This window comes from Mytilus trossulus, chromosome 9, assembly GCF_036588685.1.
Source record: "Mytilus trossulus isolate FHL-02 chromosome 9, PNRI_Mtr1.1.1.hap1, whole genome shotgun sequence".
Lineage (NCBI taxonomy): Eukaryota > Metazoa > Mollusca > Bivalvia > Mytilida > Mytilidae > Mytilus > Mytilus trossulus.
In genome coordinates, this window is record NC_086381.1 from 53,960,804 (window position 1) to 54,032,892 (window position 72,089).

The following is a 72,089-nucleotide window of genomic DNA, read 5'->3' on the forward strand; positions in this document are numbered from 1 at the left end:
AAAAAAAATAACGGTGATTCATGAATGTCACTTACAAAAAGAACAGCTATTTATAAGCTTATAACAATATTAACTTTAGAAGTTACATAGGTACAAGCCCTGATGGTTTCAAAGTAGACGGGGAAAACAGAGCAAAAATACAGAAATTTGAGTACTAAAATGGTCGGTGGAACATATTTCATACTATAGTTATCTCCCGTCTATCGTACAAATCCGACACAAAGTTACAATAACAGACAATTAGAGACACATAACTTCTTATATATTCCGTCAATATAATAATCAACAATACTTGACACAATGGATTAATTCAAACTCGTTGAATATCTCATTTCAGGGATGTACAATAATGTAGTGCATGTAGGTTAATAGACTTCAAATAATCAATGATATGACCTAGATACGCATTGTAGTAAACGGAGTATATACAAACAACAACAACTTCTTAAAACTAACTTCATATTTTAAAACGTATTGTTTAATTTGTATTTCGGACGATGCAACCATAGTTCAAACTTTTGAAAGTGCATTTAAGTACCTGCATGTAATAGAAAAGTGTCCTGCAGAGTGCATTGGTTCAATCACATTGCATGATAAAAAAAGTAAAGGAAGACCTGTCATTTATTCAAAGTGATAATACTTATTATTGAACTTTGTTAGCTTGTTGGGAAACTTGCTGGTATGGGCGTTATGTTATTTATAATGTTCTACTTTAAACTGAGCTGCTACACTGCAAATCACTATTGATCTTTGAAATTATGCTCGATGAATTTTCAAATCTTATTTTTACTATATAGTAGTTTTTTTGTGGCTACATGTAACAAAACAGTTAAAGAATACTTGTTTGTCTTATAAGACTGATTAATTAAAGGAACGACTGTTTTGTCTTTCATTCGCCAATCTGGACACTCTAAAAAAGATATTCAAATAGATCTCATGCAAAGCATGTGAACCAAACAAATTCTGTGCTTTTCCGAATAGCAAAATGTTGGATGTATCCCTTTAAAAAAGTCTAACCGAGGATTTTCAACTTGGATTGGAACAATCTGTACTTTTTATTCAGAAAAGAGAAATTATTGACAACAAATCCAACAGCAAGGTTTTATTTGTACGTTCGAAAAGTGTGAGCAGTATGACTGTAATTTTATTAATGAAGCGATTCCACTGACTATAGGATTCAAAACATAATTCGTTCTTCCCTTATCACATTTGTAAAAATGCAAATAAAGAAAATACTTGGTAATCGGAAATTCAACAACACACAAATGAAATATTCACATGTAACTGACGCATCAGATGTTCATTTAAAACCTTTTAAAATAAATACTTCACATACAACACTGTTAAAACGTCTATTCTTGCTGGACGCCTTTATACAATTTACGCTTATTAATAAACAAATCATAGATACCAGGACTAAAATTTGTATATACGTCAGACGCGCGTTTTGTCTACAAAAGACTCATCAGTGACGCTCGAATTCAGAACAGTTAAAAAGTCCAAATAAAGTATGAAGTTGAAGAAAAAAGCTATAGAGTGTTTTTTTCTTTTTTTCCTTACTCGAAAAAATATGTAACATGAAATCAAGAAAATTATTATAGTCATTTAATAATTTAGTATTGTTTATAATATATGTTTAAGCGCATGTAATGATGTAGTTTGTGTATAGGAAATTCAACATAGCTTTAATGAAATAATTTTCAAGTTCTTGAACATTCATGCCACTTTTTAGTTTTATTTGGCACACTTGTTTGGATTTTTTGATCATCAATGCTTTTCAATTTTGTATCCGGAGGAGCTGATTTCACTCCCGGTTTTTAGTGGAGTTCGTGTTTTATCTTAATTATTGTGTATAACTGTTGATGTAAATGTCCTTTTGTTTTGTGAGTCTGTGTTTACTCCTTGGTTTTGATTGTTATTGTCTTGTACTTGTTTGGCTTCATTAATATTTTGATATGAGCTTCACTGATTAGTCTTATGTAGACAAAACGCGCGTCTGGCGTACTAAAATATTATCCTGGTACTTGTGATAACTGTTTACATCATTGATTCCACTGCTGGTGGACGTTTCGTCTTCGAGGGTATCACCAGCCCAGTAGTAAACGCTTCGGTGTTGACATGGATATCAATGATATGGTCATTTTTATAAATTTACTATTTACAAAACTTCGAATTTTTCGAAAAAACTAAGGATTCTCTTATCCAAGGCATAGATTACCTAAGCCGTATTTGGCGCATCTTTTTAGCATTTTGGATCCTCAATGCTCTTCAACTTTGTAATTGTTTGGCTTCATAAATATTTTGATATGAGCGTCACTGAAAAGTCAGAATCCTCTGGCCTTTGTTAGTCTTGTAGGACTTTTAATTTTAGTTTCTTGTGTATAATTTGGAGTTTAGTATGACGTCCATTATAACTGCACTAGTATAGATATTTTTTAAGGGCCCAGCTGAAGGACGCTTACGGGTGCAGGAGTTTTTCGCTACATTGAAAACCCATTGGTGGCCTTCGGTTGTTGGCTGCTCTATGGTCGGGTTATTGTCGCTTTAGCACACTCCCTATTTCCGTTCTCAATTTTATTAAGGAGACGACACGCTAGTCTAGCGTACTAAATTATAATTTTGGTATTTTTTATATCTTTTTTGTTAAACCGATGATATAAATTATTATTTAACTATAATATTTGATACTACAACTGTATATAAATAAGTTCGCGTAGTGTTCAGTTTATTATAATAGCTAAATTAAGCAAACAATAACTTCTATAATTTGTTTGATGATTTGTGATAAATAACCTTTTAACTGGTAATGAATCAAAGTGGATGAGTTCATATAAAAGGAAACAATGCATGAAAAGACACAGTTAAATGCAAATTTATGTATTATGTTCTTGAGCGCACATAATTACATGCACTTGAGAAATAAGTTGAACTTCATAATATAAGAGCGATCAAAAATATCAATATCTTACTGACAATATAAAAAAAGAAGATGTGGTATGATTTCTAATGAAACAACTGTCCACAAGAGACCAAAATGACACAGACATTAACAGCTATAGGTCACCGTACGACCTTCAACAATTAGCAAAGCCCATACCGAATAGTCAGCTATAAAAGGCCTCGATAAGACAATGTGAAACAATTGAAACAGTTTATTTATTTAAAATTGAGAATGGAAATGGAGAATGTGTCAAAGAGATAACAACCCAAACATAAAGCAGACAACAGCAGAAGATCACCAACAGGTCTTCAATGCAGCGAGAAATTCCCGCACGTGAAGGCGTCATTTAAAGTTCACAGTATTAGTTTTAAATTTACGAATAACTTACAATAATGTTATTGTAAAGAGTGAACTAAGTTTAAACATAAATATTCTATGTTTCATACAGGGTTAGGATGGAAGATATTTTGCTTTTTCTCTGTTTACTGTAGAATTTGCATATCTAAAATCTGGATATGTATTAATAAAAACTTGTGAACAATGACTATATCAACGATACGGGTGTCAAGTCAATAAAAATGACATTTTTTGGAATAAATATTGATTCACTCTAAGGGTCTTAAGATAAACACATGTTTTCTGAAACCTGGTATTAGTTTGAAACGGATAATGTCATTCTCGTATAATCCATGGTGGCATGATCCCAAACCCCTGCCGGTAGTTATTGTGCGTCACTTGCATATGACTGCAATACAAACTAGAGGCTCTAAAGAGCCTGTGTCGCTCACCTTGGTCTATGCGAATATTAAACAAAGGAAGCAGATGGATTCATGACAAAATTGTGTTTTGGTGATGGTGATGTGTTTGTAAATCTTACTTTACTAAACAGTCTTGCTGCTTACAATTATATTTATCTGTAATGAACTTGGCCAAGTAGTTTCAGTGGAAAATGTTTATATAAATTTACCAATTTTATGAAAATTGTTATTCAAGATAATAACCAAAAACAGCAAAACTTCCTTACGATTACTGATTCAGGGGCAGCAACCAAACAACGGGTTGACAGATTCATCTAAAAATTGTACAGCAGATAGTTCTTGTTCAGATAAACATTGTTACCCCATGTCAGATTTGCTCTAAATGCTTTGGTTTTTGAGTTATAAGCCAAAAACTGCATTTTACCCCCTGTTCTATTTTCAGCCACGGCGGCCATCTTGGTTGGTTGACCGGGTCAAGTCACACATTCTAATTACCCTAAAGATGATTGTTGCCAAGTTTGGATTAATTTGGCCCAGTAGTTTCAGAGGAGAAGATTTTTGTAAAAGATAACTAAGATTTACGAAAAATGGTTAAAGATTGACTATAAAGGGCAAAAACTCCTAAAAGGGTCAGAGCAGATAGATCTTGAACTGATAAACAATTATACAATGTCAGATTTGCTCTAAATGCTTTGGTTTTTGAGTTATAAGCCAAAAACTGAATTTTACCCCTATGTTCTATTTTTAGCCGTACCGGCCATCTTGGTTGGTTGACGGGGTCACGGCACACATTTTAAAACTAGATACCCCAATGATGATTGTGGCCAAGTTTGGTTTTATTTGGCCCAGTAGTTTTGAAGGAGAAGATTTTTGTAAAAGCTAACGACGACGGACGACGACGACGACGGACGACGGACGACGACGACGACGACGGACGCCGGAACCCAAGTGATTGGAAAAGCTCACTTGGCCCTTTGGACCAGGTGAGCTAATAAATGGGAGAACATAAAGGACGGAGAAACACACGAACAAAAGGTACCAGGTTTATATTTAATACACCAGACGCGCGTTTCGTCCACACAGGAGTAACCAGTGACGCTCATATAAAACAGTTGGATCGCCAAAATAAGTACAAAGTTTATGAGCATTGAGGACGAAAAGTTAGAAAAGGTTAAAATCTACTTTTAAATGGTATCACTTTACCCCGTTGACTACTATAAATATCCACTTTTGATAGTAATTTATTTTCAAATTATTCGTAAACCTCACGTTTCAAAGTTTGCATTTTTAACTGTTTCGACTGGATAAGCATCTTGATCAACGGTGGTGAGTGGTAGAATTGCAGAAATGCATGGTAATGCTTGCTTGCGACGTTGCTATTATCGTAAATATAAATGTGAAACAAGGAGGGGATATACAATTATAGCATTATTTTTTAAAGGAAATGATGTTTTAATATACAAGTATTTAGTTCATGTTCGGACTTCATCATTCATCTACTTAGAGCACAGTGTAGACACATCTCCTATTTTTCATTGTGTATTGATATCTTCACTTCAACATTGTCACCAAAAATTTACAGTAACTCTGAATTATGGCTGTAATTGCTGATACATATAGATTCTTACATTGATACCATTGGATTATCGGATTTATCCAATCGAGATAGTTAAATTATCAATTTTAAAGTTCGAGCCGCCTTTTTAAATATCGAGATTGGATAAATCCGATAATCCACGAGTAACTATGTAAGAATCAGTTTCTCTAATGAATAAAAAGACATGTTCTTTTTTTGTTTACCGGAAATCCCCTTCTAGTGCCTTTCACATTGCACGAAGTTGTCATTTTCTATTAACACCTGTTATCATATTTTGGTTCATCCAGTCAGCCAAAAAGGTCATGACCCTTAAAATCATCCAATGATCTTCTGAGATCACCAGCAACCACACGTTGATTAATTTTTTTTATACAATGGGTTCGAAAAGGGATAAATTTCCATAAAATTAGAGAAAATTAATGTTAATAGTTTACATAGAGGTTTCGTATAAAGTTTTTACTGAGAAAATTTTTTCTTCTAAAATATTTCAAGGTCTAAATTACGCCAATATAAGAACTATTGAAAATAAACTTAACCGAGACTATCGATATGCCATTATCACTAACTTTCTGAAATGACACAAATCGTAAACATAAACCAACCGACAAGAAGAAAACATAACATGAATATTTTGATAGATCCAGGAATTATTTATAACTTTAACCTCCCACGTTTTTTATATCTCAAACAGTTCAATAAAAAGATCATCATGCTTCGGTAAAGACATGATTTATGACATTTTTTTTTTATAATTCGCTATTGGTAAATTAATGAATTAATTTAATAATACAAACTTTTCCGACAAAGTTGAGCTTTTTCAATTTTGGCTATTCTGGTTTGAATACTTTTGAATAATATAATTGTTTTTTTTTTTCGGGCTTTGAACATCCTTGGCTTAAATTTCGCATTTGTTGTGTTTCTATAACTGTTCTGTTTAATATTAATCCAGAAAAGCTCCGCGGAGGCACGAAAATATATTAAGGGTTATTTGCTTTTTCAAGAAATGTTCAGATTAGCTATGAAGTACGTTTCATGTTAAAATATAATTGAACACTATTATATTGAATAAGAAAATATAATATTCAGAAGCTATCAATTAAAACAATATGGTAAGATTGCTAACGAGTCAACTATATAAAACTAAGGAGATGTTGTATGATTGTCTTTGAGACAACATTCCACTAAAGTTCAAGAATGAAAAAATCCCATGCCATATACATATATAGTCGGCTATAAAATCCCCGACATGAAAAATATGAAACTATTCAATGTAGAAAATTAATAGCCTAATTCATAACAAAACTATTTACGAAAATCAAAAATGACAGACATGAACCAAAGAATCCCTAGATATACGAGGACGAGTATTGAAACATGTTTATATGTTTCCCAGCGACATATGTCAATTGTGTAAAACACACCATAATAACACACTGTAGAAATCAGTTGAAAGAGATTGACACATCAATTAAATGACACAAATAATAACTCAACATTAAAAAGACATAAAACACAAAAATTTGACAAAAAATATCTGTTAAAATTTTAACTGTTCTTAATAACCATAACTGGATATCATGCGAAATGGGAATTTATAAAATGTCAGTAAAAGTTTCCAATGAATATGGAGTTGTTTTGATTAATATTTATAATATTTTTCTGAAACATGTTTAATGTACATATTGGAATGTATTTTTTATTTGTGTGTATTGATTATTACGTCAGTTATCGTAAATTTTCTTCATGGGTAAATATCACCGAATGTTTGTTTTCCAAACTGAAGATTTGTTTTCACTAACGCTGTCGACGCACCCGACCTCGCTCCTTAAATAAATTGTGCAATTCCTTCAGTTCCTGTTTTTTTAGAGGGTTTCTTATCGTCGAGTTGCAAGTTAAGAAAGTCGAGTTTCGAGTTACAAAAGTCGAGTTGCAAGTTAAGAAAGTCGAGTTGCGAGTTAAAAAAGTCGAGTTGCGAGTTAAGAAAGTTTAAAAATTCACAGCCTTTCCACGTGTACGCTTTTATTTGATGGTATGTACTGAATAAAACGGGAACTACTGTATGCAATTTTGGGATGATTTCGCTAACACAAGATTTAAAATAAAGATATCAGTTAAAACAAATATAAATACTGACTAATTCAAGTACACCTTCTAGGGTGCGTATGACTTGAATGACGCAGCATGAGGTTTTATTTTTAAGGTTCATTATAATAGTCCAGTCGATTTGTGCAGATTTTAGGCAACATTGCTCAGATTGTGGTAAAAGCATGAAAATTGTCATAAAAGCAGTATAGGTCATGCAAACCATTTTCAGCTATGGACCCACTCCAAAAGTCGACATTGGCGGGAAAAGCAGCCATTTTTAAAATGGTGGACGTTTGATTTCGAAACAATACTTTAAAACTTCATTAAAGTTATATTAATAAAGATATTGACATGAAACCTGGTAAAAAAAAGTGACAGTGCATAATCAATTGCTTTGATGAACAAAATTAAGTTAAGCCAAAATATGTAGATCTCCAAATTCAAAATTGATGAAAATAAATCATTTGGTTGATACTGTTTATATCATGAAAACCTCTCTGCAGACATAACAAGAATCATAAATAAACTCATCATAGATACTTGGATTGAAATTTTAAATATATTATACAAGTAATGTCATAAGAATATCATCTGCTCAAATGTTCTCAATTGATGTTAGCAATATCACACAATAATAAGTTGTACATGGTCTGTCAAACCATACAATAGCTGTCTCGTTCCATTTTTCAATAGATTTCAATCCTGGTATCTATGTCAATTCACATTGTCCTCAAAATTTACATGGAGTAGTACAACTAAATACTGTCTTGAAACATTTGCTTGCTCTTCTGCAACCGTTATTAATTTTACGTTCACATTTTATTAATTGAACATAGAGCTTTTACGCTTACTACATCGATGCACCGAAAGATTCCCAGAATGTCCCGTCGTTTACCAATCTACATATTTTTATAACACATGGTATATTCATCACAAATGACAAATACTATCATTTGAGGACTTCAGGTATTGCAGTACTGGTAGCCATCTTGAATGGTGGCCATTTTTAACAAGAATTTCCAACATATCATATTCGCTATTTTTATTTATTTGTTATTTGCATTAATTCGTAACGTTTAAACTCATTTACAATTAGTTTAGCAAAACCATTGTTATACATGTTCTATGACTGTAGCTATTTAAATTGGATAATCATCAAGTTGCCAAATAAGGCAGGCATATTTCTACAAAAAATACGTATATGATTCCCAATTTCTTTAACTTACAAGTTTGGCTTAGTGACTTTTTCCCAGAGAAATTAAATTACATATATATAATATAATTTTGTATCACATTTTTCCGAAAAGGATTAAAGGTTTAGATATCGAAAAGACTATGGCTAAATCAACTAATGAGCAAATAGACTGGAAAGAATGTTTCGGACGCCAAGAGAGGACACGTAAGGATTTTCAATGACAAGTAGACACAAAGATGGATTGACGCAACTCATCTGAAAAATGGAAACTGACTGCTATAGCATATCTGCAAGCAAACACACAAAGTAGATTCGTTTTCCTGATTTTGAACGACGGTGTTGGTGAAGCTCTGAAACAGACGCTATCTCAAAAGCGTGAAAATAAGTCATCATCATAATCAAATCAGTTGAAATAATTTGAACAAATAAACTTGATATTGAGAATAGCTTTACAGGAACATTCAATTACAGCTGTCAACATGAATCAGTTCTACAAACATTAATTCCTTAGTAATAACGATTCTAGGTGGGCAATACATCGAGACACAACCCAGTAATTTTGTTGTGTCACAGACAGCACTAACCATTTCGCAGATGTTACAATTCAATTGTGCAACTCGTCAGGAAAATCAGGAGAACGAAGCTACCTTCCATGTGTGCTTGTATATCTTCTATGGCAATTTTTCAAAAGTGTATTAATCATCCTTCCATGACAACTCCAAGTTGCTCAAGGTGTTTACTGTACAATTTAGCGATATCAGCAAGCTCATAGATTGGCACAGCATCTGTTCATCTATGATTTCATTTCTATTTATTTCCAGACTGTGAGCCGTCGAGGTCTTATATTAATTCGTCAAGTAAAATCAATGAAAGACAGATTCCTGTACTTTCTCCCTGTGATTTGGATTCTGTCAGATTCAACAATCATTTTTTGGTACTTCGTAAAGATTGTCAGATACATCATTACGAAAAAGATCACTGCAGTGTTTGTTCTTGTTGATTCACTACAACTGTGTCTGTCTATTTCACTAGTATTTTCAATTGGTGACTCTCTTTTGTTTCTGTTTCTTCTGACGAAATATTTTGGGATTTAACAGCATTATAGTACCATTTTTCCTTGTAATGCTGGATTGTTTCACAGGATTTTCTGTACTCTGAGTAAAATTTGTGGTGTAAATACGTCCATATTCGTTATGATGAAAAGGTTATGATGAACCTTAACATGCTTAAGGTTGTTTAGGACTTTTTGTAACAATAAACGCTAGTACACCATGGACAAATGAGTGAGTTCTTAATTTAGATTTCAAATACAATAACGAAGGTCTGTGTACAAATTATGTGGATTGTCTGTAAAACTTTTAGCTTTAGTTAACACAAAATCTACATTTTTCTACTAAATGCAATTTGAGAATAAACATAATTTCTGTGAACGAGGTTTTTACTTCGGTATACGTACAAAATGCTTTGTCTCTTTTATTCAGTATTTTTTCTGTTATAATATCATTACACTTTGAAAATTTCGCAATACACAGTGCTACAGAAGGGGTCATAATTTTTATGAAATGAAAATAGGATGTAAATACCTTACTTTTTAAATTTAATTTTTAAAGATCACGTTTAATATTAATTTCACAACTAGAAAGGTTTTAAACAAAATAATTCAAAAGACGAAACTTAAAAATACTTAGCTATAGCTCATATCAATACTATAAATCATTTTGTTCATCCCATCTTATACACTCGGGTTTTTTGTCTCTCCGTTTGGTAACCTTAAGAGTAAACTGGACCCCTGTTGTGTTCACTTATCGCTACACTGACAACAGGTATGGCCTAAATCCCGTGGTCAGAATTCAGACCACGGGATTTAATAATGCGACGAGACTAGTACATTATGTGCTATGTTTGATTATGTATTATACGGATAGAAAATCAAAGAGAAATTAGCACATTTATAACCCTACTGAGTTCTTAAGGGAATGAAAGATACCGGCTCAGTTTATCAAGAACACGTTAACACGCTCGTTGGTCATTTATCTGCGCCACCACCATGGAGTTAATTAACAGATACTTGTTTATTTTGCGGCATCGCAGTATTAACATTTGAGGTCAATTTCCTATCACTTTAATTGGCCAATTTTATTAGCGATTAGTTGAATTTGTAAGACTCGTCCAATTAATGACAAGGTGACAATAGCGCGAACCCGTTCCTTCGGTGCGAAGCTATAATAGATAGGACGGTGGACCAGTTTACCTTAAGAGGTGATAAGAAATTGGTAATAATAATTATAACGGCTATCATCCTTATCACACACATCTTCAAATAGACTGTCCTTGTGCAAATAAAACGTAAGCTCCGGTCGATCAGTTGAAAAAAACATTGGTAATACTTACGACAAATAACTTCAATCGACTCTCTCGATTTTTTCTACATTGTTTTTTTTTTTCGATTTCACAGGTGATATTTTGAAAGAATGGCTGATTTAATTAGGAGCAGTGCACAATTAATCACACACAAGTTTACCAGAATTTATATGAACTATATTACGCATTTTTTAAATTTCCTACATTCCTATGGACTTTTTTTATATTTTGGCGAATTTTAAAATATTTATTCTACTAATATTTCTTCTACTGATTTTTTCCCAACTTTCGCCAGGTTTTTTTTTTTATGAGTGATAAATATACACAAAACGGGTCATTGCCTAATGAAATAGAAATGACACAGCAATAATAACCAAAAATAACTGTGTTTATAAATGCCAGAAGGTGATACAATGCAATTTACCTGCAAAAATTTGATCAGCCTTAGAAAATAAAATAAAATTGCCCAAACATATAATGCCTGAGCCTGTGTTCTATCATTTTTTTTCAGTAAGGCAAAACTATTGTTGTGTTATGAATATAGTGCTGTCCGGATAGGATAAGAGGTAATTAGCTTCACACTATTATGTCTTCTCAAATTCTTTGTTGAAACTAACATTTTCATTTAAATAAATTGCTATTAAACTATTATTTTCTTTTATTGTATTTTAATTTGTTTTATATTAGTTTTCAAGAAGGACAGTTATATTTGTAAGACAATCAATACCCCTATAATTTATATTTTACTTTTTAGTTTTCCCTGTTCAATATTTAAAAAAAAGTATATTCTAAAAGCGTGATAAGGGCGTATTTTAAATGGCATTATTGATACAGTCTAGTAATTGTTTCATATTGTTTTCTGAGAACAAAAACAATATTGAATTCATTATCACGATTTCATTGTTAGGACTTGTAAAAATATTTATTAATTAAAATGTTCCGTTTCATTTCAAGTTTACGTAAATTCTTTCTTGTGTTAGGTGTTAGGTTGTTTTTCTAATACAGAATTCCACGTTGGAAATAAATTGGACCTAAAATATTCAAAGAGTTGGAAGTACATAAATATTTTAAATGATCTTTAACTCAAAAAGAAGACACCACAACTACACGTAAATGTTGTTCGTTCTTCCATAAATGCCTTTAACAAACCAATATTAAATAATTTTATAAAGAACATAAACGAAACTATAAATCGTCATGTTATATTCAGTAACATGTTTTATTAAATTGACTGACATTTTACATCTATTGATATTTTTTTCTTCTGAAAACCAGATCTATGTGTGATATAGTTGGATAACCTACAATGTTAACGAGTGGAAAGAGCATTCATTGTAACATTCCTGTTAGCTCAGTCATATAAAGTGAGATATCTAAGAATTAAATAAGTGTGTTTAATTAAAGATGTCATTAAACTTCCGAACTTAATATTTGATGAGATATTACTACGTATATTTAGTTTTGACTTTTCAACTCTGTACACTACACTTCCACACAATCCTATCAAACAAAAGTTTTCCTTTTTAATTAAATGGTCGTTTGGTAAATCTGAATGCAAATACATTTGATGCAAATCATTTAAAGCCTTCTTCTCTAATGAGAAAGGTAAATATGCTAGATATACTTACTGGAGGTGTAATGAGATGATTGAAGCTATTAATTTTCTCCTTGATAATATTTATGTATGTTTCGGCAACAAAGTGTATCGACAGGTTGTAGGTATTCCTATGGGCACTAATTGTGCCTCTTTAATAGCAGAATTGTGTTTGTACTATTATGAATCACAGTTTATGACTTAACCATTTGTTATCTCAGTTAAGTGCATTTAATACATAAATTCCACAACACTTACCGTTATCGTGATGATATTTTTCCGTTAAATAATCAAGAATTTTCTAGTTATACTGCCGAAATTTACCAAAAGGAACTTACTTTAAATAAATCAAATGTAAACGGTAATAACTGTCATTTCCTAGATTTAGATATTTCAGTTTTACACCGGAAACTCCACACTAACATTTACGACAAAAGGGACGTTTTTTTGATTGTTATACACATATGTACATTCATTGATCTACAATCTGTCGGTACCTGTATCTTGGAATTGTACCAGGTCATGTTTCTCTCTGACTGTTTATGACGTCTTTACACTAAATCCATTGGATGTTGGATGTGTAATGATTGATAATTTAGTCTTAGATGCATGATTTTTTTTAATAGCTGTTATTGGATTTGAACTCTGCATTTTTGTTAGATGTATTTCTATTTGTATCCGTATGATGAGTTAAGCCTTTTTCAACTGATGCTCTTCAACTTTGTTCTTGTTTGGCTTTATAACTATTTTGATCTGAGCGTCACTGATGAGTCTTATGTAGACGAAACGTCCGTCTGGCGTATTAAATTATAATCCTGGTACCTTTGATAACTATCTAAACCACTGGGTCGATGCCACTGCTGGTGGACGTTTTGTCCCCGAGGGTACCACCCGCCCAGTAGTCAGCACGTCGGTGTTCACATGAATATCAATTATATGGTCATTTTTATAAATTTCCTGTTACCAAACTTTGAATTTATTTCGAAAAACTGAGGATGTTCTTATCCCAGGAATAGATTACCTTAGCCGTATTTGGCACAACTTTTTGGAATTTTGGTCCTCAATGCTCTTCAACTTTGTTCTTGTTTGGCTTTATAACTATTTTGATCTGAGCGTCACTGATGAGTCTTTTGTAGACGAAACGTGCGTCTGGCGTATTTAATAATAATCCTGGTACCTTTGCTCACTATTGATTGCTCTTATGTTGTACCGTTATACCAGTGTCCCAGGTTAGGAGAGGGTTGAGATCCCGCTAACATGTTTATACCCGACACATTCTGCATGTAGGTAAGTAAAATGGTTAAATGTATGTACAAATATAAATGAACTAACATATTTTAAAATTTCTCATTAATGACGATATTTGCCAAACAAAATATACTTTAGCATAACTTTATATTAACTTATTATGACGCTGCTTAGTAATAAAGTTGTATCGGTGAGTCTTGTTTTCAAAATGTGTTTTGGTCAAAGGCGTTTATTTTCCAAGTTATATTGATTTAATCCCTGAATTTTGACAAATTGCTAACTTGGAAAAGGCTCAAGGTTTGATTCAATTGGAACATATTTTTTTTTAAATACGAAAGAACATGAGTACAAGTTTAAATACTATTCGAAAATCGGGAAGAGTAAATTCGAAATCAAGATACAATTGAACTAGCTGTATATCTGTACTTAGTGTGAGATGTATAAATGTGTGCTTTTTTTTTATGCATATCTGCTTTGTGTTGATCTGATGGGGTTAGTCCTTTTTAAACTGATTTTTATTGTTTGTTCTTATGTTGTTTTATTACATTACTGTCCCGGGTCAGGGAGAGGGATGGCGCCTTCGGGCATGTTTAGTCCCGCCACATTCGTAAATGCCTGTCCCAAGTCAGGAGCCTGTAGTTAAGTAGTTGGCGTTGGTTCATGTCCATCATATTTGTGTTTTGTAATTGTTTTTTTTTGTCACATATCTTGGCCTTTTATAGGCGATTATACGGTATAGTTTTTTTCTCATTGTTGAAGACTATACGGTTGCTTCCCTATAATTGCTAACATCCCATTCATTTGAACTTTGGTGGATATTTGTCTCATTTGGCAATCATACTACATCTCCCTATATTTATATAAAGTTAAATTCAATTTGGTACAAGTTTTGACATTCGTAGGTAAGGCAGGAAGCTAAAAAAATATAGACTTTATGTTAAGTATGTACTTGTTGTGTGTGTTTTCTGTTTGTATACTTTAGTTTTGGTTGGTAAACAAATCTGTCTAGCTGCTTTCATAACACATTCTCCTTATTCACAACTTAAAGATTAAAAGAGTAATTCAAACATTGTGTCATCAAAAAAGAACATTGAATGAATACCTTGTTGTTAAAAGAATGATACACATAAAAAATTCACTGAAACTTACATCATCAAAATACTTGATTTTTCACTGATACATGTAACATCTATGTTCCAAACGACAATCGGAGTTCACTGAGGAATCCATGTGCCCCTCTGCTTGCCGACATGTTTCAAGGAGGAGGATTTCATACAAAAGCTTCTCAAGAATAATAACACAAATAAGTGGTAGTAACCTTCAACTTCACGTTCAGTATGTATATTGTGTCATTTCATTGAATTGTTCAAGGTTTGATGACTATGTTGACTGCATGTATCTTTGTGAATTTGATATAAATGTACATGTACCACAAGTACCATGACGGGTGCCTCTAGTAGAACAGGATATGTTTACACTTTCAGAAATCTGAATATTTACCTCCCCGCACCCTTCCCTGTTATTGGCGGAGGTTGTGTTGTTCGATTTCATCCTATACAAGAAACAGCATTTAAAACAAAACAAAAACATTGATCAACCCAAAAGCAATTCTCATTTGTGTACTTTATCATGATTAATTTTGTTCTTATTGCTTTTCATGAAAAAAGTATATGTTTTTCGTGTTCAATGGTACCGCTTTCAAACTATTGCAATACCATTATATACATTCTTGATTTATCTAGGATATATGATGACGCTCTTACTACATAACAATGCTATTTATGGCAAAAACTGCTTAATTAATAAGGCTCGTATTGATTCTATTAAAAATACGTTGTCTGTTCATTGAGTGACTAGTGACCTTAACACAATTTTAATTATAAAATACGTATGGTGATTGCTGATATAACTTCAAAATTCAACTCCATTTGGTCCCTTGGACAACTGAATGGATCTAACAAACTCGAATACTTATACAAAAGATAAAATATCTTTTAAAAGACACGGTATAAAGCATCTGTATTTTTGCTTATGTTCTTAAGATAGTGAAATGATATAGATGGTTAAATCGTTTCAGCTGAATGACCTTACTTTTGCCCAAAAGCCCTTATTTGTTTAATGTAGTAGTGAAAGATTCGAAATAACACGAGACTAGATGTATACATTACCAGACACTGGCTGAAATGTGAAAATCAAAAGTTGCCTTAAACAAAGGCAACAGTAGTATACCGCTGTTCGAAATTCATAAATCGATTGAGAAAAAAAATCCGGGTTACAAATTAAATCTGAGGGAAACACATCAAATATAAGAGAACTACGACACAACAGAAACACAACATTAAAATGTAACACACACAGAAACGAACTATAATATAACAATGGCCATTTTCCTGACTTGGTACAGGACATTTTAAGGAAACTTTGATTCTGATACAAATTTAAAAAAATCAAAGGGAATATGACCGTTTTACGTTACACTCAAAAGATACAATACTCTTTCCTAACCTTGACGACAAACATATTGTTACACCAGACCAAGCCACAAATACTATAACATGTAGGGGCAAATAAACATATACACCTTAGTCTCGGAAAATAATATTTGAATTAGTCTTTTTTAGCTTAAAACTAGTAATCTTAGACTGGAATTGTGTGACTTATGCTAGTTATTTTTTTGCTTCATTCCAATGTGTTTTTTTCAGTTTGTTTTTATGTCGTGCTGTTGCATCACTATCCCAGTTAAGGGAGGGTTGAGTGCTCACAAACATGTTAACCCTTCCACATTATATATGTGACTGTCCCTAATCAGGAGCATGTATTTCAGTGGTTGTCATTGGCTGTTTTCTATTATTTTTGTTTAGCCATTAATCATGTTGCTGATTTTTTCGATTTAATTGTTTCACATTTTATAATGTTGGAATCTTTTATAGTTGACTATACGTTTTGTGTTTTGTTCATTTTTGCAGAGGTAACAGTGACCTATAGTTGTTTATAACTATATTTAGTGACAAAGCATCTGACTGAAAGTTTCCATTCTGGCCGGCGGTTATCAATAAGCTTAAATGACAATCACACCATATCTTCTTATTTTATATTGATAACATGTTGGCATTTTTTGGTGGCCACAGACACTCACTAATGAGAAGCATTATATGTATATTTTAGGTTCCTTCTGAAAATTCAATAAAAGAAGAAGAACTGGATCATCCACTGTCTCCTAATTGTATTAGCATCTGCTAAAATAAGTAAAATTGCTGGTACGGCCGAAATATCAACAATGCGCGTATGCATAAAGTCATTTCATATTTCAATGAATAAGCTATTTACACATACAAACAATTTTAATGAGGATACATTATATATCAATTATAGTGATCTCTCAATTGTATCACTTAAATTGACGTGATCACATTTATGCATTGTTCTAATTACTACGGATTTCTTACCCATGGAAATAGGACCTTTGGTATATTTGGAAAATTTCAGGATTATTGGTCCTCAATCCTATTCAACATCTTTCTTAATTTGGCCTTTTAACTGTCATGATTTTATCGTCACTACTGAGTCATTTGTAGACGAAACACTTATCAAGCGTACACTTTTTGTCTTCATTTTTTTTTTAAAACTTTTATGACTTTTTTTTAGGTGAAAATACAAAACGTTCACCACACTAACATAACACTAATCAGGCAATGTTCTCTATAAAGCACAGTATTTTATAAATTATTTCACTTCCTTTTTTTTTTTAAGAAAGTCTTGTTAATAAGAAATTAATAAAATTATATACACTTGTTTCGTATGCTGTTTTCATCTCTTTTTTATTCGATATATATAATAACTATAAAATGATTTATATATAGACTGAAACACAATTTTTCAAATTTAGTTTGAACATAGCACATAATTATGTCGTCTGGTACTGTTCATAGTGTTGTTGTATTAATATCAGCATCGCTGCCAATTGTACAATTTAGGACCGCTCATTTCTTTTTACGCAGGTTTAAAAAAAACGGGGAAAAATATGCATTCATTACCTTAGCTGTAGTTGGCAAAACTTTTCGGAATTTTGGTCCTCAATGCTCTTCAACTTCGTACTTTATTTGGCCTTTTAACTTTTTTGGGATTCGGGCGTCACTGATGAGTCTTTTGTAGACGAAACGCGCGTCTGGCGTATATACTAAATTTAGTCCTGGTATCTATGATGAGTTTATTCAATTCAGTTTTGGTTGGTTAATTACTGCATGATATTAAACCAGAGTTCAATGTTACTTTTGTACTAAATGCTGAAGATGTATCGTATAGTGAGCAATTACAGGCCCGACATGGCAAAATTTGAAAGCATTCAAACTAGAAAACTAACGGCCTTACTAACGATTGGTTAGATTTGAAAAATGGTGAATACATGTTTAATGTTTACAAACTAATATATATTTGGGCTAACATGTACTTTCAATAAATATAAGGAATCTTTGTCACAGTTTAAATCCGTGTGTTTCACTTGTGCACGTGTCTACTGTACAATCTCAAAAAGTTAAAAGGTTTCATGACCTTATTGTTGCTGTCCTTCTATAAATTTGACATTACCCAGCTCCAGAATAAAAAGGGGATATTTGAGTTCTTAAAAGTGTAGTTGATATCGCAACTTTTGTGCTAGTCCCTAGACGTGTATATCTTATGCTATTCTATTTAGGTATGTATATAGGGGCATTAGGTTTTTAACACTTTCTGTGATGGTTTCTGTACGCTGACACACATATTTTCGAGATTCATTTTGATTTGCGCAAATGGTATTGTGCATGTATACACTTGCCAATCACAAAATCCTGTGCATAGAACCTAAGAATTATGTTCTGACGCCACATCTCATTATTCATTGAAGGATATATCGTAATATCTGAGTAGTCTCAATATTGTAGTACGGCTTAATAAATTACGCATCTATACACTTAAGTAGCTATTGCTATAACAAGTCATGTCTTTGGTTCATCAATGGAAATCTTACGAAAAAAATTGCTATAATATATATTATATAAATTCAAAAATATTCGCAAATATATTATTAACGTATCGGCGAATGTTTTTACTCTTTCTGGGAACATGTGTTAACCGCCAAAAATTTTTACTTAGGCACATATCTAATTGACATTGTATAATTTTCTTGAACATATTACTTCAAAACTTTCATATGTATATATGTAGGTACACTATCGAAATTAACGTTTATAACACGTGGTTTCTAGTGACCAATAAAAACAGGTTTTGAATTTAACTCTGGTTTATTATCGAAGGGTTTATATCTTATCTTGTAGTTGTATTTAACGCCATGAATATTATCAAATTTTGGATAGTTATTTCTACCGAGATTGAAAACAGTTCATGTAAGATGTTTTGAATATATACTTATTTAGTAAAGATGGATATGCATATCTATCAATTTATAGGTTTTGTTCCATTAATGTGGAATACAAACAAACAAAAAACTTTATTATTGTTTTATTAAGGAAACATTGGTTACATATTTAACTTCTCTTACTATATTTAGTATTGATGTTTGATACGAACTTCTACCACTGAGTTGTATACATAAACAGTACTATTTATATTTAAAAAATAAATGCTTCATTAGTGCTTTATTGAATGCTTAAAGTTGTTTGAGGAATCTCCGCAATATGGCATCGTCAATAATTGATTTAAGTCATTCAGAAATTAGAATGCAAATATTTCAGCATTACTCTTCTATCTTCTGTCAGGAAAAAGTATCGATCTTACAATCTGGTTAATTGTTCCTACAAAATAAAGGTTGTATTTCATAAGTGTCTAAGATTGCTACACATTCTCGTACACCTATTATGTAAGTATATAGAGACCACATGCATTTTAATTTCAAACGTGATGTAAATAATCTTGAGTTAGTCTTTCTCACTTTTATTATTGTGTTTGCTTGTTTCAAATTTTGTATTTCGATGATATACAAAATTTTAGAATTAGTTTACACAAATATTCCGAAACGTGTCAGTCACATAAAAAATTGATCTGGTATTCTTTTAAAAGTTGCTCGTTTCAGAATGTAAAATTTCATCGTGTTTAAAAAGAGGGTCGGATTGCATATGTATATCTGTAATTTTAGTCAATTATCATGAATTTCTGATGTAGAATCTGGTAGTATTAAATTAAAAAAAATGAATTTGGAAAAATGATATACAGGACGTATTATATAGGTTAAAGTGATATTTGGTATAATCAAGGTAATTTTATAATCATACTTTATTTTAAAGAATTGGCAGTGTTTGTCACACATCGAGTCATGTTTCAAATGTCATATACATGTTTTTAAACTGTACTTAACATTGAAGTTGAAATACTTTTACGATTTATATATTTACTAGAAATTTAAACATTATATCACTTAATCTCTGTATCGTGTGAGCTCAACGTTTACAGACTAATGAATTATGGTATTTACTGTTTCTAATTTTTGGAGGGAATATGTTAATATCTGTATATTCATCGTCTTTAGCATTTACATCTTTTGTCGCATAAGCAATTGATTGACAGATTGATTTTTGTTTTCAAAACGACACTTTCGTCACTATTGTCTATATAGTCGCGGTAAGTTTTTTATCGGTTGAAGAAGCTGATGTGTCAAGAGAGAACCACCGACCTTCAGCCGGAATACTGACAATCCTCGTCAATTAAGATTGGAGTCGCCACGTGCAAAATTCGTATTCACAACCTCACATGAGCAATAAAACATTATCCTCATTGAAATATTTAATAGAAACTATGATAATCAAGAGTTGCCAGGTACGCCTTTAAAAAAACAAACAGAAAATTGGTAAGAAATTATTTTGTTCCAGAAATATACGTCTCTAAATTTTTGTATGAAATACATTTGAAGAAAGCTTGACCTTTTAAAACTATGTTTGAGAATTAAAAAAGAGTCAACATATTCAAAATATTTTACCGAATGAAATAGTTTTATTTGTATTGAGACAAGTAAGGGTTGCTAAGCATTGAAAACTAAACAGAGAAGTAACACGTTAATATAGAAATATTGCAGTCGGTAACACGAGAAGCGAACAAACGTAAACAAATATATTTAAATGTACTGTAAACAACGAATCAATTTGAACCCATGTCTTTATAAAGTGCTTGATGAAAATTAAACATTACCTATAATACATGATACAAATTACTTCTAAAAGTTAATTTAAGTATATTAATCAATCATTATGAAGACAATAAGGTTCAGACAAGTTTTTAAAGAACACAGCAAATAGGACGGAAATGTCTGACTTTCTTTGTTTCTTGATTCTAAAGTGGATTCTAAAAGACAAGAGGATACGATACAACAATGATTGAAATAGTATATGTACCCAGCTACCTTCCATCTAACTTGAGTAGCAATTGAGATACCCTTGAACAAAGTATCGGTCCTTAATGTTCCCAATGAAGGTTAGTCAGCAACAGATATTTCAACGCAGCAAATTCGCTGCCTTTCTTTCGTGTTAAGGCTGTGCTATAAGATATTGCTGCATGGATGACTAGATGATTTAGTAGGTACTAATACAAAAATAAAAAGTAATGTTAGGCACCGATCAACAGATGAAATGCTAGTTCTTGGTATAGAGCTATGTAAAACGTTTCATTCTTACTGATTTATGTTAACTATCTGATAAAATAGTAGAATCTGTTATTTTCCTTATAAAGAACATTTCAAATCAAAATACCATGTATATCATTTCAAAGTCGAAAAAGTGGGTTTAAAACTTAAACGTTTGTCAACGACTTCTTTAAACATCGAAGGGGCATTTTAAAATTGTATTGATCTTGAAATCTAATATAACACTGAATATATCAACATATTTATAAATGGATTTGAATTGGAAAAATAAAATGCTTCTAAATTTTTTTCAAAAGATATGAAACCAAAGTATTTATTCATTGTATGACAAAAAAATATTGATTTGTTGATTGTGTGCCGATTCATTTGCATGACAAGTTCTTTATAGCTGTCAAACTAAGGTACACAATTTATGTTGAAAATGAAATACAATATTTTATTAAATGAACTCTGAGTATTTGTAAACCTTCTGTAGTAGTTAGTTAAATGTGGTTCTTTAATTTATTCTCTTTAGTGATATATTTCAAACGTTTCCTTTGTTACTGATTGTGTTTGATATCGTGGTATTCTTGAAATAGTGGTATAAAATTAGGTTATTTTTTCAAATTGTTTAGGCTGCAAAAGACAATGATTAAAATTGAGAATGGAAATGGGGAATGTGTCAAAGAGACAACAACCCGACCAAATAAAAAACAACAGCAGAAGGTCACCAACAGGTCTTCAATGCAGCGAGAAATTCCCGCACCCGGAGGCGTCCCTCAGCTGGCCCCCAAACAAATATATACTAGTTCAGTGACAATGAACGCCATACTAATTTCCAAATTGTACACATTATATATATATAGTCAACTGTCAACTGTTGGAGACTGCATTTATACCGCTTACTGTATTTTTGTTGTTAGTATCGTTTGGTTGCGGTTTCATTTCATATTCCCCGCACCTTATTTTTATTTACATTTCCTATGTCCATTGTTTTTAGCTTTCACCTGCTAATGGTCTGTAAATTATTTATAACGTTTTTTAAGTAATTACATCATGTACATCTGATTTTCTAAAGAGTACATTTTGTAGGTATGATAAGGTCACTAGTTTGTCCCTCAAATTTGAAATTCAAAAAGTATTACAAAACATTTTGGGTGTTTGAAAGAAAGTTATATGCTACACATCATTATTTGTATTAATGTTTTTTGAACGAGCTTGCGTCAAGACCTCAAACCTCTTAAACTTAGAGCATATTGCACGTACTGTCAAAATAGCCTCATTACAAAACCTTGTCATTTTGTAGATAAGGGCTAAGGCTTTACCCGAATATATATGTTGTTACTAGAGCAAGGTTGTTATTCTGAAATTAGTTTCGAAGCAGATAATATGAAAATGTGTAATATATATTATATTTCAAAATATACATTTGGCAACATTATCAAGATTTGTTTAGTTAACTATCATTATACTATCTAAAATTAATGCATTACAGATTTTAAAAGAGGTTTCTTTTTTTACTAGTTTTGTCGCAAAAGATTTGCTTTCCTAAGTTATGTTATCTACAATACAAAAGAATCGTACACTCATTGTGACACAGTTGTATGGCCATTATAAACATTGACTTTTGTACGTTTTTAGTAGATCTGTTGACTTACCATTGCATTGTCAGTTTATTTTCAACTTATGATTTGAGTGTCTCTTTGGTATATTTCGCATCTCTGTGACAAAAGGTACTGTCGAATAGTGTTTTAAATATGTTTAAAGAAAAACACTTAATATTTAATACTCGTGAAAAAGACAGTTAATACAAATGTAAATGAAATTCAAGTATAACAATACCGTTTTAAAAAACGTCTACAATTACTGAGAAAAACATTAACCTTTCATTATTCTAATATTGGCGACTGTACTTTAAAGTAGTTCGCATTAAGGAACGTCTTAAGGTGGTATGGGAGTCTAAAATAAAAATGATAGAATTTGTTCATACTTTGCCAAAATGTAGTATCTATTGATACATGTTAAAAAATATTATAAAAATGATAGGTCTCCGTGCATTTTTTCAAGCTACGGGTCGTGACAAAATGACACATTTTGTATGGATTATACAGGAAAAAACACCAGTTTGTGAATAGAAACTAAACGAAATGATAGAATTGTAAAATAAATTAGGAAAATATAGCTTTCAAACAATGCTTTGATAATATCAAAAGAAAAGATAGGGTCACCGTGCGTTTTTTTCGGGTAAAATACAAAGTAGGAAAATTCCATGAACAATCCAACAGAAAATGTACTGTTTTAGAGTTACCTCCCCTTAAAATGACAATTTCTATATATTTAAAAACAACCAAAAATAATCTACACTTGTACATATATTTATATTTATAAGTTATATTCTTATAAATTGGATCTTTTAAATGTAAAAACACATTAAATATCTGCATTCTTGCATCAAATTTTGCTAATTTGATAGCAAATATGGACCTTAGATCCTCTGTTTTTTACAATCCAAGATGGCGAAAGACACCCATACCACCTTAATAGTGCAGAATGATATTGGCATGTGAGCTGGCGCTCGCTTTGTACAAAGTATGATTGCAAACCTTGTTTTGAATTATAAATAAGCGAATGGATAGTTTTGCTTCATGTACTCATTACTATAACATTGATTGATACAACAATAAAGACAAACTGTCCGGCTTTGTACTAGACAAACACCTAGAGTCAGGTTATAATCAATAGTCCCTTTGCAGGCATATCATGCGTGTTGTACATCACTATAATACTGAGTCAACCAGCTTTTGCTGTGACCCAGCCGATAACATGACATCCAACACTCTGATCGTTTAGGCTTACACAAAACAACAATAATAACAACTGTTTTACTTCTAATTTGTTCATGTCCTAAAAATGCATTTATTTGATTTGATCAAAAATTATTCCACCAGGTAAATATATCTATTTTCATATTAAAAAAAACAAAAACAAAACTATAGTGTCAGTATCTAGAAATTACTACAGTGTTCGTAATCAGTGAACGCCAGTCCCATATATGCAGAAAAGATAGTATTATTTGTTATCTAGTATCTTTTGGATGAAAAACATTTAACATACAAATATGTCAGTTTTGCCAGCAGAGGGTCACAAATGAACACAATGTGTAGGATCATTCAAATCGCCATATTTTTCATATAATGAATTCGAATTGAAAAGACAAGCCTAATAACGTTGGCAATACAAATGAGAACGTTTTAACATTCACAAAACACAGATATATATTCAAAAGCTCAGAGGTGTCCGTTGAATATGATATGTATAATTCGAAGTACAAATTCACATTCAACAGAAAAGGAACAGGGTAATGCACAAACGCAAATGTTTAGTTAATAATTTTGATTACATTATTAGTATTTATATTCATATTTTTGATCATATATCAAGAAACATGATTCTTATGTTTCCAAAGAGAAAGACAAACATTTCTTAGATTTAATTTTTGTAGGACGTTATCATATTTTCAATCCATACGATTTTTTTTAGATTTTTATATATGCCATATTTTTTTCCTACCTGTTCTACTTTGTGATATTTTTCAGATTTTATTTGTACATAGCCAGTTCCAATAATGGGGCGCTGTTGCAGTAAAGAAGACGTAGAAACATATGTAAGATGTTGACTTTTATGTGTTTCAATATCTCTTTTCCTTTTTAGAGAAAGTGATAGATAGATAGGTATGAAGATGCAAATGTTGTCTATAAGTTGAGTTTAAAATTGATGTTATAGTTGTTCATCATATCAATTTAAAAACATTATTCATGTAATGTGATTTATTGTGAAATCAAATAATTTCATTTTTACTACTGCTAAGTAGCCAATGTTGTGGTCTTTGCATTATTTCATGACACATTTGTTTTGGTCATGAATGTCAAATTCAAAAAGAGAAAGTCAATAAAAACTGACAAAATCAAATGCTATCAATCACGGAACAAGTGATAAACCACTGCCATATTCCGGACTTGGTACAGGCATTCTCCAAAGAAATAGTTGGTTACACTTGATTTCTATAGCTAGATTAACCACTCACTTGCATGGCAGTTGTTTATAGTTCCGTTATATTTACAAAACTGGTTAAGCAACCCAAATAGATATAATCATGATAATAGGTTAACATGGTTAATGTGACAAAAATTGGGTTCAAATTGTCAAAAACTATGTAAACATACATCACAGACATACACATTAATTAAAAAAAGACGTCAATAATCAAAAATTCATCATGGATGGCAGAATTAAAAGTTTGTCCGTCTGACGCGCGTTTCGTCTACAAAATACTCATCAGTGACGTAAATTTGAAAATGATGCCAACACGTTTTTGTGGTTGAATGACTATACCTTATATAGTAGACATTTTTTCGATAAAGTAAAAAGGAAGGTTAATGTAAATACAAGGATAAACAAATTAGAACCAACGCTGTAAACATCCGTTGTGTCCCAATCGCACTTCAGGACCCACCTGCACTAGGAATGCCCAACGTTGAAAAGTCAAAATCCCAATGTAGGGATGCATAAATACCGGGTCACGTCAAAATTCATACGACAAAAAAACAACATAATAACAATAACACGAAGACAAATAACGGGGAAAATAAAGTTAAATAAAAAGATACACTACTTCAGCACCACGTATCTATAACTCAAGACGATCTTGTACTATTTGTGAAAAAGACACTGAGTATTTATCTATTAGATGTTGGTATCTTCTGATTAATTTTTGAGAAAAAAGGACGACATGTTCTTTGTCAAAACTCAGACTCATTTATGTTTTGCTCAGACGCCGATGAAAGCTCTTGACTATCGTATGAGTGGAAAAATGTATACTCCATACGCGGGTGAAGTTGGAATATTTATAATTTCAAAATTGAAATGATCTCATTTGTCATAGTTTCTGGTACTGAGATGACTATTGCTGTTATATTCGAGATTAATGAGTAGCAATGATGCGGAAGAAGCTGTTTCTTTGTTCATTTCATCTCTAATGCAGGATGATATATTAATGGGACCCAATCAGAAAACAAACTGGAGTGTTAATGGAAAGAGCATACTCACTATACCTGCATGTGAAATTAAATAATATAGCTTATTTGATATTCTTGTTTTTTACAAGTGTCTGACGGAACTCCTACTCATATGCAAATAAGAAAAAGTCGACCAGGAGACGTGGACAGTTGGTTCACATGGAAATGCTACAACCTGTTGGAAAAATTTACCTACACACTCAACAAACATTCAACAAAAATGTTGTGAATGAGGCTACTGATTACTTGTAGTGTAGCAGGTCTTATTTTAGGGCTCAATTTTAACAACATATGTAGAATTTAATCACAAAACAAAGAAATTGAAGTTTGTATGGTATCATTTTTATTGAGGAAAGTATTGTGGATTATTTCGTTAAGACGAGTTTTTAGTTTTTCACGTGGTACGTTGGTGTAAAGTGTGGAAACATCGAAGGTTTCAATATATTTATTTCGGAAAATGATGGAGATGTCAAATTTTCTAGACGTTCTTTTGAAGTCTTTAGAATCCACATATGGTTAATGCCACTATGCGAGTAAACAGTGTAACAGTATTTCTGTAACCTCTCTTTCACAGCGGACAAAATTATGGTTAATCAAACGAACAACATGAACAATTCATTTGCAGATAAGCCGGCAATGTACCGAGCGTACATTTATACAGATTTTCAATTTGTGGATTCTTCGTTTGATCAACGACTAATTGTTTTAACCCATTCTGACAGAGTGTCTAGTTCAACATTGTCTCATGTTTCCCATGCTCTAACGTAATCCTCATTGCAATCCGTTATTTTGTTAAAGATAGATTCCAAATGATGTGCTGTGGCTCTCTAAATTTGGAACCATGAAATAACATCTTCCGGAGATTTTCATGTTGAATTATATTAAATCACCAGTAGTTACATGGCCAGAGGGCGTCTAAATATAAAGAGAGTGGGAATTCATCTGTAAGGAGTTTAAAAAAATATTCTTCTTAATCAAGATCTGGCAATGCTTGTTTATTATCGAATAGTTTAGGTGTAATGGTTTTGGTGTAACTATAGGAGACAATAGGAAGAGACTTATTATGAAAATAAAGCGGAATATTAGATGTTACTTCTTTGTGATAAAATCGTTGCTGATATTTATAGCATCTATATCTTTATTTGAAAACGAAATGTAAAGGAACTTCATATTTTCATCGTGCAATTGTTCTGGTCGTACTGGTTTAATAAACGGAAAATAGCTACATCACAAATTAGACTTGCTAGTTTGTATATTGGGAAAACATATCTATACATCCTTTTTCAAAGTTATAATCTCTTAAACAGTTTCAAACGCTTACAAACAGTGAAAATAGAATGGTACGAATGTTATATAACTTGAGCGGATGATGAAGATGTAAACGAAGGGCATCAAATCTCCCAGGGAGTGATCTAGATTTGGCAGACTTTTTAACGTTTGAACAATGATAATGTGTTTGCCAATGACTACGTTTGGATCTTTAGTTACTGGTGAATAAATTCATAACATTTACATTACTGCAGGCTGGACTAGAAAAATTTTCTACAACTTAGATGTTATCATTACAACCATATGGCATTGCAGTACCTAATTCACTAATACAAAACATAGCTCTAGATATTTGGAGAGGCGTACTAAGTATCAGGCTATGTTGTATGGTTGTAAATTTTCTCAGTGATGCGTACTTTCATAGTTAAAGAAGGATCCTGGTCCGATTGATTGACATGGTTATAAAGAATCCTGCAAACGGAATTTTAGACCGGTGTTAGTTGATCATATAACCAAAAGGAATTCACCTTTGGGAATAACATGAACTCCAAATGATCCAATACTGCTGCGTTCACAGGGTTATTATCCCTCAATAGGGATGCATGACTCGTCATTCAGATCAAGAGGCAGTCAAACTGTTGCTAAAGGTAATCAACACAATCGATAAATCAGTCGTTATAAATTGTTTTCCTCCAGGTTATTTAAGTATTTGGCATTACTTTTCGAATCGTTTGGTGTTTGATGACATTTAACTTCGTTTTTGATTTTGACGTTTAATGTGTTTTTTAAGCGCCAATAATAAGTCTAATGAAGACGAAACCCGCGTCTGACATCCTTGTATCTTCGATGAGATTTTATTTGTAGAACACAACTTTTAGTAAGACGCACACAAATATGATTTTGGCTCTTTCAGCAGAACGTGGCATTGAATAATTGTTCTTAGTTAATTGAGATTCTTTTTGAATTAGTATAGTCTCTATATCAAGGTATGAGTAATCTGTTGTTATCATTTTGCATCCGTCGTCTGTTAACGTTTACAAACATATTCTTCTCTGAAACTACTGGAATAATGTGTAAATATCTAGATTTTTTAAGTTAAGGCACGCGTTTCCTCTACATTATACACATCAGTGACGCTCATATAAAAACATCAGTGACGCTAAAGTAATAAATTGATGTTAAAGTACGAATTTGAATAGCTTGGAGGTCTCACATTTCCGACATGTAATGAGTTATTGTCTTGAATTGATGATTTTACTCATAGTTGTGTTTTTTTGTGCGGCGTAAAGCAACCAACAATCAATTATATTTGTGTTGAACGCGGAAACTAAGGCTGATGAATACAGGAAGACTCTGCTAACAAGACAACATGGTCGAACTCGTCAGTTATTTAACTTTAAATACGATGTTTACCAATTTCATTTTTGGGGACAAAACTATAATAAAGAGTGATGAACTGCATACAAATAAATATCAGCAGAAACAAATTTCATAAGTCAGTCGACTCATTATAGGAATACTAGCCTTACATGATGGTTTTTATACATATTTGTGGTTTTTTTTGTAAACTTTGTTGAACATGTGGAAAGATCAATAAGATCAACAAGAACAAGATGTATAATATGTCAACATGGCTAAAGTAAAAAAAAATTATGCCCACTGAACGATAGTTGTTATCCATTTTTATTTTGTTTTTTGCTAGATGCTATTAATTTCGTGACAGATCTAGCGAAAGAAGCCCCTTTGCGTTTGTAATTTCATTTGCTTCTCAAACCTTTGTCACGAGCGTTGTGTTTACGGAATTCAGACAACTACGTTTTGCATGTAAATTCTAAATAAATGAATTTTAAAATAAATCTAAAATTTTACAGCGATTTAAAAGTTTTATCCCTTTCCATGTTAATGGCTTTCTCTAGGGCTGTTTTCCTAAATAAAAGTTGTATTTATTTTAAATTTGAATCATTGTACTTTCCATATATATGTAACATTCCAAACTGGAATTCAGTAGGATCAAGAATTCTATTAAAGCAAATCGCAATTTCAATATATACTAGTAAAAATTGAAATTCTGATTATTACGTATTATTATCCAGTACTTTTCTTCGAAATTCAAATATCTACTGGATAACATTTGAAAATCCATATGTATACTAGTAGGATCTTTGAGTGCACTAGATGGGTACTAAAAAAGACACAGTACAAGAAATATTGTTTTCTTTATAACGGAAGGGACCGATATACTCAAATCATTCCTATGAATTTATTTCAGAGCAATACCATTAGTTCATACGGAGTACGTTAAGTTTAAATCAAATTAAAGATGCCGATACCTACAATGACCGATATGAAACACTTAAATGTTCAATTCTTAAATAATCATCCGGACATTCTTTACCAAAAACAAAATTTTATTTCTTATTTAAAATCTTGTCTATCATGTAAAAAATAATTCATGTATGTTAATGATGTTTTTCGATACTAAATTTTACTAAGAACATGTTCTATTTTCAATTATGTCTCAAAATCTATATGTTTCTCTACGTATCAAGTGCATCAATAAAATATTAAATAATACAAAAAAGGGAAGTCAAATCCAAAATCATACTTACTATTATGTTTAGTATTATCCTGAATCCTACTAGAAATTGGGTACAATCAAGGATCACCCTAGTACATGTAGTACAAATCTGGATATCCCAATTTCTACAATAGATACAGGAAATCTGATTTGTACATAATTCTAGTAAGTATAAGTCAGCATTTCTATTCTACTAGTACAAATTGGAATTCCAACTTGAACTGGAAGGATTTAAATCCTGATAAATTCAAATTTGTACTTTAACATATATATCTTTACTATTTAGACTGCCACAGGAGGAATATCCAAAAATATAGTCGACCTACAAAACGTTGTTAAAGAATCGGCTTGGAAAAGGTATAGCAATAGTAGACAAAAGGATTTTCCAACGGCAGTAAAAAAGGTTCGATTAGATTTTGATTGGACAGGTGTAAAATTTATTCCAACGAAACCTAAATATTCTGATCACGGAACAGTTCAATATGAATCAAATATTCTATTTGAATCAGTATTCAAAAATAATAGCAACCAAGAGCAACACCATTCCTTGAAAACTGAACAACAGACCACAGGAACATGCAAGAGTTCAATAACAAAAGGTTATACAACTGGCTTTAATGTTGGCCTGACACTGTCTGCACCTTCCGATATAGTGGGGACAACAGCTGGTTTTTCTAAAGGTTTCTCGGTTGAAAATACGTTGGCAAATGAAGATCAAAGAACAATGACTTGGTCGGCAGAAGGTGTGTTGTTAGTCGAAAAGCAATCTATGCTTACTGCAAAACTCCAAATAACAGAAAAGCAAAGCTCTTATACTTTTACAACTAATGTTGCAGTAAAAGGAGAAGTTATAGTTACGTTCTATGAAAGAAAAAACAACAAATATCTGATGGAATACAGAGCACCAATTAGAACCATTTTAGTTCAAAAGAAAGATAAGTTTAAGGATGACAAAGGAAAAATATTTGTAGAAGACATTGATGGAACAGCTTATGTGAAAGTTGAAGGGGAATGTATTTTCAAATATGGTATCAAACAAGAAATTATTATAAACCAGAACAGTAATAAAGAACAAAATGTTTTGTCCTGAAATTCAAAATAACAATACAGATGATAATTCCTACAATTTGTATAATTAAAAAAAACAAAACTTTAACAACCATTGCAAATATAAGGAAACACATATGTTGTGTAAACTCTGGAAAGAAAGTTCCTACATGCATTTACAAACAAAAAGCAAAGAGAAAGGGCAGTTACTGCAGTTCCTCGTTTTTAAATTCAGAAAAAAAGTCAGACTTTAAAAACACAACAAGGGTCGTTAAACGAGTTCTTGACAAACGGTCTGAACAATGAGTTGAATTATAATGCATTATATTTGACTTAGTACAGTTAGCTCCAGTACATACTACATTGATTAAAACAATAAGTTACCGAAATCTGCATTTTTCCCACGGAATGAATGACTTTATCTGAATTTGTCGTTTTTTAAAAATAGGAGGCTTTCATGCAATACTTTTTTCGTTGGTTCTAAAGTTTTGAATATGTTTACAACAAATTTCACAGAAGCAATATATCAAGTTACTGATCCGATACATAATTTAAATACAAATTAAATTAGTACGAAAGCTAACTGAGTTCGTTGACATATAGGGTTGAGGTATATGCACGATAGGAGTATATGGCACAACTTTTGGGAATTTTGGAATCTCAATGCATTTCAACTTTATACTTGTTTGGATTTCAAACTATTTTGATCTTAGCGTCACTTATGAGTCTTATGTAGACGAAACGCGCGTCTGGTGTACCAAATTATTAGCCTGGTACCTTTGATAACTATTGGAATTAAGTTTTCCGGGATAGTCTAATTCATAAAAGTGCTTCGAAATCAAGATATGCTCCATAATAAGTTAGCTGTTCAATCTCGATTGTCTCTTTGAAAGTGTCAACCTCTTGTTTTCCTATTTAGAAAATGCATCCAATTCAATTACGAAAAGATTTCATTGGAATGTCTGATTCAGATTATGAACTTCGAATCTCGATTTTTAACTCAGATATTGAAGTTCAAATGGGACCTCTTGGATGTCGAATTTCAAAGTTGTGGACATTTCTTTTCGAATGATCCATATGTTCCTAACATTGTTAATAATACCAATAGCCCTAAATTCAAATCTGTTGTTTCACCAGTCCAGGAGTCAGCATAGTTCTGTCGACATGGATTGTAATTTATTTGTTAATTTCTGCAAATTTATTGTTTATAAAAAGTTGAATTATTAGAAACACTTACATTTTTCTATAGCCATTGCTTTTGGCATGAACCCAGTGTTAGGTGCTCATCAACTTTGAGTTTGAAATGGCATTTCATGTTTTGGTGTGAACACTAATGATAAAAACACGATCTATATATATATTATAACGAGATTAGATTAGGTTAAGTAAGATGTATGTGTAATTTATGTTCGTAGTGTCAGGGTGTGAAAATGCTAATCAAAGCCTTTAAGCGGTTGACTCCTCGTAAAATCCTGCTAAATGTAGGTTTGAAATCCAATGGTTAAAAAATCTGAGCGGATCTTCCGGCCACACTGCGATTGACTATAACGACAAATATAAAAACGCGGCCATCATGGCTCGTGGTTGATTGACAGATTTTCGTTAAAAACCTATTTGCTCATTTCTCTAGCTTGCCACTTACCCAAATTGTGTCCGATGTTCCATGAAGGTTGTCAGAAAAGCTGCCCCCGCTTCTCATTGGTTAGGACAAATTCAAGTATTTTGATCAGCGCTTTGTATCTGTTCCCGCCTTTCGAAGTTCCTCAATGCGTTAAAAACTTTCATTTGTTTTGATATCTGTGGAACAGGAAAATATTTCTATCAGAAAATGTGATTTTTTTTTTATTTCTTCACAATCATTATGGCATTTGTAGTTGAAAAAAAATATCATTCAAAAGATGTTATCTGGATTCATATATTATAGCTTGACGATACATTCGATTGAAATGTGATGTTACGGAAACTCTTAATTTAAATGTTGCTGCTCTTTTTTGCTGGAGCAAAAGTATTCTTCTTCCATGGGCACTGGTTGTATTTGCACAAATATACCTTATGAATCAAGTGCGCCGTAAAATTTACATTTGAGACGACCTAATTCATTATACCTGTCAAATTCGATGTCGACAGTTGGTACCGAGACTTTCCATAAACCTCAAATAGAATGCGTTCGACTTGTCAGTAATTATTTACTTCACGTGAGTATTCGTAGATTAAACAATAGTTTTTCGCATTCTGAAAGTGCTTTATGAAATGGTATACTTGCAGAACAATCGGAAGAACAATTGTAACCATTTTTGTCTGCATGAAATGCAATGTACAAATAACGTGTGAAATATCTGACGGAATTTTGTTTTTTCTATGGATAATGCTGTATAATAAATAATGAATATTATAGATATTGTGATATTTGGTTTATTTAGAATCGACAATCAGTCTCAAAATCAGACCCTTTTGAACTTTTAAAGGTATAACACAATTGTATAAAACAGAAATTATCAGCAATAAAAGTACAAGATCTACAAGCTAGAGGATCTCGAAAGCCTTGTCGCTCACCTGACTCTACTTTGTTTTTTGAAATCATGTAAATATATATAAAAATCATAACAGATACCCAAATAATGTTTGGTTTCATTCCATTCAGTGGTTCTCTAAAAGAACACATTTGTATGTATTTCCCATAGGGTCCTATGTTAAGCCAAGTTCCCCGCTGGTGGCCATCTTAGATGATGGATCGACTGCAAAGTAACAACACTGGGTAAGCACCTCATAAGGAACATTCATGCCATGTTTAGTTTCCTTCCATTCATTGATTCTCTAAAAGAAGACATTTGTATGTATTTCCCATAGAGTACTATGTTAAACTAAGTCCCCCGCTGGCGGCCTTCTTGGATGATGGATAGGCTGCAAAGTAACAACACTTGGTCAACACTTCATAAGGAACATGCATGCCATGTTTGGTCCCATTCCATTCAGTGGTTCTCTAGAAAATGTTTAAAGTTAACGACGGCGACGACGGCGACGATGGACGACGGACGCCAAGTAATGAGAATAGCTCACTTGGCCCTTCAGACCAGGTGAGCTAAAAACTGAATGAAACTCAATGACTCCTTATATTGATTATTGATCTTTCATCGCGGTCTTCTTTTTTAGTTATTGGATTTCGGTATATGTGTTTTAGTAGCTATTACATGTCGAGATACACCGAAATTGTTCAAAGCCGAAAGGAGAACAACACTCAGATATATATTATTAATTCATATACCGAAAGCGCAGATTGACTACTTTTGTTTATTAGAGGAACGGCATAGTAATGATTTATAAAGTACATATTAAATGCATTCACAAATCTTCACCTCTGATCGACCTTAGATTGACTACAAATAATTCATGGTACATTTTGAAACATGAAGAATTTGTAGCAGTGCTATGGTTTGGTTTATAAATTTTTTTCAGATTTATCATTCCCGTCATTTAAAAAAAATATAACATAAGTTTTAAGTTTAAATAAATGGAGGATGTCCAATTTAGGGAAAAGCTTGGAACGTCGCGATCAACTGTTAAACAATCAACAGTACATTCCTTGTTGCAGCTATGTCCCTTTAATATCACTTATAATGAATTCTAAAAATGTAAGGTTGTATATTAAAACCACAAATGAATAGAGAGACCAAGAAGCAGCAAAGTTGATCAAGCAAAATCAGACCTATGAATCATGTCATTGGTTGTTAATATTTTGATGACCGATTCGTGAAGGGTCGTTTGAATTTTAAAGTTTTAATGAGGCTTCTTACTTCGTTTCTTTTAAACATTAGGCATTGTGAGTTAGAAGAATAAATTGGGGTGTTTAGTATCATTCGCATAATCGTAATGCTTTAAGTCAGAAGGTAAAGACGGATGTTTTCAAAACATATTACATTATTTGTTTGACTGATTAAATATAGTTTGTAACCTTAGAGCTATATATTGCGGTTGAAAGTATTTTGTTATGTCTCAGATAATTGAACTGACATTTAATGTAATACCATTGTAATCCGTTATTTGATTAGAATAATTCTGCAATTTTTTACAATTTTTAAATCATAACATGAGATCTATAAGATGAAGAACATGTCCAAACGACTCGTAAGGAGAATCAATATATGTCAAAGTACAATTTAAATGTAAGAATCTGAAATCAATATATAGATATCGTTTGTAACACGAAGGCCTATATCAAAATTGAATGCTTATTGCATAACATGAAAACAATCAGAAATTCAATATATTCATGTTTTACTTTTAACTGATTTTAACAACTACTGCAATTATAAGTTCTAAAAACAGGTACAGCCCGTAACAGAGAAGTGATCGAATTCGCGTTTCTTTACCGTCAGAATAAGTTACGTTATCGAAAACTTATTTTAGAAGTGACATAATTTAATTTTCTTCATCGACAAACTATTTCATGTCCAATGTGTAAGTTTTGATTGTTTAAGTCGAAGTGTTTTTCTTTATATCGTCTATAATCTCTATACTTTCGTTTCCATGAAAAGGCAAATATAGCTTACGTTTACATACAACAAGAACGAATTGGCATTTGCACTGTACATGCTGTAGTTTATGCATTGTTTCTTTAAAAGTTGTTATAAAGAATTATTTGCATCACTTTATCCAGGTTCATTTAGTTTTAGAAATCACCGATTATTTATTATACACTGCTTGCACTGTCAATATTTATGGGATTCAACACTGTAATATTTTTTCTTTCGTCTGATACAGATTATCCCATATCTTTTCTTTTTCATACCTATCTATTTATTATGTCCCCGGGATTATGTCAATCATACATTGTTTCAATACCGACATATAAAAAAGAAGATGTGGTATTATTGCCAATGAGACAACTATCCACAAAAAGACCTAAATGACACAAACATTAACAACTAGAGGTAACCGTACGGTTATGCTTGTATTTTATCACAGAAAAAAGTCAAATGAATTTCTTTCAAATCGAAGCAAAAAATACAAATGTACACTTTAACATTTTAAATGTAAAAGACAAATTGCTCTTTATCTTAAGTTATTGACAAATCATTTGAAATTTAAGCCTCTATAAGATGTAATGTACGGCATTTCATTTTGTCATTGGTAATGATCCATATCTGACAGAGAAGAAAAAATCATACTTCTCAGATAGTTTTGGTAAATATTGTTAGATACCACTAATCGTTCCAACAATCAAGACAACAGAGACTAACAGGAAACAAATATGAAAATGAAAAGGTATGACTTAAGTGTTAGCATGTTCAGGGAGATGGCACCCAATTTACAAAAAAATAATTGATGTTTTAAGGAACTGTAGAGAACTCCACAGGTTTTCAGTAAGGAAAAAATTAAAAACCTTGAATATAAAAGCCTCGAAATCCATGATACTTTCTGTGCGGTAGTTATATCTACAAAATCCAATCATGTACACGACATATAAAACATGTATATTCATACATGTATATTTATATATTGGGGATTTATTTTTGTTTCCAAACAGAATTATAAGGTTATGTATAAGTTCACTGCACAATTGTAAATTGTCTTCCTAAAGACCAGCAAAAATAAATGGCACAAGTTCACGTAGTCATTAAAAAGTCGTATAATTTACGTTATCGAAAAAAAAAATCAGAAATACGGAATATCCTAAGTGAATGGTTAGGACATCCGTTTGCCCTACATGTTTTAAAAGTCAAAGAAAACTGTTTTCCCTCATACAAACGTTTTAAGGACTAGCTTTGTGTAACCTATCATAGACAAATTCGACTGCATTTTACGGAAGTTATTATATTTACTCTGATTTGAAACTATCTTATACAATTTTTTAAAGTAATTGAGAACCTATGTTGTTTATGGGTAATAGGTGAAATGTTGCATGATCCATCAAAATGACAGCAAGCGCAGTTTTCCGGAGGATTTTTATTTGTACACTGCTAAAAAACTGTCAGGTCCTGGCCATGGTATATTTTGGAGAATTTTTTTTACTGATTTTTACTAAAAAAAATATTCTCTGTGTGTGCCATTGCAAGAAATAGTTTTGCTCGTTATTTTGTCATATTAAAAAAAATTCTCAACAAAATTTTCCCGTTTAAACTGTACTAGAAAAAAGTTTGGCATGTGAAACGGACGATGATATATTCTAACAGAAGTACAAATACCAGTCCTCCCTTTTGTGTATACATATGAGACAACATTTCAAAGTTATTGATTGAATTCAAATCCATCACACATACGGTACACATTGTAGTCCGAAAACATGAAGGACTTCATTCCTATCAAACACCTTTTTAATTGTTCACCAGTATATTTCTTTTAGTTTTGGGTAAAACTGTAAAGGAAAAAAATACTATCAAGACGTCCTAAAAGTTTCATAAACCTTTTTTTTCTGTTCTGACTTTGAAGAAATTACTTCTTTTCGCCCGATCGAAATGGTGCATGGACATATTTTGTTTCATATTATTAGAATTATTTTCAGTATTATCGGTATTAAACTTGACTATCGACACTTTTTAACGTTAAAGTACCAATAGTTCGGTCTTAAACTTGTCGATAACGTAGCTAATTTTGACGGTAAAGAAACACCAATTCGAGCACTTCTCTGTTACGGGCTGTAACTAAGAAAGTCGATTATTTTGTTTTAAATTATTGAATTATAATACTTCATTTTTTCGAAAGGTTTTGCCAAAAACCAAGACTGCTTTATCTTTGCATAGTTGAATTATTTCGATTTCTAGCGCAAAACCTGTTCTCGAGTTTTTTTGTCTTTTTTCTTTCTTGTCCATGATTGTAATCTCTCTTTAAAGATCAATGTAATAATGCGATATAATATTTTACATATTTTGGTGGCGAGAATTGATGCCTACTTCAAGCGAAGGCTAATTCATTAAATCTCTTTCGTATTTATTCCACTTTCTACAGATCTCATCAACACTATCTGTCAAAATTACTAATACTCTTTAGATTTAAAGTGTTGTCTCTTCTAACAATATCATCATATCTAAAACAAAACAGAATATTGGTGCTAATTACGGTTTCCTCTTTTAAATCAGACGTGTTATTCTAATTAACTCCTTTTGTTGTCAACCAAGCAGACAGTAGCATGGTCGCAATGTGAGAACTATATAGATACCCCACTTGAGCTTAACATGATTTTAACGAAATGGAAAGTAAAGAAATAGAAAACCTTTAAAAAGTGTATATCGTATTTTTGAAGGAACAGTTAAGATGCTTACACCATGGGCCAAGCAAAAGTAGCGAAACACACTTTATGTATAAAACGCAACTTATAAATAAAACTCCAGATACTGTTTTCTTTATATTACTTGTATTGTGATGCTAATCATTTTTGCTGTCTACAGATTGTTTCTATCTATAATAGTTTTCAAGATATAAGGCAAACGTGCTAAAAATGTGTCAAAAACTCGTCATTTAAGGACAATAGCTCCTCTCAGTGGTCAATATATTGTTCCATTAACTTTCGCATATATATTAAGGTATCTTATTGCTGATGGTTTCTGAAGTTAACAATTTCAGGCTATGCAATATCTATGGTGAAGAGTATCAGGTAAAAAAAGAGAAAAAAAAGAAGAAAATAACACATATTGTATTTTTTACATTTTCCTTTAAAAGTCATTATTCGAATACACGTCTGATAATTTGAAAAAAGACAGAATAGACAAAAATACCACATAGTCCCTCTGTTTCTTCAATTATTATTTAAGAATTTTACAATCTCATCATAGTTTTTCAGAAAATAAAAGAATAAAAAGTGTACTGATAAATGAAATAAAGATAAAAAATGTTAACTTAAAAAGATGTATAAATTCTGTGTAAACTGTTTACATACATCTTTACAGATATACATTTGTATATGCATATCAATGGATGTACATTTTAACAACTTTACAGATATACAATTAATAAACACTTTACCAAAAATGTATTATATCAAAAATATCAAACTCCAAGGTAAATTCAAAAGGGGGAACGTCCATAAAACTTGACAAAGTCAAACGCGCGACTATATCAACCGACTACTGGTAATTCAGTGTTAAAGATCAATAAAAAGATAATTCTCTTAAGGTTATAAAGATATACGCATTGGCACTCACACCACATCTTCCTATATCTATATACGATACACCGTGGAACAATATCCTCCTTTTGGAAATTTATTTCTCTACTAATTTTCATGCTATTTTTACATGTCTTAATTCCAGTCAGAAAACTATTCCTCATCTCTAGAGAAAACTTTGTTCTCGGCAAATGATTGGTCAAAATTTCAATTATGACGTTAAAGTTTCTTGATTTCTTCTGAATTTTCCATCGTGACGTCATAAAAAAAGGCGATCATGCCTGATGAAGTCGCATTTAAAGAACACAACTTTCTGCAAATCTTTAAACGGGAAGAATGAACTTGTTTAGATGTGTATATCGATATTTTTCTTCTCTCAACAGTTAAATTTTAAATATTTTAAAGGCTCGGCAAGCCTCGCGTTTTAAATTATAATAAGTATAATTTATGTCCCATGGAAACCATATAAAATATTCCTTGGGAAACTATAAGATTTCTGGTGCAAAATATTGGAAATACTTACGCGTAAAAATAGTACCATCTTACTTTCTATTTCCCTGAAAAACTTTCATGGATACCAGCAGTGGACTATGTATAGTTTCCCGGGAAATATGTATGTTGTCTGTTTCCTTTGAAAATTATTCATTTTCGTTTAAAAAGATATTCGTTCATATAAAAAAATAATAAGATGTGGTATGATTGCCAATGAGATAACTCTCCGAAAAAGAGAGAAACTGACACAAAAATTAACAACTGTAGATTAAGTAGTTAACAATGCGCAAAACCCATACCACATAGTCAGCTATAAAAGGCCCCGAAATTACAAATGTAAAACAATTCAATCAAGAAAACTAACGGCATAATTTATGTTTTAGTTTAGGATATTTCATTCATTAAAAAAAATCCTGTATGTCATATTCATTTTTGTATCACTTCCAAATCTAATTGATTGTTCGTGTAACTCTCTGAAATTAAACTAGTTTTGTACAGTTAAAAGGATTTCAATCATTAATATTCAATCATGTTTCGAAATTATGCATTTTTTTACATTGTCGGAAAGTCCAATTTCTATTGTTTCCAAAACAAAACAAAACACGTTCCCCTTGGAAATTATTCATTTTCGCAACAGCAAATCAGAAGTTTAATTCTGTATACTTTTCAAAAGTTTCTATGAGTTATTTCCAGTTCGTTATTATATTCAGCTTATCTTTTATCTCCGCCTGATATTGTGAATTATTCCAATAGAGTCTGACTTAGCTGAATTTCAGTAGCAGTGCAAAATCATGATTTGAACTGTGCTGTCTGTCGTTAATAGAAGATGTTCGTTGTTATTATGTGGTTTACATGTTGTAACGACTATTATATTATTTATTTGTTCGTCTCTTTGTGATTAGTGTTTTTTAGTTTGTTTGTGCTGTATATTTGTCACGTGGTGTTGTCATTTTAGTGATATTTCTTAACATCGCTATATAAGCGGGAGGTTTGGTTAGCAAAACAACCAGGTTCTACCCACCATTTGTTCTTAAAATGTCCCTACCAAGTCAGGAATATGGCAGTTGTTATCAAACATATCGTGTCTATGTATGTGGGCGTTTGATTTTGTTACAAATCAGTGTTTCTGTTGTTCCTTTGTTTTCTTTTTTTAGTCAATGTGTTTCCTTCGGTTTTAGTTTGTAACCCGCATCATTTGTTTTCTCTCAATCAATTTATGAATTTCGAACAGTGGTATACTACTGTTGCCTTTATTGAACTCTTTGAATAACAAGCGCATTTAATAGCTTTTTTTACCCTGATATTTTGTATTGCTTTATTTTTCCTGGATAATTTTCCATTAACTCTTTTAAAAAATCAAAATAAGATACTCTCACTATTGTTTATAGTTGTCATTAATCTAAGGACCAAACAACATTATACTTATTGAACCAAGACATTGCATATTATAATATCGTCTGTAAGTGTTCTCTCAACTGAAATATTAATTATAAACCAGAAACATATAATCTAGTTTCAGTATGCATGTTAGGAAAGGGATATAATTAAAATACTACGATGATGTTACAATAACGATACAAAAAGAGGGACGAAAGATACCAAAGGGACAGTCAAACTCGTAAATCTAAACCAAACTGACAACGCCATGGCTAAAAATGAAAAAGACAAACAGAAAAAAAATAGTACACATGACACAACATAGAAAACTAAAAAATAAACAACACGAACCCCACCAGAAACTAGATACAAGATATATATAAATAAAGATACAAGATATATATAAATAAAAGGTAAAAAAGGCCTATAAGTAGAACTTAATCATCTTAGTAAATCTTCGCATCTGTCGAGCATTATAAATGGATAACAATTGAATATAAATTGTTTCCTATGGAAATATTTTTGTAGCCTTTTTCTAAAAAAAAAGGGGATATTCTTGTTTGGATCTTTTTCAACTGTTATATATAATGTAGAAATATGTAGAGATTTGAAAGCATGATTAGGTACAACTAATGCAACTCAATTATACACTGCTGGTTTAGTATTTCATATAAGGGGATAATTACAATCAAATATTTGATGGTTTTTCAATTTCTATTGTGGCTTATCCGTTCCTTTGGCACCTTCATATGGTGTTTATATATTTCAACTTCATCAATTCGGTCGTGCATGTAACAATGTATTTGATTTTAAGGTTCATCCATTGAAAAAATATGACCGTTTACACCACAAAATTATAAAATCTACTATGAATACAGACAAACTGGTGCATCTAGGAAAGTTTTAATGCATGGCTGTTAGTAGATAGATAAAAGTTATATTATGTCAATACAGAAGATAGCAAAATAAACAAACACATGCGTTTCATTTGATACGGTCCACACAATTACACAGTTTAAATCACCTATTGTATGCAGATATCTATTGTCCATCTATTGTCCATTTAAATTAATACTTATCACAACATTTATTATATTAGGGGAGCTTTCCAAACCCCTTTCCCAACTTAGTTTATTTTGGCACATCTGCAAGAATGAAAAAAAAAATGAATAGCAAAATCCAGAAAAGTTTTGAAAAATAAAATACATTAAACTTTTACTTATCTAGTTCCTGTCATGCCTTAAAAATGTCCAGGTGCACAGGTTTGTCTGTACTCAGAGTAAACTTTGTGGTGTTCATAAGGCCATATTAGCCAAAAGGTTATGATGAACCTAAACGAGAAAAATAATTCAGTACAACTGAAAAACATATTACACCAGGGTTTTCGATATCACAAACTTGTCAAAAGTTTTACCTAATTTTATCATCGGTACCAGGACATACTTCGTAGATATAAGTCAATGAACAGAAATTTTATGCGTACAGGTTTATCACATCCCATCTTTTATGGTTATATTTTATCAAAGCACAAAAATGTCGTCATTAACCTGAAAAACTAACCAAACCTTTTAACAAACTTATCAATAAGGGATATAGTTACGATAGTTACTCTTGTCAAGTCATTTAAGGTGGTACATAACACTACAGGGAGATACATTTGTAAAAATCAGCATAATGTTTTAATCACGTTCTATTGTTAAGGGAATATTAAGCTTCTCAAAGACCAAAATTAGTGTTTGTCAAACTGCTATGTATCCAATGATTTTTTTCGATAAAGTGAGTGGTTCAAGTTTTTTGAAATTTTTGTCAAAGGGTCAAAGTCAATATTTTGTCAAAATTTAATGAAAATTACACGAGCCAAATTAATTTTAGTCAAGCTGTTTGGTACAACCTTAAGACGTTTTTTTTTTTATTAATTAATATTTATTCACTCGTACACTGGGTCTTTGCATCAGAAATAAACACATTTATTCTTAACGCAATTGTTGGCATGATACTGATTATGTTCTTTTCTTATACATGTAACTTATAATACTAAATCCCTAATAGGAGAGATTGTGGTTGATTTTCTATACGATGGAGACATGATTTTGGATCAGTTTTATTGAGGTCTGCAGCTAGCATGTCAGTAACTGCTAGAAGTCCTTTATCATTTTGTTTTGATCATTGTGATTTTACTTAGTTTCTTCTGTTACCTATTCTCACATCGGCATCGGACTTCTTTTGATCTGATCGTATTGCTGTGTGTTTGTTTTTTCCCACATTGGCTAAAAGTATGAGATCTCACAGAACATGTTTGACCCATCCGCATGTTTGCGCCTGTCCCATGTCAGGACCCTCTAGCCTTTGTTATCTCTTATTTTTGAGATACTAAGATAAGACGTGGCACGGTACTTGTTTATCCCAAATTCATGTATTTGGTTTAGATGTTATATGTGTTATTCTCGTGGGATTTTGTCTTAATGCTTGGTCCATTTCTGTGTGTGTTGCGTTTCGGTGTTGTGTCATTGTTCTCCTCTTATATTTAATGCGTTTCCCTCGGTTTTATTTTATTACCCTGATTTTGTTTTTTGTCCACGGATTTATGAGTTTGAACAGCGGTATACTACTGTTGCCTTTATTTAGACTTTTTTTTGTGTATATTTTGGGTCATTTGATTGTTATGGAGTTTAGTGTGGCGGCCATTTCGCAAAATTAGTATAAACTATTGTTAATATCTGCCCTGAAATTTTCAGATGAACTGGACAACTGGTTGTTAGGTTGCTGCCCCCCCAAGTGGTAATTTTTAAAGAAATTTTTTCGTTTTTGGTTATTATCTCGAATACTATTATAGATAGAGATAAACTGTAAACAGCAATAATGTTCAGCAAAGTAAGATATACAAATAAGTCAACATGACCAAAATGGTCAGTTGATCCCATAAAGTTATTGCCCTTTATAGTCAATTTTTAACAATTTTCATTAATTTGGTAAATTGAAATAAACTTTTACAAAATATTTTCCTCTGTAACTAAAGGGCCAAGTTTATTATAGATAGAGAAAATTTAAGTAGGAAGAATGTTCAGTAAAGTAAAATCTACAAACACATCACCATGACCAAAACACAATTTTGTCATGAATCCATTTGTGTCCTTTGTTTAATATGCACATAGACTAAGGTGAGCGACACAGGCTCTTACGAGCCTCTAGTTTATTCTTTGACTTCAATTTGTATTAAACATTATTGTTTCTAATTCGTCAATTTCTTCGATTTAGCCAAAAGTAACTTACCGTTAAAGTCTGCACACATCGTTATTCCTATCTCCACGTGTTCTTTGTACTTTTTAATTTCGATTTATTCATAAATACGAGTCACATTGCCCATCGCATCACTTATATATATATAATAATAAAGTCAAATTTAATTGTTTCTTCAAAATCTCTTGAAAAAAACTTGACAGTCATGGTTTAAAATCTCCATAACTTCATGCGAATGCCAGACGATAAAACATTACAATGTGAGTATTTTAAAATCTTAGCTTAGATTTAAGATTTCTTATTTTTCATTGGTTGGCTATTTTGCGACAAATGTGTTTCTATTGGTGGAAGGAAGAAAAGCTACTGGTAGGCGGTCTCTGCCTGTTACATATATATAAACTAACTTCTTTCTGGATAACATGTACATTTATTTGTATTATTGTGTATTTTTACCTTACCTCTGGCATACATCTTTATCTTAAAATGTCAATACCACTAGATGCTGAGAGTAAGTATTATCTGTACAATTTGCTTATTTCTCGACAGTCCTTTTATAAATGTAGTTAGTCAAATAATTGCACATACAATTGTTTTCCCATGATACAAATTAAAAAAATAAATAATAGTAAAACTATTTGATTAATATTGAACTGTTTTCTTCTTTTTGTTTATAGATAAAGGAAAATATTTGATTTCTTCTGGTTGCTGTGAACAAGTTCTTTTTTCACTGCTTTTACATTCTTTACCGGTTTCATGGCAGGGTAAAAGTAAATATTTTGTGTCTGGATTTATATTGAAAATAGTTTGAACTCGATTGAACTTTTCTTAATCGCATTGTTAACAAGATTGAAATGTAAAACCAACTATTACTAATTTTCCGCCAAAATGACCGACTTACAGTTACAAAATGTATGCATAAAAGTGTGTTGTCGGTCTTAGCGATGCAATACGTTGTAAAAAGTCCGGACCGTAATCGGTCTTTTTTTTAAGTGTTGAATAAAGTTAACAGCATTTTACTTTATCACAACAATCATTTCTTTCAAAGCTGTTATCATTTGTAATGTTCATTAAAATAGGATTTGCGCACGTACGCACGAGTTTGGAAGCGACACGTTACTTTTCAATTTCCGGTCAATAATAAAGAATAAATTTGGCATGTTTAATTCAAGCACAAACAGTGCTTGATTCATGATCTATAACGTGAATTATGTTGATATTCAATTGCATATCTGGTAAATAGCAATAACATCTAAAATGTACTACGTTACAATCAAATGACAGTTTTCATATAAAATAAAGTAGTTTATCCTCAATTACTTTCGAATCACATAGGAACTTCTTGCTCATGCGCATGACGTAACGCACAAATACATCCTATTCTGTCAACGTTTGAGCATATTTCGGAAAAAAGTGTGCACATGCCCTGCTTGTAACCCGTACATCTTTTAAACGAAAACCAGTCCCACCCGAGTACAAGATAACTCTGAAGACACTAAGACCGTTTATTGTGACAATTGGAACAGTTGAAAGAGACAAGTGCAGTGTTCAATAATAAACAAAATCAGTCCGGTACCGATATCAATTTGGGCCAAAAAATGAATCCATTTGCACCACAACTTATTTGCGCCAATAGTACTTCTGCGCCACTTCATTACATGTAAGTGCCAATAAAACAATCATACAATTGCGCCAATCTTATCAATTTATTTATTTTTACTTGCATATATCTACTAAATTATTTTAGAAGGTCGCTCAGATAATATATCAGTTTTTACGTCTGCATGTTGTTTTCAAAATCTGTCTTTCTAGTTTCTAGTTATTATTTGCATGTATATGATATAATTCCCCACTCGAAATAACTGTAGAATATTCGTCTGTAAATAGCCTATAGCACAACACGACTTCATTTTACATCTCCATATAATTTATTTACGGCATATGAGATCTTCTACAACGATGATAGGTTTCTTTCAGACTCTATTTTCTTGTACAATATCATGAATATATCAGACATCTTTACATTGGTAAAACTGTTCGATTACTAAAAAAATTATTTATTGGTGAGATTTCTAAATTCTGATGAGTGTTCTATTCATTCTGAAGTCGATAGGTTATATATAGTACGTTACATGTATATTATAGGTAAAAAACATATACATGTAAATGTGTTGCAGGGAGTTTTGTGGGGACAATTTGGTCGGTTATTTAGGGGATCACTGAAGCATGACTGGAGCGGGCCTTCTCTTTGGCAGGCAGTGGGTTTTGCAAGACAACCGCCGAGTCAAGGTCAATGTTGGTAAACGAAGAAGGAATGAGGGGGACTTCGTCATACGGGAAAGTTATGAATACATATTTTTATTTCATGTATAGTAGATGAATACGTCTGATCAATTTCTTGATCTCCGGATATCATATAGATATTTTAACTACACATTTATCATTTTCACAAATACAAGATATTATAATTGGATTATACTTGACTAGAAATTCATCGAAATGATATAAGAGGGGGAAATTCCTTGAACGATTTTTATATCTTCATTTGTACTCATTCAATATATTTTTAAGTGTTGTACCTTTTTCTGCAATATGTACCTGTCGTCAAGCATCATGTGACTTTCATTTATTATTTCTAATTCGCCCTATAAGAAATAAGGAATAAGGAAGTACTAGTAGAGGACTACATTTTTGAAATATATATAAAACTTGCCATTATTAGCTATAACTAAATCCTCCTCGTTATCCGCACTGAAATCGGATATATCTCAATAAAAATTAAATATTAATCCAAAGTTTGAAACAACACAATCACTATATTCGACGTCGCTATCTGTATGCCGGAAAGAATTTCATATTAGGAATATGCATTTATCGTCTTAATCTATTTTGAGACACCAAATACATACAGGCCCGTAGCCAGAGTGTTCAAGTAGTCTCGTACGAACGCCCCTCCCCCTTCCCTCTTTGAAAACAAATAAGCACTATTAAACTTGAGATTGTGTACGTCGCGAATCGATGTAGACCACCCCTTTTGAAAATTACTGGCATGTGAAGGTATAATTCATGGCAAAATTAAAATGTAGTCCTAGCGAACGCAAAAAGCATGATACACATGCACTGTGTGTTCATGTACATGTAGCTATACATGCAGTTTGCCTTCAACTGTATTTATTTTTGTCTTTTGCTTAAGTTGACCAACATGTAGAATAATATTTATTAAGTTTTTCCAAAACAATGTACACACTTGATAAAAATAAATCTTAACAAAAGTTGTTTTTTGTTTGCTTTTATCAATTTATTTGACAAGTTCAACACTGTTTAAGTAAGATATAAGCCTTTAACAGTTCATTCTGTAAAATATTGAACAAGTCCAATATTTTACAGACATAATAGAGAGTGGCACAATTGATCCCTTTTCTAAACTGTACTTGGCGCAAATAGATTCTAGCCCCGTGTACCCCGTATGAGAACGATAACGGATATTTGTAATAGCCGAAGCGGAGATAAGCAGCCGTTCATATCAATGCATATCAATACATAATTTGCCATACACTATCGAAACTTTGTCTTTGTGATTTACATAACATTTAAGACTTTTAACTTTTTAAAATGTAAGACAATTTAGGAAAACTATGGTCTTGTGTATTTATGGTGAGTAATTATTGATTAATAATAAGAAATATCCAATCTTTAAATGCATTTAGACGACTACTTTTCTTGATCTGACGTAATCAATGTATTAATTTCATTTCCAAAGCAACTGCACCTAGTATTAAGCAGCCGCCTTATTTATTTCTCTTATTTTAATTTGTTTAAGTTCCGGTTTAATTCCGGAAATTCGGGAAAAAAATTTCTTCTTCTTTAAAAACAATTTGCGTGTTGTCTGAACTTGCGATCCCAATATTTTTTTAAAGATTGACGCTCTGGGAATGAAGCGCACCTTAGTTCAGGAGATTAAGAATATCTAATATCAGTAAGATACGGCTTTTTTATTATTAAACTGCACAGATTAAATTATTTCGGATCACACAAACATGTTTTAAAATTAAAAAAAAAAAGTAGAAAATTATGGACAAACAAAACTTGCTTTCAGACTTGCATTTTGACTATTAGGTCATCATGCAGACAACAATAAATTAAACTGATAAATGTCTGCGGGTATGTTGTTTAATGTGATCTCTATCTGTTTACCAAACAGTAAACCATCTGTCAGACTCGTTTGTGTTGGACAAGGTGTATTTAAATATGTAAAATGTGTATGTTCTGGAAACGAAACTTTGAACAGTATAGGCCTAGACCGTTGTCAGTGTTATTGTGTTACAGTAGAACGCTTCGAAACAATACCACGTCCTGCAATGATGAAATATCCTTTAAAATATTAGTTCCAAATGGAACAAATATTTTATAATAGTATTTCCACTTAAATTAATGTTAAAGTATTTGTTTTTAACAGAAAATAGGATATTATAGAACATTTGTTTCAACACGATGTGCATTGTAACTGTAAATATGCCTTTCGATCATAACCACTGTTATATGGGACCGTCTGTTTATATAGACAGTTCAAACAGGTTTATAATTCTAGATCAGTAAATATATACATTGATAATCATATTTATATGGTTTAGTTATTTAATTAGAAATTTAACAACACCCTAGCAATAGTTTTTGTGATTTTATTATATGTCTTACAATTGCAGGGATTTTTATTAAAGTACGAATTTAAAAACTGCTAGTGATATAATATATTTTTTTTAATATTGAAGGGATTCATATTAAAAAATCCCATATTGTACAATTTCACTGTAAATATATACGCCAAGGAGTGTACTAAAACTGTTTGTAAAGTTTTATAAAAATGTATGCAATACTTCGGTATATAAACTAACATCATAAGGCGTGCAGGTCTCCTAATGATTATGTGAAATTTAATGTGAAGTACTTTTCATCATATCATATTGTGCTGCGTAAACTAGTATAACATTCATCTTTCCTTTGCCTTACGGAATGAAGTTCTTCTCTCTCATTTAGTCAGGAATGAAAGGTGATATCTAAAAAAAGAATGTTCTGTTCTTAAAAGGCGTATCGTGACTGGACAGTATTTTCTTTTGGTTTTGATTGATCGGTTATTGTTTGATAAAATGTTATAACAAAATTCAGTCTCACCAAACTATCCTAGCTTGGAATGTTAACAAGTAAGAATATGAATACTTTTACTCCCGTTTTACAGGTATATTTTCATATTTCTGCTTTGTCACTTTGCTGATGAAACTTAAGGATGTCGATGTTGGTGCCTTTGCACAACTTGCATTGTTTTTTCCGCATGTTCTGTAACCCAAAATTTCCGAGGATCCTGTTTTATACCTTAAATATAATAAACATATAATATCTGTAACAATCTTTGTGAGTCTGTGATAACCTAAAGCGGGAGATGATGGAAATATTTCCTTTACGTAAGAATGTTTTCAATTAAACACAATTGCTTGCGGACAACGGATGGAAGATTTCTGGATCTGAAAAATATTTTATTGACTGTCCGAAGGCACTGGTGTCTCGTTAATAGTGATTCCTTTTTAATTGGAAGGAGAAACGATAGAAAGTCAATACGAATATATAATTAAAAAAAATATGGAATGTGTAGATTCGAAAACAAAACACATATTAAGCGGAGTGTTTATAAAATAGAAAAGGTTCGTTTTCAATGAAGTCTACATGTGTGATTTTCATACAATTGTATTATCATTGTCTTTATTGATACATGTAACATATGCCAACTTTTATGACTCGTATGATTTCAATAGATTAACATATGCCTCTGTCCATATGTACCCTGTTATAATCTAGAGATCATGATATTTGCTGGAGGGTTTTAATATGATAATTTACTTTTACAATGTGTTTTTGTTTCAGCAACGGAATCATCTAAGGGTACGACTAAAACTATAACAATATTTATTGGAGAAGATGGATGGAAAGGGGAAAATCCACGTATGCTCATTGATGATAAAGGGTAAACATTATCAATATATCTACGTATCAGAATCATACTATCCGATTGTCTTTGATAACACAAAATTTGTTATTTACTTTTATTATATTCATGCAGAACTAGTCCTTCACACGAAAAACATTTAATAGATTAATTTGTTTTTATTTTATTTTAAACATGTCAACATGAACAGAAAATTGATACTCCCCAAAGATGACACGCTCCCTTTGTTATATTCTTGCAGAACAATCCCTATAAATGTTTAGACAGAATATAAAGGTTTTATTTTTTAAAATATGCTACGCAAATTTGTGGTTTTGGTTTATGCGTATCACTCTTTCTACTCAATGCTTAGAATTAAACGTCCAAATTCCCAAAGGACGTGGCTGCGCACTTGTACATCCTGCACAACCAAACGAACGCCCCACTTCGGCAAGGGTTTTACTGCCGGTCGGAAGAAGACCTGAAGTGAGCATATTTCTATTTTCCAGTCTTATTTTTTTTTGGGGGGGAGGGGCGAATGAATCAAACTAATCATCTTAAAAAGATGGAAGTCTACTGGCTCTGGGAAAATGACAAAACTTGTTGTCTTGCATGAATTATTTTCATTAAAATAGGACAGATACATGTAAGTGTGTACTATGTAAGGGTTTTCTGTTAGCCTCCTGTAAGATAAAGCTAAACAGTGCCGACAAATCTATTGCTTGCATGAATTATATCTTAAAAAGCCTCTATAAAAAATGTGTGTGATCATCATAATTCTCAAACATTTGAAATTTTCAATTCACACTTTGTTATTGGCTTTTTGGATCCACATGTCGCTATACACTAGGAGTTCACTTCCTGAAGTCCATCAACGTTGCGATTAATGCAACGGAATGCTTAATAACTGTGTTTTAATTAGATATTATAAAAATCTGAATCCCACAAGTAAAGAGAAACCTTCAATTGAGAGTTTTCATTCGGAAGATATCATGCTTTGACAAAACATAAATATGCCAAGATGATTCATGCATAATTTGGAACAATTTCATTTTATTTTGTTTCATTTTATACATTTTTCTAAGTTCTAATGAATTCATTTTTGAAACCTCTTAAGCATGTGTATTACGCATGAATAGATCACACTAAAATTTACGCAGTCAGATTTACATAGGTATCGTTACGATTGGATTTACCGGGGAGGGTGGAAGGGAGTGGCACATTCAATTATTAGATTGATGTGTGACAAGTAATGACAGAAAAGAGAACGTATTCGTTTTTATTGGTGAAACTGATTTTTCAGAAATATCAAAAATTTCACAACAGAGATGTTAACACATTTAAATAGGTGACTGTAAACCATTCAGAACCATTGCATGGTGCTTGACTGTACAAGAGCACCACTCTAATTCTAACGTTCTTATTGGAAACACAGGTCCCTCAATATCGTAGCAACAGGGAAATATGCACAACGTTTGCACATTCCATATAAAGATGCTGGTAGAATTTTCTAACGTAAAATAAAACGTTTAGACGGGAAAATCGGACGAATATTTTTGGTTGAACAGATATATGCGTTACACAAAACATGTACATATTTGAATTTAAATAAGTTAAGGTTGATCCTCATTGTGAACATATTTACATAGTAGTGACTCTCAAAAGTAAAACAATATAACTACTATTCCAATTATCGTTACAGACTACACATGGACATTTGTAAAGGAGCCGATGGAAATGAGTATAAATATGATAAGGCAGAATATACAAATGGAAAATTCACAATGACGGTATGTGACATGGGAATCATTTTAAATTTATAAGTTGGAAATTAGTTTAAAATTAAAATGTCAATTGTTCGGGAACATTGAGAGGTCTTTCCTTTTCATATTGTAGAATATATGTTTAAATAGATGTAGAATGCATTGAAAAGCTTTAAAACACACATAAAACCTTTAAAACTGAGACAAAAACATAACAAGGGGTAAGGTCATAAGTCAATGTCAACTTGAAAATTTTATCTCGAGGCTTTTGCAAGGTCAAATGAATTGATGATCTTCGGTGAAGATCCTTGGGTGGCTACGATTTACGGTTTTGTGAGATTAAGTGGCCAACTGACATCGGTTAATTTTCAAAGGGGCATAACCCTACCAATGAGACTTGATTTTTTTCGGCCCAAATGTAACGAAGAACTAAGTTATAGTCCTGAACAATTTCCACCCTTCGGTTTTTTTCTAGCTTTTACGGTTACGGTGTTTTTCCCATAACAAGGTTTATTGGTTTTGGGCAGATATATCCGGACCTACGAATTTTTACGACTCATAGGATGAGTTCTGGATTAGTATTTGTGACACCGATACAAAATGTGAACATGAAAGCGACATGTCTTACGGTTACAAAGGGAAATTTTGCCAAAGTTTGGCGGAAAAATATAATAACAATTTAAAACCAATTGTTCAGAGAAGAATTGATGGTCCTTCTACCTCAACTTTCGATTAAAATAAGTTGTGAGAAGATGTCATTTCAGGTTCATATGATTGGTGACTTCAAAATATAAGGTTTCTGGGTACTTTATCATTATACTAGTGTTCAAATGGCTACTTCCGGTTCAAAGAATTTCAATTCCGTTTGACCTTTTGAAGGTCATATGTCTACCAAACTAATGCAAAAGAACTAATGGTTTTATTATGAACCAGTATTAATTTTTAGCAAAGGTCATAATCTAGAACGTTAAATTGGCCTTTGACCTTGACGTCAATTTAAATGCCATCGGTCAGTGATCTCAAACCGAAAGATCCCATGTCATTCACTTGTATAAGGATGACCGAAACACTTCGACTTAAACTAGAATGTTAAATTGACCTTGAGCTCAATTTTAAGGTCATAGATAAGTTATCTCATATCGAATGACCGCAGTTCATTCAATTGTTTTGTTTATGAGTTTTACTGATTTCAAATATATAAGGGGAGACAACTATAAAGGGTCACCAAAATAATGCGTTTAAGCTGCTCCATGTCTTAAACATTTTTTTTGCGAAAGCATCTCCTCATTAACTGTAACGGTCTCTGTGACTTATGGTGTATGAATTTATTCAACATCACCTGTGTTGAATTTGAAATGGGAAATTACTCCCATACGATAACAAAAAACATCCTTAAGAGTAGACAGACAATTTGGAAAAATGTTTTTGTCGATATCATTTACGGTTACAGAAAAATAAAGATAACAAGAAAAAAGGGTCGCGGGGAGATAACTCCTGTAAGAAAACGTGTTCGGTCACACAGGATGAATGGTGAAAACATAATCACTGTACAATATCATGGGCCAAAAAGTCTTTCGATTTGTCAAGTAACATAAAACATCTCAGAAGGTCTTTGCACCTCAACTACGATAATAAAGAGTTAAATTTAAAAAACGGTGTTAGAAGATATTACTTCTGGTTCATATGATTTGTTACTTCAAACTGATTCAAAACATATAAGATTTCTTGATACTCTTTCATTAAATTAGTATGGAATAGGCTACGTCCGGTTAAAATATTGTCACTTCCGGTTGACCTTTTTAAAGGTCATATATCTACCAACCTAATGCAAAAGGTTAATGGTTTTATAATGAACCAGTAGGAATTTTTAGAAAAGGTCAAAATCTAGAACGTTAAATTGACCTTTGACCTTAACGTCAATTGCAAGGGCATAGGTCAGTGATCTCAACATATCACCTTTATAAATTTGAAAAGGGAAATTACTCCCATAAGATGTCATTGGATCACTTCAGTTAAACTTAAGCAAAACAGCCTTAAGAGTAGACGAACAATTTAGAAACATATTTTTGTCGATATCATTTACGGTTACACAGAAATAACGATAACAAGGAAAAGGGGTCGCGGGGAGATAACGCTTATAAAAAAAGTATTCCGTCACACAGGGTGAATGGTGAAATCGTAAAGACTGTACAATATCATAGGCCAAAAATCCTTCCGATATGTCTACTAAAAAAAAACTTACTTTTTCAGACGGAAGAAGAAAAAATTAAAAAAATTAGAAGGTTTTTCCACCATTGAATTTCAAAATCATTGATTAGAAGTCACTTCCGGTTTACTCTAAATTATTTCTGGTCTAAAATGATAGGTTTTCTTTGTTATATTGATTCTAAATATATATTGATTTTTTGTTTTTTTGTCTAAAATAGGGAGATGGTTTGCTATTTCCGGTTAAAAACATGTCACTTCCGGTCTCATCAGATAGATTTTTTTCACATTGATTCCAAAAATATTTCTTTTTTTATATACTTTTTCCTTTAATAAGAGGTAATTTGCTACTTGCGGTTTAAAGAGGGTGACATTCAGTCGCAAATGATACGTTTATGCATGCTGATTAAAAAAAGATATGGTTTCTATGTACTTTTCCATGAAAAGAGTGCAAAAGACAATACTTCAGGTTGACATTTTTTAAGGTAAGAAGTCTCCAAACCTAATGCCAAAAATCCTATGGCTTTATCATGTTCAAGTATTAAGTTATAGCAAAGGTCAAGATCTAGAAAGTCACATTCTAATTTGACCTTGACCACAATTTCAAACCATCTCAAATCACTATACCCTAGAAGTTTCCTTTGTATAAATCATGAGTTATATCTTCATACAACTTATTTTAAACTTTCCAGGGTAAAAAAATATTAAAAGCGAAGGTCCTATTTTGACAAAGGTTACGACATGTTGCAACGAAACAATTTGGAAAACATTTTTGTAGTTGTTTATTACGGTTAAGTGAGGAAAAGCGAAAACAATCAAAAAGTAAAATTTAGATCATAACATTGACCTTTGACATTGACATCAAATTTCTGTTGGTGATCCAAGGACATCAAATCAAAATACCCTATGTCTCTATAACTTACAGTTCATGATTAACATTTATATATTAGAATGTAAAATACAGAAGGGTAAATAACTCTCATATGGAGTCTCCGTATCGCTTCGACAAAATTTAACAAAATATCCTGAGGATAAAGTGTGGAAAAATAAATTTGGCGATTTTTACAGTTGCAGAGAGGTAAACATAACAAGGAAAACAGTGTACGGGAAGATAACTCTCACAGGAGAAAGTGTACGGTTACACCTGGTCAGCTGCGAAAGCGTACTCAATGTTCGATATCATATGCTAAAATTCTTTTCGATTTTTCGCAAAAAACTAATCTCAACATCAAAAAGACAAAAAATAAAAAAATATCAGGAAATTGGAAAGACCTAATAATCAGAACAAAAGCAAAAGGTCTTTGCAGGAAAATTTAAAAGACCTAATAGAAGAAATACAGTAAGGTCTTTCCCTTTTAGAAAAGGAAAGACCTTAAGTATATATATTATACTGTCAGAGCCATAAATTGGGTAAGAAAAGAAAGAATGCCGAAATACTAGTATGCCTCTTGGTTTAACATTTCTGATTTGTTTGTGTCCTATGTTCATCACATCTACGAGTGTTTAAAAAAAACAGTTGATTGTTGTTACCTTAAATAATAAGTTACATTCTGAACGACTGCATTTTACTATACATATATATAAAATAATTTCCGATTTAAATTACTAAAACACTTATATGTGGGTCATCAATCTAAGTGTTAAACTATGTGTAAGATGCGAATATTAACTTGTTTCCTTAAGATTGACGATTGTTACGAAACCCATTTTCACATGTTCTAATATAAATATTCAACTCTATCTATTCATTTTTTTTGTATTTTAGGTGAGGTACGATAAAAAGAAGACCATCATTGTCACCCTCACACCTTTTGCAAGATGAACTTTAGTTCGAAACAACGTAGATGAAACACAGGCAGAGAATTTGTTTTTATTGTAAGACAGCATTTTGATCTACAAGTATTTGTAATGAATTTTTCCCTACTTATTATAAAAATTTAGAAATAAATGAGAATCCATAGTCATTGATAATATTTCTGTTGTCTGTCAAACAGATAAATATGTTTTAAGAAGAGTTTGAAAATATCGAGATGGTGTCATTATTTCTTTTATTTTTTATTTATGAAGGAAAGAAAAAACCAGGTCTACGGAGGCTTCTTTCTGCCGTCGTGAAGTCGAGTTGCCGAGATCATTAAATCGACTTGCCGAAATATTTACTACGGAAGAGTATATTGGCCTCGTGTTCGTTAATTTTATAACATATTTATAATTAATTTTAAGCAAAGTAACACCTTATTTCACAATCTTTCTCTTACTTTTCTTGCATGTGTATGTCAGATTAATTTTAGGCGAGATAACGCATTGTTTCACATTTTTTTTGATATTTTCTCGCATATATAAATTAAAGTGCCATAATTTGTGATAAATAAATTGCCATGAATATGCTGTCGGTTTAACTTATACGATTAAGCTGCCAAACAAAAACTGCTTCCGACTTCTTACTCAAGCCGCAGAAAATGTTGCTATTTTGAAAGTTATTGCTGAAAGATGTACGGTTTTGCTTTCAATTCACGTAAGTAGTTTTTTGTTAGTTTATGATGTGAAATGTTAAGTCGGGGTCACCCATATCAACCACAGAAATTTAGAAAAAAAGAAAAACAATCTGGTAAACTACATAAGAAAATGCCTGTACCAAGTCAGGAATATGACAGTTGATATCCATTCGTTTGATGTGTTCGGACTTTTGATTTTGCCATTTAATGGGGGCTTTCCTTTTTGAATTTTCCTCGGAGTTCAGTATTTTTTGTGATTTTACTCTTTTTTTTTATAACAGTTCCATTAATGAAAACCAAAAACCTTTGTAACGTTAACTAATGAATGATTAGAAAAAACAAAACAAAATTATAAAAACCAAAAGTGTTAAGATATCAAGATTTTCAATGGACTCTCCTTATGTGTATAAAACAAGACCGAGTACGTGTTAACTTGAACGATTTCACTGAAACAAAATTTTGGGACAATATGTTTGTTTCATTTGCTACGTAAGGTTTAAAACTTCTCTTGTTTATAGCCCACGAGAAAACGTTTTCTGTGACCGTAAATGGATGATAAGCTTAACCAATACATAACCACAATTAGGCACATAAGGTGTAATACCACCATTGATTTCCCCCTATTAGTCTTTGTTAAATTTGCACTTTTCAAAAAAATGTGCAGAATTTATCTTTGTTTTAAATAAAGAAATACTTGTCATGAGTAAAGTTTTATCCTGTCCAGTACTAACGTCAAAATGTCAAATAACATTTCGTTGCATATAAGAAAATAACCATCACTGGAAGTTAACTTATACAATTTTCACCTTTTGTTTTCTTTGTGCAAGCTTTAGTAACAATGTAACCTCAGGTTTCCAAATTATTCTATAGAAAAACCAAATGAAAAATAATGATGCTGTGAAACACCAAAGATATATATGTATGGCCCAGAATTTATTTACTGCAATGAAATGTAGGATTAATTTTCTTCAAATGTCAAATTCAGGGGAATATCCTTTTCGACTTTTTTGTTGTTGTATACAACCGGATGTGACGTACTATGATTTGGTAGTATCACACCATAACAGAAAAATATAATTTGTATTGACTAACAATGAACCTGTGCAGCCTCTGACTTGAAACAGTAAATGTGACAAATAAATAAGAAATGTTTGTTGATAATAACTATCGAGAAATCCCCTCTTATAGTGAAGTTAAACGGTAGGGCCCTTTAATTTTAATCTGAATTGTCGTTGAAATTTTGGTACTGCATATATATATGTTTACTGGATAACGATGGTGCAGAAGCAGCAGTTTCTGTCAGTTATAACATGAATAAGCCCAGAACCACAATTACACTATTTGCATGCAAACTAAATACTATTATTAAAATGAAATGACTTGACAAATGAAGAAACCAACTGTTCAGAGTGTTAAATCACAATTTAATAGTCGGGCCCTTTAAATCCTATCATCCAACATAATACATATCAAGTATCAGCATATTATTATTAATTATGTTTGGTCGTTATTTCTGTCGATCACTGACCCATTTTCAAATTTTTTTTTTGCAACCGTAAATTACCTGCTAATTGAAAATAAATTAAGTAAAAAAAAATAAAACAGGCAAGTTGATGTATGTACAAACTACCTGTTGAGGATGCACTTCTGATAACGTCATTTAACTGTCGAGCCCTTTAAATGGAACGTTTTTAATGTAAAATATATCAATAAGGTGCAATTGCACGGAGTAACATAACAATCGGTCAAAATTTATATGTCGATGTGTCATTTTGTTCGTCTTCTTTTAAGAAACCTGTGAAAACTTCTGTACTTATTTTTCTATGTTGAAACATCCCCTTCCACGTGCTATGATTTTATCTCAAAGAGTTGAGACGAGCTTGAGGGTTCTTCAACTTGTTGTGAAATTTGTGTTCACCCTACTTTCCATTCACGAGTCAATGGAGTAACCTGTATAATCTGGCCGAATATAGCTGCTTATCGGTACTTTCCGAACTTCAAAATGTATGACTTTTCCTTAATAAAAAAAATATAAAATAAGAAGATATGGTATGATTGCCAATGAGACAACTCTCCACCAGAGACCAAATAACATAGATATTAACAACTATACATTGTAGGTTGACGTACGGCCTTAAACAATGATCCATACGCATAGTCAGCTTTGGTATAGTTTTACTCCAAGAGGCAGAATTACAGGTGACCAACTAAATGTACTCGTTTGGGTAATTCTAAAAAGATACTCAAGCTATAGAAAAGCGTGTCAGATTTTTCTCGGCACAATACAAACTTTGTTTGAATATTCTTCTTTACAAAATAAAAAACAACAATAGAAAAATTGAAGTCATCTCGTAAGTTGTAAGGCTTAGATAAACTAAAATAATCATTACTTTATATAATATATATATATTATGTGTTAAGCATATCAATTCCAATATCGAGCAAACTCTTTATTTTAATTTGTGAATCTTTGATATGTCAAGATAACATGGAATAGTAATAAATGTTTGAAAGCATCATGGACATGTACACTATATGTCAAAACTATACTTGTTTTTCTCGTTTGAATTGTTTTACATTGTCATTTCGGGGCCTTTTATAGCTGAATATGCGGTATGGGCTTTGCTCATTGTTGAAGGCCGTACGGTGATCTATAGTTGTTAATTTTGTGTCATTTTGGTCTCTTGTGGAGAGTTGTCTCACTGGCAATCATACCACATCTTCTTTTTTATTGTTACAAAAAACACTTCTGGAGGCTCCAATAGGTTGAACGCAGGGTGGTCACAAGTGAGTTCTAAATTATAATCACAGAAGCAATATATCAAAATATGTTTGATGTTTTCATATAACTTCAAATGACGAATGTCCTTTTGCTTAGTACGATTATTCACATAATTTCGGTACTGTAACAATTTGTTCAGACGTTTTGTACATTACATTGGATAAAAAAGACTGTAGTGTATATTACATTATTGTTATCCTTGACGTATTATCAAGGTAGGGGTTTTTCTTACACATATCTACATATAAATTTATTCTTTTAAAATAGATACCAGTGTAGTGTACTAAATTTTGAACTGATCAAATGCAAATTAAAATATCTACATGTTTCAACATTAGTGGTCTACCTTGGCCTTCATACTGCGAACACAGACAATTATATTACTACATTCGTATTCAAGACTCACAGAGGAAATGTTATTTACGTTTAATTTTTTTAAAGAGATTTACTGTAAGATACTATTATAATTACATAAAAAATGTACCATATATCTGATAGAAACATTTTAGAAAATGAAAATGAATACAATTGCAACCAAATACCCATTAATAACGTAAACGTGAATGTAAATTATTCTGCATATTTGGAAATATATGTTCAGTTGTTTGAAAGGTATTGATTGTTATCTATATACCGTATTGTTAACGTGATCGATTTTAAATTCTCCAATTCATCGGTCTGCAAAAATTTGCTGTCAATATGTCGTAAATATGTAGCGATATGTTTAAGTTGAAGCAGAAACATTTTTCTAAACTTACAGAGAGTATGAATCTGTCTTTTTCCATAAATGGTGTGTTCGGGTATCAAACATTATTAAGATAAGTTGATGTTAACTTAATGTTAATATGAATGCACACTAAGACAAGATTTCAAATATTCAAAGTGTTCAGTAAACTGAGAAAAAAGATAGAAACTTCCATCCCATCACAATATGAGACATGAAATAAATGTAAAACTAAGTACACTGTTTACAATAACATAAATGTTAGTTATTAATAAATCTAAAACATTTTCTTTACAACTGAAATGAACAATAAATAAACAGCCAGTTAAAGATTAAAAGTTTCCATTGAGCGTATTGTATATATGAACTTTTTCGTCAACTTATTTTGTAATTGTCTTTGCTTAAGTACAATTTGTTTTTAATGTGGCTTGAATTATGTCTTTCTTATGCAGAAAGGCGCATCAGGTGCATGCAGTTATAGAGTGTGATTTTTATTTACTTTCGTTATTAGGCGTACATCTCTTTTTACACATTACCAGTTTAAAGTTTATTTATCAAGTGTCATTTGAAATGCTTAAGATGTCGTTTCGGAACATTACGTTTGAATGCATAATACACTTAACAAAACGTTAGCTTGTCTTTATACAATCATAGCATTTACGATTGTAGCTAGATAGTAACATTATCATTAGTTAAACTGAATAGATACAGGATTATTTAAAGAACCTCGAACTTATGACATAAACGTTAGGTCTCAATATTATGAAGCAAAAATACTCAATATTGTGTGTGTGTATTTACATTGTACATGGTGTCTTTGTAGGTTCACAAAACATCTATCTTTAAAGAATACAATAACCGTCTTATCTTGTTTGTTACCTTAAAAAAGACAAAAAGACAAAAAAAAAGACAGAGGTTCTGTTCATAAATGTATTACAAAATAAACTTTTTTTTTTATTAATGTTGCATTAAAGTATTATATTGAAAACAAATGTCTTACATAATTAAATGCGTCAGTTGAAAATTCGTACAAAGGGACATTTAAACTCATAAGTTGAAAATAAACTGACAACGCCATAGCTATAAAGGAAAAAATACCAACAGACAAACAATAGTACACACAACACAAAATAAGAAAATAAAGACTAAGCAACACGAACCCTACCAAAATCTGGGGCTGATCTCAGGTGCTCCGGAAGGGTAAGCAGATCCTGCTCCACATGGGGCACATGTCGTGTTGATCATGTTAGTACAAACCCGGTGAAAAGTTTCTGATCACCAAGTGTTTCTTTTGAAATTATGTTCATTATAAAGATATTTGAAACATAACGATATGACTGCTAACAGTATTAAACGCACAAAAAAAAAAGACAAATCAAAGCATTTCTCATCACTTGGTAGTAATGCAGATATTTTCGTATACTATTTGCCTTTTGTTTTACTTTTCTTATTCGAGCTTCACTGGAGAATCCTTTGTTTATGTTACCACGTCTGGCGACCACATTTTTAACCTTGGTATCTATGCTGAGCTTATCTAAATATTGTGCAGTCGTTATGCACTTTGCTTAGTGGGCACAAAAGATTTTTTGTTAATAGGGGTCACAGATGTGAGCATAATTATTGCACACATAAGAGCGGACTTTTTTCATTTGACAAAACCCGATTATTGTTTTCTCAATTCGTATAATAAAATTTATATAAATAGATACTAACATATGTACAGATCAAGTCATATTCAATCGATATGACATTGTCTGGATATAATAGTTTTACGCAAAATGACGTCATTCCCTTTTGTATTGGAGCATTTAAATTTAATTCCACTAAATAACCTGCTTCAAGTTCTGTCCTGCAGGAATTATTGAATCACTTCTTACTTTTACATGTTTTGAAATTCATGCAAATAAAAAATATCCATGCGCAATCGATGTTCCTTGATAGATGTCCTTAAACATGTATAATGCCAGCTCAAACTACAAAATGTTACAGCCTGTAGTTTGAGTAGGAATGCAGAATTATAAATTGTGCTTTATGAAAATTAGTATATTTTAAGAACAACCACCATTTAAATTATAAAGTAAATGAGTCTGTCTAATTTTATTAGTTTAATTTATGACTTGGTTTTACCTGTTTTAATTTATATACCTTTATTTTTAAACATATGCATTGCCTGCACTATCTGAAACCTATGACACTGAAAAACCTATGATAAATGTATGCTGAATCACTTCTAAAAATACTAGTTATGTAGAAGCTGTTTACATACAAGTCATTTTGGCTACAGGGGTTGATATTTGTCACACACGTCTCTTTAAGTTTAAAAACTAACAGATTGAAAACAGAATGACCCAAATTAACAAAAAGGAGGGACACTTTAAAGTAAAACAACAAAAGTACAGCAGTCAACATTGTGTTATAATCTCAATCAATATGAAAACAAACAAATATGTCAACATAGAAAAACAAAATTGCATATAGATAAAACACATTCGCAAAATTGAAACACAAGCAGATAAAAATTGACATCAACACAACAACACAATGTCAGGATGTACAAGTACTTAGCCACGTCTAAAGGATATTACCAAAAATGGACTAAACAGTAAACGTTCATAATTTACAAAGACAAATGACAGAACACTATTACACGTATTTAAGATGATTAACAACGTCAGTACATAGAATATATACATCAAGATGCTGTCTGCTCTAAGGTCGGGTTGTTGTCGCATTCCCCAATTCCTTTTCAATTTTATCAAGACCATATATATTCATAGAATAATGCAGCTCTTTATCTAAATAGGTTAAACAAATCGATTGGAAATTATCAAATTGATTATTTTGTTTGATGTTTAGAAAAGGTTTTTTGTATAACATTTTTGTTTCTAAAAATCATGTGAACCTAACAGAACAGAACAGAACACAAAAAATCCAAATCATCAGCAAAAAAAAAAATTGTTTATTGAGAAAAATCAACGGAAAATTGCAATTATTTAAACATCCTCCAAAATGATAAATTTGAGCTTATCAATATTTGTATTCAACAATAAAACAGTTTATTTTGAATCTGATCCACGCTTAGATAGATTGAATGGTGTGTGTGTGTGTGTGTGTAGGTGTGTATGTTTGTGTGTGTTTAGCGGAAATGTGAGAATTATATTACCCCTAAACCAATGTGTCATTGTTCTTGTCATTTATATTTTCATCCATCAGTCTGAAAACATTTAAAATGAGCATTGCTCTACCTACATCGCTTGGTAGATGTTAGTTAATTTTAAAGTTTTAAAGTTATCATATGAAGAATGTACATGACATGATAACTAAATTCATATAACATGTTTTATAAAATGTAACAATTAAATAATTTTAAATTCACCATTGTTGACCTTTTTTGCTTTAGTGATATTCATCATCAATTGTCAACTTATAAAAAAAGATGTGGTATGATTGCCAATGAAACAACTATCCACAAAAGACCAAAATGACACAGACATTAACAACTATAGGTCACCGTACGACCTTCAACAATGAGCGAATCCCATACCGCATAGTCAGCTATACAAAGCCCTGATAAGACAATGTAAAACAATTCAAACGAGAAAACTAACGGCCTTATTTATGTAAAAAAAAAAATGAACGAAAAACAAATATGTAGCACATAAACAAACGACAAACACTGAACTACAGGCTCCTGACTTGGGACAGGCACATACATAAATAATGTATCGGGGTTAGTTTTTTTTCCCAAAACTAAATATATTTTGTTTCAGACCGCCAACTCCAAATAATCAGTGATATACAAACAGCATACTCTGTATCACATATTAGCAATAAAGTGTAAAAGAAGAAAGGGATCTATTCAAACAATATGTTTATACGACAATTTAGAAAAAAGGCTTAAACATATGATATAGTTCATGCTATTTTTCATAAAAAGTGCAAAAACAAAAATTGAATGTAGATTTAAGTTGATTTGAACAAAATTGTATCGTGTCGCTAGGGCGAACGACAGGTGTAAATATTTTGCCGTAGTTATGCACTTATGTTTAAGGGCTCAATAGAAATCATTAATTTGGAATAGAAGTAGCAACTAAAGAAATGGTAATTGATCAAAATCAGGGCTTACTTTCTTTCAATAGACAAATAGCGATTTATGTGTCCATTCATTTAATACTATGCATATATTTGTAAACCAACACATGTCAAGATCTTGTAATATTAAATCGGAATACCTGGATTCTTGTTTGCATTGTAAAGTAAACAGCTTCTCAGAAACATTATATATATGAAACTAAATGCCGTAATTTGAATTGATTTCCAATAAATGAACCGTTTAAAATTCTGTCCTGTAGAGTTGTACTGCATCACTGCTGCACTTTAAATGTTTTGTAATTCATAACAAACAAAACATAAACATGCGCATCAGACATTTCTTGATAGACGTCCTTCAACATGTAAAAATGAATATAGAACTGCAAAATCCGGACGCTAGTAGTTTGAGTGTGATGACTGACATATATAGTGCTACCACTGTACAATAGTCGAATTTGAACTGAAATTACAAACAAGCATATCTGCTTTGAAACGTTGCCACAAACGAACGGAACGGTTTAATTGTATTATCTATCATTAATTGCGTTTTGACTAATACACACTGTATGCAATTTACTGTATTCATTTTTTAATTTTTACTTCACAGTGTATGCAAAAGTTTGAATTGTGCAATTCGTCGTCTGTTCTAAAAAAAAACAACAGATTGAGTATGTTTTATGATAAAAAGATGTGAAGAAAATTTAAAATATGTGTGTGTAGCTTTTATACGGCATGAATAGAAAATGAAAGTTTTAAGAAATGCTTGTCTTTTTCCTGATCGGAGAGTGATAATACATTTGTTGTGCGTCCTTTGGAATATTTATGAGTTCTTGATGTCAAGTAATAACTGTTTATTCATTTTTGTTTGAAGACATCAATTTTCCGGTTTGATCAAATTTTTTTTTTCAAGGCTGCATATTTTTGTGATGCCATCCATTACCATTTCTAAATTAACTTCATATGCATTTCGTCAAGTATTTAAAATCGTTATGACCTACTTCATCATCGAAATGTCATAGAAATAGATTCTAAGTAGTTAGTTTTCCTGATTTTTACATCAATAAAATAGACAGGTCACTGTTTTGTCTTTCTTTTGATATCACAGTTTTTTTTTCTTCGAGCTTACGTCAGGATTTTCTAGACGACGGGGGATAACTCAATTCTGGAAGATATTCCACCATCCATCACAAACTCATTATACGTATGTTTAAACATTTGCATTTGTGTACTGTTTTACCCTGTGCGATTTTAGGGCTCTCATTTTCAACATAGAAGAAAGGGAATATCAGCCATTTTTACTTATGTGATATTCTTAAAAAGGGCATACTTAGTATTACTTATACAAATCTTAGCTGAAATATTTTTTTTCATACTTGTTTAAACAAAATTAAAACCCGACTGAAACCGCGAAGACCCGAAAATAACCCCTTTGAAAACCGCCTGAAAATGTCAAAGAAAATGTAGTGGAAACGATACCAAGTTATCTGTCGAAATAGGAAAAGCTAAGACAAACCAATTTATAGTAAACAAAAGTACATTAAATGCATTCTTCGTCTCTAGTACTTCCTTCCAGAAAACATTGTCCTTCCTTCCAGAAAATATTTATCCATGAATATTACGAAAACAGTTACTAAAAAAATGTATATCTCACAAATTTCACATTTGAACAGTTACTAAAAAAATGTATATCTCACAAATTTCACATTTAACGCCATTCTATGCTAACAAACCATGACAACCACTGTATACTTTGTAAAATTTCTTAATGTTCCTTGTTTAACAAGTATAAATTAGATTAGAAAAGTGTGTGCTTACCTAAGAAAAACAATCTATACATTTTTAATTTAATAACATGGGAGTTAAAAAACACATTTAACGCGTTACTATGGCAACAAACATTGACGACCATTGTATATTTTGTAAAATTTCTTAATTTTCATTGTTGAACAAGTATAAATTTGATTAGAAAAGTGTGTGCTTACCTAAGAAAAACATTATATTTGGGGACATCATCATGATCATGTCAATAGTTATAATAAAACTTTTCTTAAATAATTTTGTTGTTTCTTTGTTGCGCACGATGTTTCCATAATAAAAATAATAATGTAAACTGCTTAGATTCTGAACTTTTCTTCGTTTTCATGAAAATGGTGCATATTATGACGTAATTCTGATTGCATATCATTAAAAATCTTATTCATTTTTATTTCTTGAGTGATGCATAATGTGCAATTTTGAAATAGTTCCCAAAAGCTTATGTCCATGGCCATAACCGGGCATTGAGTCGTCTGCGTATTAACTGTTACAAAAAAGTATGATTTTAAGTATCTTCTAACAATACAAGTTATTCTAATGAATTTGCCACTTTAATATGTTTTTTTTTTATCCTTATTTCTTTACTATTATTTAAAAAAAAAAATTTTTTAGATTTTTTTCTGGTAGATGGGAGATAACTAGATTTACAATATATGCACAGTTTTTTTTTTATATACACAATAGTTGGCTGATTGCAGGATGAATTGTGAAATCTGCAGCCATGTGTTCCATAGTGCAAAACCACCAACAAACGCAGTTAATGTATGTCGGACTTTCTTGTATTGTCGGTTTCATTAATCTTTATTTTTTATCTGTATATAACTTTAGTGCTTTTTGTTTTTTCTTATTTAGATCTCATAAGGTTTTTATCTTTTATTTCATTTGACTTTCAAGGCAGACAAATAAAGATACGGAGTCCCTCGGAATTTTTTCACTAGTTATGTTCGAAAGAATTCCGTTCCTAAAACTTGTATAAAAGAAATCACATTCACCTCTGTTATATATTTCGCCAGCGTGTGAGTGTGTAGGTGACCATCAGAACGTACAGCATTTGATGCTCAGTAATATATTTCATGACAGTTTATTTTACGAACTTATAACATAATTTTAAATGAACAAATGAGCTTTGCTGTAGAAATGTCTTTCCACTTGTTTGTGAGAGCGATTAAAAAAGGACTTATCAAAAGTGCTTTAGGCATAGTCCCCTTCGTTCCATTTTTTTAGGCTCTATAAGTCTTAGATTATATAGTAAATGTTCTGTCCTATTTCGTCTCATTTAAGACTTGTTTAATATTGCCATACTCTTATTTGTACGCGCTTACACTATTATAATTTCAACAAGTTATACATTCACTCTTATTTTCAATGCTGCGATTTAATATTTCAATACACTTTTGATTTTAAATAAATGTGAATAATATATTCAAAACAAAATTTGCAGTCCTGTATATCAATACAAATAATCATTTAAGATAAAACTAAACGTATCAACATCATTTAAGATAAAAATAAACGTATCAAAATCGAAATTCAATTACTTTTTTGTTTTGCATGTATTAAACCATATTTTTGAAAAGAAAGATAAACCCATTTTATATGTTCGGACGTCAATTATTGTTACGTTGTTTTGATCATCTCTCTTTGTTCTGTGCATAATAAAACACATTTTAAATGTTCTTTTTTGCGTGAACTTATTTTCGCGAAATCGGTATTGCAGATGAATTCGCGTGTATTTAATTTTCGCGGTATTGATGAAAACATCAAAATAATCATAACGGACTTTCTGCATTAAAGTGATTAAGAGTGTCATATCAATAGTGAGTACAATTTAGTTTATACCTTCGGTATTACTCCATTAAAATGTAAAAAGTAAAATCACAAAAAAACTGAACTCCGAGGAATATTCAAAACGGAAAGTCCAAAATCAAATGTCAAAATCAAAAGCTCAAACACATCACACGAATGGTAGTGTGCATTAGGGAATTTTGACTTTTAAAATCTGACTATCAATAATAAATATACTTACCTTGTTTAAAAAAAGTTTTGTATTTATAAACATGATAAATGTGTTCATAAAATATTAGATGTTTTTATTTATTACGTCTTTATTTAATAAACATAATTGATATAACATTCCACTGTTCTAAAAATGATAATTTTTCTTAGCAATCATATACATATTTTTTGACTTGTGCATGCAACCTAAAACGTTCACAACGAAAATATTCAATAGCAATATAATTCTGAGAATCGTGTTGTCTTTAACATTGTGACTAATTCATATTTTATTAATAGACTTCCTTAAAAACAGACATGAAATCCAATCGGTCAGCTCTTTCTGATTAGATTCCGGTTGTGTGTGATTTAATATGTTCAAATGACTCAAATAACAACAGCAATTGTTAATTGTAATGAGTGACTTGTACTTTTACCAGGATAATCAGATACAAGCAGAGTGAAACGTAACTATCAATATGCGTTATAAGTTTGTGCGCCAGGAATGCATTAAACTATAGATTTTTCTTTGTTAAAGATCAGCATTTATCTTGTGTTTTTTTTCATTATATTGTAATAAAATGATTATTCACAGTCTAAAATATTTGTCGGGATCTTGCAAGATTAAGGGGTAATGATCCTTTCCTGTATTGTACGTCGGATTATATTAGGTTTTTGTTTTCCTGCGTTAGTGTAGGATTTCTGTTGAAACCATCTCGTGTCTCTATAGTTACCATGAATGGCCGGTTCTGAATTGGTACCAATTCGACCTTAACTATTTTATGATCTAGGAATTGTAAATATGCACTCCCCTGAAACCAGGGGGTAATGCGAATATGAACCGACGTTTTTGCGGACCATGGTCCTTGTTCTCTTTAGCGTTTAACATGGAGGAACTTGAACAATCATTGTCACCAATGGTGCACATACTTGTCAATAAAATCACTTACGTCGGCATTCTTCCATCATGTCAGATCTAGTCATTCGAAGTGAACGTTGGCGGCTATTTGCCTAAATATTTCATGAATTATTTGTTTTTTGATGCTATGCATTAAACGTGATTCTTTAATCAATGTTCATTCGCAAGAGTATGTAACAAGCGTAAACAAATTAACCGAACTTCACTTTGCATTGGACGACAGCATACACAAATCAATGATGTTTGTTGTTAAAAATACTGTGACGCAGTCATCTATCTTTATATGTTGATTTTTTTATTAGGAATATACATGAAACATCACAAACCGTATTGTAGATGATATGTGTATTAACAATACAAGTAAAATGATTAGTTAAAGAAACAAATAAAAAATGTGTAAAATGTTTTTTTCTCTGATCTATAATTTTCTTTTAAAAATACTAGTTTTAGTGACGTCAATTTATCAAACTTAGCAGGGTATTAGTACTCGGCCAGATTGTAGATTCGTCCATGCTTTCTCAAACATACAAAACATATGATGGGTCACCGTGTTGTTTTATAAGCTAAACGTCATGCTAAATTTCCCAAATATGCATAGATTGTTAATGCAAAATCACTTTTTTTTTGTGAATAAAAAGAAATCTATGAGATATAATTTTGAAATAAAATATGAGAAGATAGGTTTTAGATTGTTCTTTAAGAAAATAAAAATAAAAAATGGTGTCATCGACCTGGTTTTCTTTCTACAATTCAAAGTTGAACACTGCTTAATCATTCCATTTGAGTTATCACCCCTTTAATGGCTTAGTTGACAATTTGAATCGAACAAACAAAAACCTTTGGTACTGGATAAATCTGTCCAAATATTTCAATAAGCCACTCCTTTTCTTTTATTCATATTAACACTCATTACCCATTATTCTGTTTCAAAATTTGCAGATTTAAGCAAAGAACTTGACCTACTGGGAACTTCTATTTTACAATCCAAGATGTGTTATACAGTTAATCTATCTAGTAAAAATAAATGTGAACCCTTGAATGAATTCGAACTTCCCCAATTTAGCTGTTATATGTACTCTACATTTTATTCACTACTCATACAAAAAAAAAACATAGTCTCGGTGCATTATGTATATGCCAGTTTGTTTTTCAAAGTTGAAGTATTTGTTTCTTTTTTTATAATGATTAAGATTATAACACAATGCTGACTGTTGTACCCCTATTTTTTCTATTGTTACCTATTATGTCTGTTTGTTTTTGTTAGCACGTTGTCGTTATAGTAGAATTTTATGCGATTGTAATACAAGTGAGATGTTTAGCTAGCTATAAGGTGTAATCCATCATTTTCTACAAAAGGGAATGTCTGAACCAAGTCAGGAATATGACAGTTGTATTCCAATCGTTGTAATCATCGGATATTGTCCAAAACTATTGACTTTTAAGAATTGTCTGAGTCATGGGTAAACAGTTTCCAAAAGTATTTCTCAATTAGAACGAAAGCCGACCTGTGACTTCTTCTTATAAATTTTATGAATTAACACAAAATGTAAAAAAATAAAATAATAGCTGATCTATTTTACATTATATAATAATTATTTATGGATATCCGTATCGTTAAAAATCCCTCACAGTCAGAGTCAGAGTAATTCGATTTATTATACTGCACGTTAAAATGCCATATTTTGATTGGCTAATACGAGGGTGTTAAATTACTCTATCACATGGTTAAGCGGGTGGTAATTTTTTTGAATGTCATTCCTCTCGTCTCGATCAATCAAAAATCGACAATTCAAAGGATAATGAATTGAATTTACATCAAGTAATTAAAGACAATGCTTAAGTTCTACGTTTTGGCTCAGATTTTATTATTTGACTGTCATTTTGCTTCACTTCTGTTGATTGTTCTAATACCCATAACGTTGTTATATACGTGACGTCATATAAAATACTTTTAAATACAATTCATCTGTAAACGATAATAATGATAGGACACTCAGTATAATAAATTAAATAACACATAACTGAGAGGGTGATAGAGCAGATTGGTACCCCTCAAAAAAGCATTGTCAACCTTTGCTTCGCCGCGGTTGACAATGTTTTCTCGGGGTAACAATCTGCTCTATCACCCTCTCAGTTTGTGGTATTTATATAGTACCCGAGAACAGACAAATATTTGCTAATAAGTATCTTTTAAATGGACATGTACTGCGTTATATACATGTATGTTACAGTTGACATTAGCCAATATCGGAAACTTACAATGATGTAATACACTTTTGTAATTATTTTGCTGTCATACCAGACGACAATAAATCTCATTTTATTCATCTTAGTTATATGTTGAAAACTAAGTTGAACATTTTTGAAAACGTTGAACATGGGAGCACTCAATAAAATAAAAAGAACAATGAACCAATCAATAAATCTAAAAGCTTGATTAATTTTTTCACATCTCAATGCATATACATGTTTGAGTTAGTGTATTCCCCTCACCTCTATTGGACGATTTTTTGTGTAAGAAACACACCTCTACTGATAAAACCCGTATAGTGTGAAGATACATGTCCGTAACGTTTCAAATGAGGTATGTAAACGCCATACGATGGGACAGATGGTACAGATTATATGTTACTGCTAAGACATAGAAATTTGACAATTGGTAAGTGGAAATTATCATGTTTGAAATCGTCCAACTTAGACATTGTCAAAGAAGAGATCAATATATGAAGCAGAACTTTTACATTTGACAGTATCATTAAATGCATTAATTGCAGTT

The 72,089-nt window shown here is 31.6% G+C and overlaps 1 protein-coding gene and 1 long non-coding RNA gene across 5 annotated transcripts; one reads left to right on the top strand and one right to left on the bottom strand.

Moving 5' to 3' along the window:
• Positions 1 to 19,062: 19,062 nt before the first annotated feature.
• Positions 19,063 to 31,457, top strand: LOC134683124 (uncharacterized). 3 transcript variants are annotated; one of them, XR_010100954.1, is made up of 3 exons: positions 19,063 to 19,157; positions 24,979 to 25,046; positions 26,547 to 26,697. XR_010100954.1 is itself a non-coding variant. In XM_063542241.1 (3 exons), the coding sequence occupies exons 2-3, from the start codon at positions 25,008 to 25,010 to the stop codon at positions 31,392 to 31,394; spliced, it is 843 nt and encodes a 280-aa protein (XP_063398311.1). In that variant the 5' UTR covers positions 19,063 to 19,157; positions 24,979 to 25,007; the 3' UTR covers positions 31,395 to 31,456. The 3 variants fall into 3 exon arrangements, 2 of the variants coding, with proteins under 2 accessions (XP_063398311.1, XP_063398310.1); XM_063542241.1 differs by lacking the exon at positions 26,547 to 26,697 and adding an exon at positions 30,591 to 31,456; XM_063542240.1 differs by lacking the exons at positions 19,063 to 19,157; positions 24,979 to 25,046; positions 26,547 to 26,697 and adding exons at positions 28,116 to 28,373; positions 30,591 to 31,457.
• Positions 19,392 to 44,669, bottom strand: LOC134683125 (uncharacterized). Of its 2 annotated transcripts, none has more exons than XR_010100955.1 (2): positions 44,589 to 44,669; positions 19,392 to 19,565 (listed from the first exon to the last, which is right to left on the bottom strand). It is a non-coding gene; the product is annotated as an uncharacterized LOC134683125 (long non-coding RNA). The 2 variants fall into 2 exon arrangements; XR_010100956.1 differs by lacking the exon at positions 44,589 to 44,669 and adding an exon at positions 30,336 to 30,424.
• Positions 44,670 to 72,089: the final 27,420 nt, after the last annotated feature.

Bases quoted from the DNA above. Each gene is read 5' to 3' on its own strand.
- LOC134683124 (XM_063542240.1), top strand. From the start codon at position 28,329: ATGACTCGTCATTCAGATCAAGAGGCAGTCAAACTGTTGCTAAAG. The intron at 28,374-30,590 runs GTAATCAACACA...TTTACTATTTAG, and splicing joins CAGTCAAACTGTTGCTAAAG to ACTGCCACAGGAGGAATATC.